Source organism: Photinus pyralis, unplaced genomic scaffold, assembly GCF_008802855.1.
Source record: "Photinus pyralis isolate 1611_PpyrPB1 unplaced genomic scaffold, Ppyr1.3 Ppyr1.4_LG3a, whole genome shotgun sequence".
In the NCBI taxonomy this organism is placed as follows: domain Eukaryota; kingdom Metazoa; phylum Arthropoda; class Insecta; order Coleoptera; family Lampyridae; genus Photinus; species Photinus pyralis.
In genome coordinates, this window is record NW_022170509.1 from 4,237,449 (window position 1) to 4,309,537 (window position 72,089).

The window sequence follows — 72,089 nt, forward strand, 5'->3', positions numbered from 1 at the left end:
TGTAGCACTCACCGGTCATCTTCAATGCACCATCCATTCTCTGTATATGAAATGCAGTGATAGGTACACTGTGAGCACATTCATTAGGTAAGGATGCAAAAACAATTAGCAGCACTGGTGAGAGTGGGGGTTACCGATTTATCATGGGGTAAATTTATAGAACAGAATGCCCTTTCCACTAAAATAATTTGCGATTGTGTTTGCACCATCCTTCGGCAAAATCAGTTTTGTACTTTGGTCCAATTTGAAAAATCTTATTTTTTGATAGCCAACAGGTTGAGCAATTCCTAGCGGCCTATTATGACAATATGTAATGAGAACAACGACTAGCATACAAAGGTTTATTAAAACTGATAAGGTCCCAAAGTATTAAGTTGTCCTAAAAAATTTCGCACGGATATTCATTTAGAAATCAAAGGTGTTATTCATAAGCAGATGGTCGATAAAAACTAATCACTGTTGATATACAAATATGCACCTCCGGTTGTGTTTTATCTTTTGGTTCAATTGAATAGAGTGGTACAACTTATCGCTTTATTTATTCGAAGAGGTTAAATATGACTTGCGGGAGTATTTATGGAATGCGAATCATTCGTATCTATTGTCGAAAGTTTTACCTAATTCGCTCATGATATTTGGAACCCAGTTCAAAAAAGTCCATGAAATGTACTTTTTGCAACTAGCAACATTTCTAAAAAGGTCCTAATGAATAATATATCCATTACAAGAATTTCAGTAATTTCCATCCCCAATGACGCATCCCCTCCCCCTGAATTTTGCCATTCATTTTTACGGAAGTGTGCGACCCAAAAATATATTTATTTTAAAGTTTTGACTTCATGAGGATTAGGCGCTGGTATACTATATTATGAATATTGAACATCTGTTTCCACCCTAAGAAAAAGAAGCAAAGTCGCACTTTCGCTACTTCTTTGCGCGGAAGATTCGTAGCCATTGTATTCGTATAATACCGGGCGTATTTCTGGTAGTGTTTGTCCCTTTTCTAGTCCATAACTTTTGATTGAGACGTCCGATCGAAAAAGTACGAATTGTTTTGGATTCTACGCACCAAAATTAATAAAAAGAAGTGTTTTCCCGAGAAATTTTGGTGCAGTCGATTTTTGGTAAAAAAGGAAGGTTATACACTGCCTTTTTTTGAGCCCGAAAAAAAAATTGTCTCAGATCGACCCGGAAAAAAATTTTCTTATAGAATGTGGCCTGTAGAATCCATAATTTCAAACAGTTCCAAGATTGGGCTACTAGTTCAAAACTTACAGCCCTTTGAATTTTCTTTCGAAATTGGTTTCTAGTCAGGGGCGGGCCAGGTGGAATTGCATAGGTTACGGGCCATTAAAGTATTAGTGTAGTAATGAAGGTGGCGGGGGTAGCTCTGCGGTGCACCACAAAAACATTTTTTTGCTTCATTGTAGTACTTTTTTCGGAAATCAATTACAATACAGTTTTTTTTAAATTGCAGCTCATAATCATAATTAAAAGTAACAAAATATACAATCCAAACGAGGCGCGTCGCCTATCATTGTATTTCAGCACTTTCATGCTACGACAAAAAATGATAAATTCATTGTAAAACACTTCAATTAAAACAGAATTTTTTAATTTTTTATAAAAAATACAAGAAGATTGCTAAGGGAACCTTTCCGATTTCAAGCTCCGGTGACCCTATAGGTGTACCTATAGTTGACCCGAAAAATTAGTTTCAAACGTGGTAATAATGATCTTAAATGCTACGTTATTCGTAAGAATGAATTGACTATTGAATACGATTACGTCTTGCGGAAAGACAGGCTAGTATTCTTATAAATCCATTACATTTAACCCATATGGCCATGGGAGTAGCATGGCGAAATCGTACTTCCGGTGGTCAAATCTTGACAAAGACAATACTGCCAAATTTTCTCAATCCTGCTTGTTACATAAAAAATGACCTTCAGGCTTTAAGACCAACATACTGTTTAAATTCTCCTTGAGAGAGATTAATTACTTTTTGATTTTATGGACCAATCGACAAAATTTTTTTCATAAACCTAGATGCTCATAGTAAAATGGATCCAATGACTACAATAACAAGTAGTTCAACAATTTAAGAACCGCGTCTCAAGTTTGCAAGGTATAGCCTTTCTAAATTGTTAGCTTGAAACTATTTTTAAATAAAAATGGAATAAAATTTATTACATTAATACATTTACTAACCAACGCACACGAGGGGTATTTCTCACATTCCTATTTAAGTAGGTAGGTAATGTGTTGCGAAATTGGTTTAGTTTAGTTAGCCAAACGAGGCTGTAACGGTCCCTCTAGGCAGTGCACCCATACTATAAGGGTAGAAATGTAAAGCGATTATCGTGTAGCAAACAAACCAGTGTGTATTCAGTGATTAGTTTTCAAGTTCGTAATAATTGTGCGTAAAGTTCCGCAAATTGATCAAATTTGGAAATGTCATTGTAATCAGGCACTGAAAAATAAGCCAATTTATCGAGACCCCATCCACAACTATACCAATTTAACGAATTATGTAATTAGTGACAGTGATATAGCGTACAGCGAGAAGGTGAGAAAAGGTAATTAAAATCAGGGGACAGTACAGATTATGTTATAAATTTAAGCACAGCGCTACAGTATCCTTTGGTCTCAATTATCACATTTGTCGATGCTATATGCAGGCTACCAATATTCAGCAGCCATGCAGAAAGTGTCACACGCAGGTACTCGCTTACGGACATTGCTGCACCAACACGAGTCTATGAAAAATAGTTAAAAACGTGACAGAAGCGGTCGTAAAATAAGAAAGAAAGGCGCATGTAAAACGTATAGTTACGCGATGGTCAGAGAGATAAAGGAACAATGCGAAGGTAAGGCAAAAATGGGAAAAAAGCCGTATATAAGAGGCACGACTCAAAATGAGCATTTGAAAAAGATAATTGCAAAAGTGGCCAAATGCTGCAGCAGTACCCAGACACAAAGACACCTACAAGAATGCGAAGTACAGCTAACGTAACAAAGATTGTAATGGATAAACTAAAAATGCCCATGCTCCTACTGTTACTACAATGAAGATTTACAGTTTATATGGACCTCAGGTTAGCGGAAATATGGGTATCAGTATCAGAAGGTAGATCATAGTCAATTTAGTACTCTTTGCAGAAAAATAATCATTCGATTTTCCTAGTTATTGCGCGGCATAACCATAAAGTTTTCTTTTGTATACAATGGGTAGGTAGATAATTTGTACGCACCGTAGGTATATTGTTCCTTGTCCGTATAGTTTTCCTCAGATGTACGTAGCTTTGAATAATGCTAGCATTATGCATAAATCTACGAGGCGAATATTGGATCAGTACTCTTCCCTCTCAGCGTCCTCAGTTCTTTCCTTCCATTCCCATCCCTAACTTTACCTCTTTATATTTCCGTTTTCCGGAGGAAGAGGCTCTGCCAACTAGCCTGAACAGCCAGCTTACAGCGCATCGTCCCTGTAGTCAAGAGTATCAGAGGAATGAAACATATTGACATTTTTCCCTTTTTTTCAATGGGTGAGACAGTATAATGTGTATTATCCGTTTGAACGAATATCAACAACAGAGTTCCTTTTCTGGAAAATTACTGTGAAAAGCAGACTATTCCATGAAATCAGAGGCCGGCAGAGCCAGCTATTCACCAGAAAAAGAATGATTAGTAGGTAAACGCCACTCCATGGTTGTGTAAGAGGTGCCAGATTCCTTACATGCTTGTGATAATTCTCTTTTTCATAATTGATGTGGGTACTGGTAATAACATGGATCTTGCAGCTCACAGATTTGTTGTACCTAATTAATCGAATGATCATGATCATATGAACAAAAAATGTTGTTGAAAGGGGATTAAACAAAAGTAAATAATTAGATAAGCTATTTAAAGAAACCCATAATTCATCCAGGCCTTACAACGTTTCTAGCTCTCTCTTCATTGACATTATAAATCTATTCCATGGCCAATAAGGTCCACATTGTTCAGCGATATGACTCCATTGCTTACTGAATGTATGAATCAATAAATAGTCTCAATGGCCTTTGATTTCAACAAGTAGGCACCACTCACCACACGACAAAAACATGACTTTATTGCTCAGAACTGCTGTTCTAAGATATAAAAGTTACCCAATATAATTGAATTGAAAAAAGTACTTCAAATCATCTGTTACAGTTGTGAAGTGTTTCAACTATGAGATTAGATTCATAATATCACTCGATGACCTTGCACAAATGCGTTATATATTGTGAGTGAGTGAGGTCCATGACCTTCGTTTCCACACAGTAGATTTAAACCCATTTCCCATAGCCTGCTCTGAAGTTGCAAGGGTCTCTTGAAACTGATACTAACATTAAAGTTATGCAACAAACAACTAATCTTGTAGGTAGTAGTTCGCAATAAGGCATATGTGTGAGTAAATTTAGAAATGTAGATAATTATACACACTGGATGCCTTTCAATAAAAAACAAGGTTACCAAAGTTCACAGACATCAACCACTTGATTCCATGCTATGTTTAGGGACTGTGTAGACAATAGGCGACTCATCACATTATTTAAAAAGAACTCCGCTATAACACCTGGTTAATGTGAAAAAGAAAAGTAGGTATTCCTGTTGTACAAATGCCCAGATTCTAAAACTTGCTGTTTATTCAACAACAAAACAGTTTGTTAAAAAAAACGTGGTTAAAAATGTACAACTATTTACAAAACATAAACGAATGTTAATTTACCTACAATTATGGAATGTGTATATGTTTATATTAAATTTATATTTTATATTAAACTAATTATTACATATATACCAACTCGAAACATTTTAGTTTTTACACGCTGGATTTATCAAAATTAGTATTGGTCCCAACTGAAAAAAATGTGGAACCAAGTTAGCACATTCAGATCATGGAAGTATCCTTCAACATCCTCTACTTTACAACTATAAAAGTTAGAAATTTTGTTAGTCAAAGACACATACAACAATTATAAACATCTGCATCATTAGAAATTTTGTATAATATATTACTTATAAGAACAGCCAGTTTCGCTGTAAATATTTTTCAGATAAAGTAGGTACTTGTAAAATCGTTTACCATGTTAATGTGATCACTAGTGGCCCACTAATTGACTACCAATAAATTAAACAATTATTTTTGTGTGTAGATATTAAAGTCGGTGTACACCTCTCTGGAAATAATAGATCTTTATTTCGATTTAATAAAATGACTAACAACATTTGGACAAATATCAAACGCAATTCGCAACCAACCAGATGTGTGTACACCGCCTTAAATAAAGGAATTTGGTAGCATTTGTTGCCGCTACACTTTAACATAGACACCCTGTGTGTATTGTACCTATAACAACTATAAAATTGTCAATCAACTATGTCTACTTTGTTGATTTAATGTCGGTTAAGGCACGATGAGAGCTTCGTAGAGGAAGAGGAGAAGACGGTACTTTTGGACTAAGTGAAGTTGATTTATTACGCTTTAATTTGGAACCATGAGGTGCACTATGCAAGTTCCTTTCATGCGCATATAATAGCACCCCAATATGCCTATATCCTGCTTCCATTGCTATCTTTAATGCGGTACTTCCATCCTAAATTAGGTATGTTTAGATAATCCTTGAACATAGTCACATAAATTACGTACCACATCTATTATGGTTGAATCACAGTCGGGTTGGCTTAAAAAGTGTTTGACAATGTCAATGTGGCCATGTTCAGAGGCACACATAAGCGCAGTGCTGCCATCTTCGTCTTGAATATTAATATCTGCACCTGCTTCTAAAAGCATTTGGACCATATCCAAACGACCATGACTTACAGCCAACATTAGAGCAGTTTGTCCATGCTATGCATGCGATTAAATACTTTCCAAAATTCTATTATGAAAACTTACTTGTTTTGCCCTGATGTTTACATCTGCCAATTGAAATAGTCTTCGAACTACATTGGCATGTGTTGGTGAACACATTTCCGCCAGTGAAACCAACATAACACTGGTGTACCCTGCCGTGTTTAGTTGATTGATGTCACAAACCTTTGAATCTAATAAAATGGACACAACATCAAAATTTCCATGAGAAACAGCATAGTGCATTGCAGTATTGCCCTGCAAATCAAGTTTAAACACAGAAGAATACCAAAAACGTTATACTTACACTAACATCTACCATATTAACAACGTAATGTAACAAATCTGAAGAAATATCTTCAAAACAGTCTAAGTAATCTTCAACATCTAATGGATCTGCATTAATTAAACTTGAAATTTTGAACCATTCCTGTTGAATGATGTTGATGGCGTTTTTAAGTTGATTTTTCAAATTTTTTGTTTGACCTTTTTGTAAAGAATCATTTAGTACTTTTAATGCAGCTTGCATTTCTTTACTTGGTTTCACTCTGAAAATTATGAATTAATTAACAATGTCCCCTCAGGGAAGGTACACTTACTTTTTTCTATGTCCTTGAGCATTAGATTGACACAAATCACTTTCTGGCAGTGAGGTTGACTCTTGTTCAGTTTTAAAGGTTGCATCTACACCATTCTGGGACGTTGATGAGGATATTTTGCTTAACTTATAGCTTTGTTTTACTTTTTCTAAGGGACTAGGCGGATCGTTGTCATGTTTTGGACTTAAGTCCAGACCAGAGAGCCTGTAAGATAATTACACGCCAATTAGACGCCTTTCACAATACCTACATATAAAGCACCACAGCTAATTTAAGAAGTATAGGTACCTTGTTAAAAGAATGTGCTGATGCATATAAGTTTGACCATTTTGAGTGAATATGTCTTTAAATCTCAACATTCGGGAGAATGCAACAATTACTTCATTGTTTTAAAACTACGCTCCATTATTCTCTCCTTAAACCATTAGATTTGATTTTCATTTTGTTACGTCAATATCTTGCGCGCTCGATGTGCGCATGCACCAGTAATATCCTACCAGCCAATGTCGTAGAGTAGCAATTAAAATGATTTGTTCAATTTTGTTTTTGAAAGGGGAAGCGCGGGTGGCATAAATACATTATTTCGATTAAGAAGAACATTACATATACTTATGATATGCGTATAGAATTCAAAATTAGTAAATTCTACATTTCTCAAAAGCACTATACACGCGATGGTTGAAGAATATGTATTCCTTAAGGTGTGCCGAAAATAATAAATAACAAAACATTTCAAAAGCAGATGTATTTAACTATTAAAATAAAAAATGTATCATACCCAGACGCTTCATTAGCAGACGCTGGAATTTTGGTGTATGTATCCTGTCTTCTGAACTTTCTACTTTCAACGGGTGTAGTAGGTATTTGAGGTCGTGGAATTTTAGACGGCATGGCATTCTCTTCTTTCTTGGGCGAATCATCTTTTTCTTTCCGTTGACATTTTGAACAGAATGAGTCGTCTAGTGAAACATATTTGGTATTGCAACCTATTTCGCTTGTATCCTTTGTTATTTGTTTTGTGTTACAACCCACATGCCTAATTTCGTTTCTTAAATCTTTGGTGTCTGTAAATTTAGTCAGTGAAAAGCTCTCATATTGCATCGCCTTATGATAAACTTTAATAATTTCATTTTGGCATGCTTTTGATTGGGTTTTCGATTCGTGCTGACAAGCCTTATGGAGATTGGACGGTTCATATTGACAGGCAACTGTTCGATTGCGTGGTGTCAAATTTAATCTGTCTTCGCCTAAATTAAATGACTTGCTGCGAGGTACTGCGAGCGATGCTAAGGAAATGGATGAACCGTCGGTGTTCAAACCTTCTTGAGCATGTGATAATTTATTTTTCTCCTGCACACACTTGCTACACGTATCTTCATCCAGAGTGTGATCTGATACACCCACGGTAGCTGTTTTTACATATGCTTCACTACTGGCGTCCGCTGTTACAACCGTTGCTAAGAGACCGATGGTATTAAAGCTTTTTTTATGTTCCGCGGTTTGTGTATAACTGTGTGCGGTTTGCACTTTTGGTTCGATTATGGTTTGACTGCTGGCTTCGTAGCATTGTCTACTGGGCTGTGTTTGTGTAGTTTTAGCGCATAGAATTGGAGATGATTTGAATTCGTTTATATTCGAGTTTGGGAAGAATGGTACTTGATTGTCTGTCGTTAAAAATCTAATTTTCTCTTTATACCATTTGTCTGAGTAACCACTATTAGCATCACCATTAACAGTCGTAGTCGAGACTGATTTTGTTTTTGGATTTTGATGTCCAACACCTACGTTTCTTGTTAGCACTGAACACATTACGCCAAAATCTCTACGTGGGATGGGTGGAGGTTGTCTCTCTTTTTTATGAATGCTCTCGACACTAGCCGAATGTGTTAAGGAATTCGATCGTAACCTTACATGTGGCAATGTGACCGTGTTATTTATGTATTTTCTATTTACCGCATTCATTTCGGTTCTGAGTTGAAGTAGTAGTTGTCGTTTTTCTTCTTTTAATACTGATAATTGTGCCTGCCAAAGAAACAAGACTGCCATTATAGATATAAGTTTATGAAGCATATAGTTTCTCACGATGTAGCATTTGTCTTGAAAATGAACATAATGTAATAAATTTGCCGACGAGGCTTTAACGGAAAGTACCAATCAATGTTATTATACTCAGTTGTGGGGAAATAGGAAACCACCACAACTAAGGTGAACAATGTGAAAGTTAAGAAACAGCGTAATTACGATTGTAATATGTATATGCATACCAAATTTAAATACATCACAAATGACTGGGATTCAATAACCTTTGTCTAAATCTGTAAGGTAAAATATAAGTAACCCCTATAATGGGTTAGATCAGAGCTGGCCAAACCGTCGATCGCGATCTACCGGTCGATCGCGGCGATCTTGCGAGTCGATCATCTCATCAGCTTACGCTTAACTTAAAACGAGTGCGCCCAAGCGACCAAAACCCTACTAGTTTTATAAAGAGTAGGTAGAAGACTTTTTTTACCACCCACACGTTAGTAAGTACCTATTGCATTGGGGTAAAAAGTGACCCCCCACTTTTTTGACGGAAACACACGTTTTGGGGCACCAGGAATCCGAATCAAACAAAATCTCGATAATGTTGGTCTGTCTGTGTCGGTCCGTCTGTACTCTCATTTCCGGCTAAACGGCTGAACCGATTGGGACCAAATTTGGTACACTTATTCTTAGATATAAAAGGGCAGAACCGCGAATACGCAGCTGTGCGGGTGGTATAGCAAATTTTTTACAATGTTTAAGGATACATTGGTGTGCTTCTTCTTCTTCTTCCTTTTCCAGATTTTGTTTGATTCGCATTGCTGGTGCTTCAAAGCGAGTATTTCCATCAAAACAGTGGGGAAGGGGGCATTTTTAACCCCAATGCACTATATCCCTTTACTAATGTGCGGGTGGTAAAAAGGTAGGTAATCTGAAGAGACATTTTTTGGGTGTACATAAAAAATATGCAACTTTCCATCACAATCAGAAATAAGTGCCCACCAACATCAGAAATACGACAGACTAAAGTAAAATGAAAACTCAATTACACATCATCCTAACAAAAACCTTTTTTCATAGTAGAAGTAGCTGGTAGATCGCGAAGGATCTTACTTGTGCAGAGTAGATCAAACGATACAAAGGTTTGGGCACCTCTGGGTTAGATATTCTAACCGATTGTCATATTAAAATACAACATTGTTGTAAGCAAAGAAAAATGTGAACGCAGCTTTCTATTATTGTTTTTGCATTTCTAAAAAAATTGGGAAATGTAAATAATTATAATTCTCAACGCATATGAGATGAGTGAAAAGTTTGAAGTTGGGAAGTGGACGCCAATAGTTCAAAATAAATGCCTTGTGCATCATGGTAATTGAAAATCGAGCTGAAAATCTTCGATTACGATAAAAAATCGATCAACCTAAGGAAAATAAAGACATTATTTATGTGTCCATACCTTCGCCTATTAATTTTTTGCATGCTCTCGAGAATTATTTGTTACGGATTACAGTTTTCCGTGCCATGTTTTGAATCGAGAGCCATCAAAAGTCATTTTGTTTTATTATTTTCTACGAAGAGGAGAGACGAATTGTTTTAATACTGGGACTAACACTATCGTTTCAGTTAACAAGCATTTGTTCCATTGTGCGGATGATCGAAGATAAAACGCCAAAGTTAATAAAAGTGGTATAAAGTGCCGAGACTAAAAGAAGGGGTACGTAACTCGGAAAGAACACTTAAAGCGAAATAAAATACAATAAAATTTCATTAGAGGTTCTTCTTCAAGTACAGTTAGGCATGCGAAACGAATCACTTTAAACGCACCTGCAATGATGGAATAAGTTTAACTCTTTCTTCGAGTTCTTTTGTACGTTCCAGACTTAATGCCATTTGTTCCCTTATATTTTGAAGGGCTGCAGGACTAAGACCGTACGACTCAACACTTATTGTATCATATTCTCGTGGTCCATTAGCTGCGTCTGCAACGGATGGAAGGACTGTCATGCTGGATCCCGACGCCGATGACATGGATGACAGCGAGGGTGCTCTGTGAAGTGTTTCTAAAATATAAAAAAAAATGTCTGTTACTGCATTAATTCATCCACTGGAAACTACTGTAATCAGTTAGCTTGATAAGGATAACGTATTGATAGATAAGGCACTTATTAAGCCTTAAAAACCGCACAAACACTAGATTAAAATAACAACATTCACCTGCTTCTAATTGGTAAAGTTTAAAAGAACAATAATGAAGCTACAAGAGGAGATACGCAGGCGTATTTTATAGAAATAATGGGTAACTGTTTAACGTTAGCTTGGATGCGTAACGATTTCAACGTTACATAAATTTACTGTAGCAATATCGGAAAACCTTTCTCTGCATAAAATAAATTCGCAAATTGACTAACCAAAGAAACAATTAACACTCGAAACTGGCACTAAACGTGTTATCACAATGGGACTGTTCTATACAATAAAAATCGGCTACGGTAAAGGCAGGAAATTGCAAATTATACCGACTCTATAGTTACACAAATTCAAACTTCCAAATATTTTCCTCAAAATTTCGGGATGTTAGTGCTGGAGAACATAATTAAATACTGCATTTATACCATTCTATTTGTACTAAACCATTAGATTAGTCAAGTAACGAGTCCATAAAAAGTCCAATTAAAAGCTAATTAACGGTCATAGGTAAATAAACTAACGACGGTTTTATCCACAAAAATAATCCGCTAATTACAACTAGAAATGTAAATCAAATTACCAAAGGTCTACAAGTCCTATCGTTCCATTTACCAACTTAAAATAAATGAATGAGTGAGTTTTTGAGTTGTGCGCCAATGTATATCTGGCGGCAACAAAGTTAATGTCCCAGCCGTTTTACAGCAAAATGTATTATAGGCCACAGAAACGGCTTGGAATTGCATCACGATTATAAAAGGCACTATTCTACAAACGGATTATAATGCACTTACCATGAACAGCTGTAACATCGGGAAGATTGCTGGATAGTTTTTTTCCTTTAGATCGCTGCAATGTTCGTTCGAAATCTGATACAACCTCATACAGATCATCTTGTATCAAAGACGACTTATTGGTATTCGAGTGGGGTAGTTCTTCTTCGATTGCCTAAACTAAAGCATTTAAACTAACGTTTTAATCTTGGCGAGGTACCTTCTGATGAATTTTTTCCAAAGTATGTATAACAGGAGGCTCCAGTCCCAGCAAGACCTCCATCGACTGTCGCTGTCGGCGACGGTCGCGACGTCTTTTGACCGAACCCGTTCGATCAGCTTGCTGCCCAATGGATTCGCAGTAGCGTACAAAATCTAGATCTATGTGATACCCGTAAGGGCAACAGTTGCATTGTTGGTACCATGTATAACCTAAGAAGCAAATTTTCCCTAATTTCATTGTTAATCGGACGAAGTGAACTTACCAACATTATCAGTCTGTCTTGCAATGGTGGGTAATGGGCCATGGTACTCCATAATCTATAAACAAAAGTAAATTAATTTGATAAACCCTAACGATAGATACCGTTTGGCGTTAGAAGAATTGAATCGCGGTTTTTAAATAACTTCCGAAAATATTGTAGGCAAAAAGTTTGCACAAAATGTTATGATTAGGACGCTCACAAGAAAATTTTTGGATTCTTGGGCTGTGATTAACTTATATACGAGTTGGTGTGTATGGGTATAATAACCTCATTACAACTGCTACAACCTCAATGTCCGAAAAAAGGGAGAAGTAATAAGAGCTCCTAACAAGGCCAAGGTGAAAAGTGTTTGACCGCACAATTAGTACCTATGTTATTTTTAGCTATGTACAAAAGTAAGAAATCGTACCTACTACTTATACACGGGAGAAATTTTAAAGCTATTACATAAAGATCATTAGTATTCAGCACTTAGTGAATAAACGTGTTAATGCAAGTTTATGAGTATCTTAACGTTTAATATATTCGTAGGCGTTCGAAAATGCAGCGTAGGTGACCAGGAGAAATTGCTGGTAGTTGCCCTCTTTCGATATTTAGCAATGTACCACAATTACCGAGATTAGTCAACATCAACCCCAAATAATCCTCAAATATTGGTTACTCATTTGTGAAATAGTCTTCAACTGATCAGAAGGAAGTTATGCAATACATAATTGGTGTCCAACACCCATCAGCATAATTATACAGAATTTTCGTATACGTTATGTCATATTTTTACAGCAAGCGCAGCACATGTAAGAGAAAACCTAATTTTAGTCCCTGTGCATTATTAACAATGCTGGATTTTGGAATGTCCGCCTTGAAAACTACACAACTTTTCTTCACAAAAAAACCATTTCCCAATTATTCCACTTGATAATCTGTCACGTTCTGAATAAATATAATTGCTATGAATCTACATGTCACCATATAATACAAAATAACAGTAGGTTTGTAACAAACTTATAAGTACCAGAAATTGCTGCTTTCTGTAGCCACATTTACCTCCACATGCAGATGACCTCGCGGATGACTGTTGACAAAAAGTGTCTCTTTTCGATTTCCTTCCTTCAATTTTACGTTAATGTGTTCCTTTACTAACGGAAATTACGTGAATAGGGGTAGATCTAATACAAGGGGTAAAATCTTCTTCGAAATAGTGGTTCGAAAGTTGCTGGGTCAAATTACTCTGAATATACTTCTGACACCCGAGGGAAGACAGTTACGTGGGTACAAAGTGGATGGCGAACGTTGCCCCGAATTACTTGTAACAAACGTCATCTGAATATGCCTGCAAATTACGGTCCGCATAGCTTTCGTAAAGTCGTTGAGTGAAAAATTAACGTTATTCAATGGTAAAGTGCTTATTTATTGCTGCAGTGTAGTTTATTTCTCCGCTCATTTGGCAGAATTTTTTCAATGATATTGGGCGCATTGGGAGTGAAATTATGCTGGAACTGCCACAAGTGTGTCAAATGTATTTAGAGACTCGAAATAAGCTATAAACGGGGATGCAGAATTTGTTGCTAACTTCTTGATAACAACTTCTATGTTATTTGGTTAATCAAATCTGGAATTAATTGCTGTGATAAATTGTGTACAAGAGTTGCAATTGTCAGCTATTTACAAGAGTACCATAAATAAATTTATTGTCCTTTTAACATTTATACTAATCTCTTACTGAACTGCAAGTGTGGAATTAATTGCACCATATATAGCTAGCCAGCCACTGGTAAGAGTAAAGTGACTTAAACAAATTTATTGGTGGTATGGTTTCAATGCAAAAGCACCCTCTATATTAATTGCTTACTAAGTTACGAGTATGAAATAGAAACTCTTTTAGGGTGCCACCTACTCGCAAAAGTGTATTAATCAATTTATTGTTGCTATAGATTGAATGCAAAACCACTCCCTACATTAATAAAACATTAGTCGTCTAATATTTTTTTGCTGTAAGAATGTTATTCTAAGGACTTTTCTTAGTTGTCAGTGACTCATTATCATTTCTTTAGTGCTCGATTGTTTTTTGCTTCAACCGCCATGACGAGGAATAACAAAAATGTTTAAAACTGTGTTTCCAATAAACTACTTTATACAAAGTTACGCTTATTTTTGTACTACTTAATAAGCCATAGAACGCATTCTGGGCAACATTACAACCGGAAAGCATTAGCAATATGATGGTGGCCATAACGCGTTGTGGCCAAATTTGTCGGCGATTGGCCGAAATCGACTTTGATATAGTGGTCCAATCTCGAACATTCTCGATGTATTGGATTCTACAGTACAAAATCTATAAGAAAACGTTCTGAGAAGTCCTTCTTTGTGAGGGTTTTAAACCTCAGCACTAAGACCAAGTTCTTTACAATTAAATCCGTTTAAAGAAAAATGCTTTAAACAAATCGGGAAATCTCAGAAAAAAATATGACACATGGCTTAGTAAGCTGTGTTTGTAAATTTTACTCACAACAAAATTTACAACACCCTCAATCGTATATTGTTAGGTAGGTAAAAGCGAATTTCCTTCAAATTACGAATTTCTAAAAAGGGATGGAATTTCACTGATAATTGTAATTGAAGGGTTGCTTAAAGCTAATCTATCAGGGAAATACAAATATTGAACCAGCAACAAAATTTTCTTAAATTTACGAATTTTTAGAACAGAATGAGATTTTGCTTATATTTGGCAATTGGAGGGTTGTTTGTAGATCTCCATAATATAATCAATCAAGGAAATAAAAATATTGGACCCGCAACAAAATTTACAACCCCCTCAATGGTATATTCATATATTGCTACGTAGGTAAATGTGAGTTTTCTTTAAAATTACGAATTGCTAAAACGTGAGGGAATTTACTTATAATTGGCAATTGAAGGGTTGCTTATAGATGACTTAAAGATAATCTAATCTATCATGGAAGTAAAAATATTAGATCCACAACAAAATTTACAACCCCCGCAATCGAATGCTGCTAGGTAGGTAACAGCGAATTTACTTAAAAGATACGGATTTCTTAAATGGGATAGCATTCTACTTATAATTGTCAATTTAAGGGATGCTTGTAGATCCTTTTAATATAATCGATAAAGGGAATAAAGATATTTGGCCCACAACAAAATCTACAACCCCCTCAATTATTGTATATTGTTACGTAGGTAAAAGCGAATATTCTTAAAAATTACTCATTTTTAAAACGGGATGGATTTTACTTACAATTGGAAATTTAAGGGTTGCTTGTAGATCCTTTAATCATAATCGATCAAGGATATGAACATATTTGACCCACAACAAAATTTACAACCCCCGCAATCGAATGCTGCTACGTCGATACGAGCGACTTTTCTTAAAATTTTTTAGACCAGAATGAGATTTTACTTATACTTGGCAATTGAAGGGTTGTTTGTAGATCCCCCTGCCCTAGAAGGCAGTTTCTGGGTTGGTTGTAGATTACTTAAAATAATCTATCAAAAAATTCAAAATATTTACTGTACAACAAAAATTACAACCCCCGCAATCAAGGATTGCTATATTCGAGGATGTTAATATTCTACAATATTACGTAAGTTTCAAACAAAAAGGATATTTATTATTAGAGGAAACTTTAAGGGTTGGTTGTAGATTTTTTAAACATAATCTATCAAAAAATTCATAATATTTAGGGTACAACAAAAATTACAACCCCCGCAATCAAAGATTCCTATACACGTAGGTGTGAATTCTCTCAAAAACTACGTCAGTTTAAAACGAGAAGGAAATTTATTGTTAGAGGGCAGTTTCAGGGTTGGTTATAGGTTACTTAAAAATAATCTATCAAAAAATTTAAAATATTTGGTGTACAACAAAAATTACAATCCCCGCAATCGAGGATTGCTATATACGTAGGTGTTAATGTTCTAGAATAATACGTAAGTTTTGAACAAAAAGGAAATTTATTGTTAAAGGGCACTTTAAGGGTTGGTTGTAGATTAGTTAAAAATAATCTATCAAAAAGTTCCAAATATTTAGGGTACAACAAAAATTACAACCCCCGCAATCGAGGATTGCTGTATATTAAGTATGTGGTAATGTTCTACAATATTACATAAGTTTCGAACAAAGAGGAAATTTATTTTTAAAGGGCACTTTAAGGGGTGGTTGCAGATTACTTAAACATAATCTATCAAAAAATTCATAATATTTAGTGTACAACCCCCGCAATCGAATAAGGAAAAAGCGAATTTTTTTAAAAATACGTATTTTTAAAACGGGTTTGACAGCGAATTTACTTAAAAGATACGGATTTCGAAAATGGGATAGCATTTTACTTATAATTGTCAATTTAAGGGATGCTTTGTAGATCCCTTTAATATAATCGGTCAACGAAGTGAAAATATTTTGCCCACAACAAAAAGTACAACCCCCGCAAAGGAATACTGCTACGTAGGTGATACTCGAGGTGGTAGGTAAGAGCGAATTTTCTTAAAAATTATGGATTTTTAACACGGGATGGAAGTTTACTTATAATTAGCAATTTAAGGGTTGCTTGGAGATCTTTTAATCATAATCGATCAACGAAATAAAAATATTTGACGTACCGCAAAATTTAGAACCTCCGCAATCGAATTTTCTTAAACATGACGGATTTTTAGAACAGAATGAGCATTTACTTATACTTGGCAATTGGAGGGTTGCTTGTAAATCCTTTAATCATAATCGAGCAAGAAAATGTACATACTTGACCCACATCAAAATTTACAATTCCCACAATCGAATACTGCTCCGTAAGAGCGTTTCTTAAAAATTACACATTTCTAAAACGAGATAGGAGTTTACCTATAATTGGCAATTGCTTGTATAACCTTTTAATATAATCGATCAAGTGAGTATAAATATTTGATTTATGTACAGTAGATTTCTAAACACACCATCCTAATAACATAAGCTTAAACAGGGGGTCACACATACTTGTGTAAAAAATGGGGTAGTAAATGGTCATAATATCATGTTTTTTATTAAATAAGTTGAGCTAAGGTTTAGGGTATATACACATTCCGATTTTTCAAAAATCTTTTCAGAGAACAGTAATCTCGACAGTAATTAATAGTAAAAAAACTAGCACGAGTTGGTTAACTTATTTGTTACTTGGAGGAGACCGACGAGATGACCAAAGGAAACATTTTTTCAAAATAAACTAAAGCTTCAAAAGATTCTTTTGGGAATAATAATTCTAAATTACACTTCTTTAATTTTCCTCTATGTAACCATAAGGCGTAGAACGATGGGACAAGTCTTGCTTAGGTGTGTTCTTTCCAAAATTCGTCCTAAATTCTTGCACCAAGCTGGTACTCGTCTAATCGTGGACCTTACCAGAAAATTCCGATCTCGAATAAATTTGGTATATACGGAGATCAACGGAAAAATTCGCATAACTTATCTGCAAAGGACACATTTTTAAAGTGGGATTCCAGTAATTTTAGTGCCATAACTTCACGTTGGTCATTTATAATATAATATAAGTAAATACATTATTCAAGACTACATAGGTTGCAGCAACTTACAGCACGTAGCACTTCGGGTTAACCTTGACCATGGTAACTACAGTTACCCCAGCAGTCCAATCGCGGTTTTCCATTATTCATTTTGCAAGTAGTAACTTGTATTATATATCACAAGCACAACCTTTGATTCAAAAACGTGAACTGAACAGGTCAAATGTAACCTGTAACTGTACTAAACTTAAAAATATGTGTAACAACCTTGTAACGCACTGAACAGTTAATTGAAACCACGTTTATTCTGTTTTCGCACTTGACTGCTATAACTATTTAGCACATGCAAATTGCCCTCCATTAATGAGAAATGAAAACTAGACAAAGGAGACTGACCACTTAAAATAATTAGCCTTAATACTATGGAAGACGGGAAATTATCATTTAACTTAGGTTATCAATCAGCTCGACAAAAAAATTGGTTTCAGAGTTCAAAGAACCACCACTGGGTTTCATAATACAGATTGCAATTTTTCAGTGCAGAAATAGTGCTTGCGTATGTATTAGAAAATGAAATTACATGTTATTAGAAACGTTTATTGCATAAATGAAACATTGCTTTTCAAGGTTTTGCTACTGATAAACTAATGATATCGAATAATTCCGTAATTAACAATTACCCAATTATAAATGAAATATGTACGTACTCAAAATAAGAAGTCTTTCCATATACCTCAAACTTGGGCAACAATATTTGTTCTTTGGTGGCAATGAATCGCTCCAACTTGCGTCATAATGTGCAAATTAGGTTCAATTGCAAACAAACTTTACAGATACGGGTATGGCAAATCACTTCTGGGCCGTTGTCCTTGGCAAACAGAAGTACCACGTGAGGTTTAAAAAACCACTCATTTGGGGTAGCCTGCGCGTATATAATAAACAATGGTCATTATTTCTCGACACTACACATTAAACAGATTGTACCCACCAACCCACATTTCAGAAGTTTATCAATAAAAATATTATCTGTTATCTGAATGATAAACTCTATGATAGAGAGTAAAAAAATAAGCAAATATTTATTTTTTCCATACACGAAATCGGAAAGCTTTTTTGTTACCAGTTGTAAGTCATTTATGTAGGGCTGCTATTTTTATCAAAATTAACGAAGAACATATTCCTGTAATGACGAGACCAAAACTAAATTGGTGCATTCAATTATCATGTCAATGGCGAGATAAAAATAGCTAGCGATTAATTGACCGTCATAAAATTCATATACACAGGATCGCCTGACGGTCTTCTAATGAGAATACAAGTAGTACAATCACTTCAAAGGTACCAACAGTAAAAGGGGAGCCGTAAATAGTACTTCACTCACCATTTAATCATAGATGTATATTTAGATGACGGTTTAACTTGCAAGCATTTCTAAAAATATTTAAAATAAGAAAACTACCTCCGCCTTTCTACCTGACTAAGCTTATGTAATTAGAAGAAAACACACAGAACTGTACACCTGCTAACGAAAGCATTCTTTCAACGTGTGGCTTTATAATTGTAATGGTTTGCGTACTGGGTTTCATTTGCATTGCAATTTCAGTAGCCCACAATGCAATTATAGCGGCAGCTTTTGGTGCCGAACTAACAACTACCACTCAACCAGTACGACCTCATGATTTTACGTAGGTACATGAACATGAATGCTATACAAGTTTTCGAGCTGGGCTTTAAAATTAAAAAAAAATCGTTAAGCCGCTTGTGAGCAAGAGGCGAAGAGTGGACATTTGTTTTTTCGATTTTAATAGCCCTTATGGACATTTCATGCCTTAATGTTAGCGAGAATACAAACATGAAATAATTTTTAATTTCTGATCGAATGACACCAATAAAAAGTCTGTAAGTGGTGTAGTTCCGGAGCCTTTGTGACTTACGACAGACAGACATAAGGAGCGCAAAAGTGCACTTTTTATTTTTGGAAAGTGAAAGTGCACTAAATACATCAATATCTTTTATATATTTTTAGCGCTAAATGTGTAACGAAAAAGTCAAATGTAGCATCCTGTATAACGACGAATAAGTAGCTACATGAAACCAGTCATGAGGGACCACAACGCCCAACTTCCAATTACGACCACAACCCCCAACGTAATGCTAGGTTTCACGCCGAACCTGACCACAAACCCAATTTGACTACAACAAGAGATTGTTCGCTTAGCCTTGTTGATGAGACTTTAATACCTTATTTCTGGGTATTGGCATTTTTGTTCCACTTTTGCAAAGATATCATTGACTTTTGTAAGTACAACAGACACCGTAGTCCAGTATCTTTACTTGAACCAGATCTAAGCCTAAACATCACATAAAAGGATTTCATATAACTAATAAAACAACCAGCGGAAAGATCAACTTTTATAAAATTTATTGAATCGCAATGCAATTTTATTTTTTTTTCAAGTCACGCGTACCGATTTAATAAGATGCGAAAATGACGCTTTAACCATTAGAAGTTTTATAAGAATTTCCAAAGAGTAAAGAAATTATGGAAAAAATTACCAGATTTTAAAAATTCGGAAGTAAGTAAGCATTTGTTACAATATACTTAAGTACACAATGCTGTCCCTAGATCTCATTTTATTTTTTATCCTAAAATTCTATCCCTTGGTTTGAGGTATTCCTATCTCGTATCGGGAACGTCCCTTAGTTCTGAGAAATAATGAAGAAAATATGTACAAAGATCGCATCCAGTGTTCTTAATACTATGTTTTGGTTTACTTTCGTACGAAATGGGAAAAACCCAAAATTTGTTTTTTTAGTATAAAGCAGGATGAAAGTCGTAACCTCGGTCGTAACAGTTCCAAGTTAGACCTGTCCGCTCATATTTTTGCCGTCTTTCGATTAATTTTCGTTAGCACGTTGCTATTTTATTGAAGCTTAAAAGTTATTCAGCGACAGAGCAAAAAAAGCATTACAGGAGAGTCGATGGTGTCGTCTTTCCGCCCGTGAACACGACAACTGCCAAACGCTTTGGCAGATTTGGTTCAAACTTTGTACAGTTGACACCACATGGAACAAGCCTATTGAAAATGGATCAAATTCAATAACCTCGTACTCGTAGGGGTTTATTTTATAATGTAACAAGCCTATTGAAAATGGGTCAAATTCAATAACCTCGTAGGGGTTTATTTTATCATGGTCCGTGAGAAATAAAAAGGTTGAAGTCTTTAAATAATAGCAACGTACTAATAAAAACTTTAACCGGTGTTAACGTAGTCACGGAATACAAAAAAGCACTTCAAAACTCTGTAGTAGAAAAAATGTCGAGTTGCTATTATATCAAAAACTAGATGTAAATTGAATGGAGTAAAACAATTTTTCAATTTAAAACGTGTTTTTCTCCGCAACTTTTTATATCACATCTATGTACAATTTATAATTTAACGGTAACTATTTAGTATTTCCTATACACTTTTTAATGTAAAACTTCCAGCTCTGCCTGAGGATGACTTATAGTCGAAATCGATCGCCGTCAGAAATAATAAAAAAACTGTTTGAGTCGCATTTTACTTCATTTTTCTATTAAACATTCACTCAAACAATATGGAGTCCTTCTTCATCAAAACCTTCTACTTAATTTGACGACTCTATTTAAGTTGAGTAAACACTTCCAAACTATCCAAATCAACGGACTCCTTTATTACTGTCTATTACTGTCGACGCATGGAACACAAATTGTGTGATTTAATCTAAAAATTGGAGTTATGGTCCAGTTGGGCGTTGTTGTACTCGAGGTCGTACTTACTTAAAAGTTGAGAGTTCTGGTCAGATTCGGCGTGAAGCCTATCATAAAGTTGGGGGTTGCGTTCAGAGGTGGAAGTTGGACGTTTTGGTCATTAGGTGTTAGGTGGTCAAACCCCCATGAGCAGTACTAAACAAATTTTTGGATGCTATCCTTTATAACTACGTATTTAATTTTCATTAATTTGGGATCGATCGAAAATGTAATAGGCACTTATACTTATTGTTAACTGTGTAAAAAAATTGTAACAATTCTGCAACAAAAGAAAAGGAGCGCAATTTTACCCTCTGATTTAAATGTTGTGCTTAATTAAATGATCAAATTTCGTGCTTTACATCCTACGCGATAGTTTCTACTTCTACGGTACGAATTCGAAAAATCGTAGGGAACTATTGGCACGTACACCAACACAACACGACGCAGTTCTCTTACCATGTAAGCATTTTAACAGGTAAGGATGGAACCACAGGATTCCTGGGAAAACTGAGTTTATGGTCACTTTAAAAAAAATATATACGAATCTTTTCCTTGTGAAGATTGCCGAACAAACTGCAATGGACCAATCGTTGGTAGAAAGCTCTCACATTCCTTGCATGATTCAGAGCTCGCACAATTTGCAAGATAAACTAGCAAGTTATTTTCCAGAACAATTAATTGACGTCTTCTAAATGAAAAAAAAAACCAGGAATCTCCAGAGTGGGCAAAGGAACCTTTAAAATTATTAGTTCCATTCGCCACTTCCTACCTATGCGAACTAACGTTCTCTTTAATGTTGAACATAAAAACTAAGGAAAGAAATAGATAGTCTCCACTTAGAAAGTGATTTGATCGGTTACGTATCAAAAGTAGAACCACGTTTCAACAAATTATTGAAAAATAAAGAATAAATTGTAGTTTTTCATTGTAGTAGTATAGTATTTAGGTACTAACAATTGCATTTGTATTTTACTTGCAACTCCCCGAGTAGAGTTTAGCGACCCCCAGGTTGAAAAACACTGCTTTAACACAACTTCGATGACCAGGTCATAACATGTGATGAATTCTTCTTGATCGTGTCCCTAAATGTTCCTCACTTCTTCCTAACCTATTCTATTAATTAATAATAAAAGAGTTATATTTTATCAGTTATAGTTCATGTACGTGGATATAATACTCGTATAAGATGCTTGAAATAAAATTAAATCATTTTTGCCTATCTATGCCGCGTTTAAATTTGACTTGAAAATTGTAACATATTCATCTTGATAGATCTCAAGTTAGCTTATTTACTACGCTGCCCACGCCCTGCGTAATGCAAGAAAAAGTACAAACACATGGACGAATAAATGATGTACATTCAATTTTGGCTAGTGATGAGTAGGTAATATTATCTACAGTAAAAATAAAAAGGATTAACGGACTCATTCAAAACATTAACACTAAGAAGTGCTTGAAACACATGTTTTTGCCTACTGTTGTCTTCCCAGCTTCAAAGAATAGCCAGTGACGAAACAATAATGTGAAAAACCTCAATGTAATAATGGCATTTCAAAATGTCGGAAAGAATATAATAGAAAAGTTGATGATTTTCAAAATTTACCGTATACATTTGGCTCCAAACATTCAGTAGGGTGTGTTAGTTTGTAATTCAATCACGTTGGTGCAAGGTTAAAAGTGGTATTTAAAATTGACAAATCGGTTTAACCTTTTTCAATTATCATTCAATGGTCAGGCTTGGCTTTCGCATAATATAAAGTGTAAACATCAATGCACGCATCTCTCCCATTGTCAAAATGTTGTGAAATCGCTATTCGACGATAATTCACCTCGTAATTTACTCAATCACCAAGGAAAGGCGTTGGCCACGAGTAAAATATGTTTTAAAAGAAACGAATGGCACTTATTTTCTCAGCAGGCTTGAATGAGGGCTTAAAGTACAAAAGACGAGGCGCAGATATTGACAAAAGTACACAAGTTATTTAGTCTTTCTTTTTAAATTAAAAAAATTGCTATATTTTTCAGTTTTGTCCGCCGCACTCGCTTCTGCGGTTTTGAACTACCTACTTTTAGGAGAATTGCCCTAAAGTCCAGAAATTTTTTTGCAATAAGTAGACTATGACTTGAAGGTGTACCAAACGGCCTTCATATTTGGCACGTATACCTCTAGTAGTGCGAAGTTTTGAAATGGGAGAGCTCTTCTCCCTTGCCCATAATCGAGATTGGGGGTAGGTGTGTGGTGGGTGGGTATTCAAAAGGGCGATTGCGTGCCCGGTCTTCCTATACAAACAGCCCCTCTTGTGTGTAATTTATACCTGTTTATCTAGTATAGTGTAAAAAACAACAAATACTTTTGTGCAATTCAAGTTTACGAACTATAGTTTAAACTTTAAAAGATAAAGTGTAGATGAGCTTGCTCTGTAACTGCACTGACAAAAATCAGAGTTTCCTTAATTAACTACTTTTTTATGTACTATGCACATCTAATCATTTCTTTACAGTCTCGGGAACTATTTTTAACCACCTTTGAAGTATCAACTTGACTAATTATGCATAGAAATATAAAAACGAAGCTTTACTGAATCTCGTGAAACCGGATACGAGTTTAAATTTAACAAAATTTTAATTAGGCAGTCAGTTACATGTAGGTAGGTACCTGTTTGGCACTCATGTTTAAACGATTTAAATTACAAAGCTGTTTGGGAATGTTTCCCTCGTCGAAGAAGAGAGCCAGCCAGGTAGTTAGTTATGAGAAAGAGTGTCTTTGAGGTAAATAATAATTGAATAGGTAGTCGAAGGCATGCGACTGAAAATAGTGAGACGATTCCGAAGATACCAAGCGTTATTGTGCCAAAGCCCTTTATCGTACACCGTTGCGGACACCTGCCTCCTGACAAAAAACTCAAAAGTGTAGATCTAGTAAACTCGAAAGAAATTTCTGAAGGTAATTTCTAGTTTGATATGTAGAACCGGGTCCGCCGGAAGAAGGAAGATACAGGTAGTGTTATTGTTGAAAACCTGTTTTTGGATAGAAGGAATTTAGGGGTGATATTCATTTGTGTTTTATTCCGAGGTCGTATTAAACGAGACTACCAATTTAGGTTCTGCATTAACATAGTTTTGCATTTTAATGGGGATTTGATATGTCCCGGGTAGTATCCCGGGTTGTACTAACCGTAAGGAGACTAAAATAATTAATTAAAATACCTTTACTTCAAAACTGAAAGTAGTGCGGTGAATGATCAGACATGATAGAAATGGGGGATATTGAGAATTTTGTGTGTCACTATAAACTAATCAGGCGTATAAAACAGAAATAATTAGCCACCTCATCAAGAGTTTAAATCTTAATTAAGTACAATAAACTAAAGGATTCGATTTTTGAAAAATTGGCAATGTAATGAAGAAATTAAAAGCTTCATACAATCTGCCGAGATCCCTGATTGGGATATAAAAGAGTTCTCATGTCACACGCCGGCCGTAGAGCGTTGAACGTTACCGAAGCTTCACTTATGGTATGCGGGCCACAATCAAGAGACCGGATGGCGGATACATTAGATTAGAGCATCCCTCAAATCGGAAAAACCGAGGAAAAAACCAATTAAAGAATTCAATACTACGATAAATTAAGTGGTCTGCAGAACTCGGCACACCTCGCGGCACACACTCTTAATGGTTGGATGAGAAGAACCTCGGGGAGAAGTGTGTGGGTGGAAATGTGGCAAACCGTACAGAGAGGATGAGAATGATAGGGCACGTACTCAGACAGGGAGGATTAGTACAGCTAGCTATATACAGGGTGGTGACTTGCGTAACGCATCATAGGGATTTCAATGTAAAATTCATAACATGCGATTATTGGCTCCCCAAATTATTTTAGAGCAAAAATGTATTAAGGTTTTTTGTAGAAAATTTTTTACGTCAATCAACCGCATTACTTTTCAATTTTTTGCATAATAAAGACGGAAAATTGGAAAAATAAAACCCGCATCTTTTTCAATCATCTGTGATGCCATGGAATTTTCTAAAACAAAAAGATATCCAGTTATCAATTAGCAGCAGTTCGAAATGGAATGGATTTTATGTTCGACTTGGTTACTGTCTTGCAGTGAATGGTGACTTATTCGAACATTTATTGTAAATTGTTATAATAGGAAACCGTTTTTAGTAATTTGGTATTTCTTTATGTTGAATTCGCTGTTCTAAATATAATACTTTTTGATAGAATTTGATTTGTTTTATAGCTGACGTTCCATGGCATGACGGATATTGGCGTAGTTTTTGTATTATAAAATTCCATGGCATCACAGATTATTGCAAAGGTGCGGGTGTTATTTTTCCAATTTTCCGTCTTTATTATGCAAAAAATTGAAATGCAATGCGGTTGATTGACGTAAAAAATGTGTTTCTACAAAAAACCTTAATACATTTTTGCTCTAAAATAATTTGGGGAGCCAATAATCGCATGTTATGAATTTTACATTGAAATCCCTATGATGCGTTATGCAAGTCACCACCCTGTATAGAAGGTAGGTCAGAGGGGAAGAAGCTTGGATACATAAATCAAATAGTTAGGGACGTAGGCAAGGGCAGTTATGTAGAAATTAAAAGATTAGAGCAGGATAGGAAAAGGTGGAAGACTGCGTACAACTAATCTTAGGATTGTGGACCCCGAGAAGAAGACGAAAAATACAAACCCTAATAAATTAAGAAAAAAAACGAAGTAACTGATAAATTTTTCATTTTTTAAAAACTTTCGACATTTTGCGCGATCGGATATTTTCCGATTTCGATAATTTTTTTTTGATATGTTAGTATACACCTAAGGCAACTTTTTCCCGGTACTTATAGCGAATCTAAAACATACCTTTGACATTTTTCGATCCGCCCTATGCCCTAATCCAGGGTTTCTCAAACTTAATTGTTCCACGTACCCCTATTAGACTGTCAAGCCCACGGCGAACCCCTTTAAAAAATACAGACTACAGATAGGCATTTTATTTAAAAAATCATGTTTTAAATTTGGTAAAACAAATAAGGTATTTTCTAAAAAAAACAAAAGAACTATTTTTAATAAAAAATAAAATAATTTAAAAAATAAGTTAAGTAGCTACTAAAAGGTTTATTTTTCTTTCGGCCTTAGGTGGTGTTGAAGTGAATGTTTGTAGGGTGAGTAGGTTAAAAAAAATTTGAGCCTACTCACCCTACAAACCTTCACTTCAATAAGTAGCTACCTTATACCTACTGAAATTAATGTGGTGGGTGGGCTTGTTTTTTTTTTCGCAAATGGAGTCGATTCTCGGAGGAATTTTGCTCATTTTTTTAGTCTCGATTGATATTCGGCGTTCAGTCGATTCCTATACTTCGTCTTCAATATGACCAGGTGTGAAAACCCACTCTCACATAAATAAGTGCGACTTTGCCCGTGCGCCGTTGCGCTTGTTGTAAGCTGCCACCATTACGTAAATTTTTTCGCGTACCCCGGCGTACCCCCAGTGGTACGCGTACCCCACTTTGAGAAACGCTGCCTGATCTATAACTCACTTTCGTCGAACGTTTAACACCTAACACCATCTAAATTTAAACAAACAATTTTCCGGAAGATTTTAGCCCGGATTTTAGTTACTAAGTAGACTACTTTCAAGTTACTCGAATTAATCCTCCACCTCTTCATTTATTGACTTCATTTAAAAATGGTTGTGTATTTTTAGATTCCTGGCTTGAGCTATTGATCATCATTTTTGGTCATGTTAAAATTTCATCAAACTTTTAAAGAATAAAATTTAAATGTTTTTTCTGTCTGTATGTATGGCAATTTTCTGAGATAACGGCTCGACGGATTTTGTTCAAATTTTGGATTTGTATATCAGACATACGGAAACAAGAATAACGAGCCGGATCTTTGAAAAAAATTTTGGAGCGCCGCAACGGCATCGAACTTTTTTGTTTCAAATAACAACGCAAAATTTTTAATAAATTATGCCAAACTTTCTTTTTATATGTACAACGTTCAAAAATTATGCTAGGTTTTATCACAAAAAAACCGAGAAAGAAAATGTTATAGTTAAAAAACCAACACTTTTTTCGGCAACTGTTATTTTGATTTCGTGCAATTAGGCATAACGGATGTAAGGCTGGTTTTAATATTTGGTTTGAGCTAAGAAGCTGTTCCTGTGTAGAATTGGACACATGGTTTAAGCACAAAGGACTTTCAAGTCTTTTGAACGCCATGTTCTATGCATAATTTTAGTTTTGTTTATATCCCGGTTTATACAGAGTAAGATCCCAGAGCCATTAGACATGACTTATTTTTAAATAAATAAAATCTTAGGTTCCGAGTCGAATTTTATGTCCTAAGAACGCCTGAACACTTTATAGCGTTGGGTCTGTGACCAACATACCTACAGGTACCAGGTGAGAAAGGTGAGTAGAAATAAATCGCTTAACTTTACTGAAATTTGTATGGCTAATTTTTGTATATATTTTGTAAAATATTCTAAAGTTACCAGACACTATCCGCTGACAACAACTTTTTACAGACGCTTTAAAGCTCGCAAAAAATTACTTATGAGAGCTTTATGTATACGTTCTACACCAAAATTTTTACCGCGTTCGATTCAATCAAGGAATGTTATCTTATAATAAAAAATTGAAATATTGCAAAACCAACATTTGAAAAGGTTCGACAAGAGTTTGAGAATAGATTATACTACTGTCTTACCAATAACGGAAACCATTTTGAACATTTATTGAAATAAAAGCCAACTTTAGAAAATGTATCATATTAGTTTATTTTTTGATTTGCACGATAATTACTAACCTAAATGTAATGCTATTTGGTATGGTTGGAAAGCATTTTTCAGAGCTTTCCAACGACGTATCACACATGGGGGGTCACTATTTAAGATTTAAAAGTTGGGGTGGCTGGGGCGCAGGGGGTTGGAGGGGGTGTGTCGCCAACTATGTCATTGTGATTCCCCCTCCGAATTACCGAAACGGATTTTGATTTTTTTAAATATCTCGTTTATTTACTAAGATATGGGGGGTGATAAGTTTTCAAATTGTTATCCTGTATACTGACGGCTGGCTATTTTTTTGTGTCGGGAGGCGGGTGGTGTTTATTTACTCCCTTCAAATTGTCTGACTGATGAAATATAATTTTGTAATAGTTGTCTAAATAACATAATCAAGTATATAAGTATAAATAAAGTTCATTAATTTTTTCGGAACATTAAAGCGCCTATAAGAAGTTGTGGTCAGCGGGAAGTGTGGCGACACTCGATACTACTTTAGAGTGATATACACAAAAATGGGCCATACAAATTTAAGTAAAGTTACTCTTATTTTTACTCACCTGGTACCTGGATATTGGTCACAGACTCTACTCTGTAAAGTGGTCAGGTGTTCTAAGCACATGAGATACTACTCAGAAGCAGAGCCTAAGGTTTTATCCTCGGTTTCACTATTTAAAAATCGGTCATATCTAAGGGCTCTGGGATCTTAGACTAATATATTTATTGTAGATGTCGAAATAAAGTCATTATTATTACCTACCCGTTGAATGGGGAGAAACATTCAGGGCCCTTCAGTTCATATAGGCACAGAAACATCGTCGGAGCATCCTTAGAGATATACCGCCCTGCGTGACTAATTGCATCACGAAAAGGTGATGGGCGGTGGGGTCGTCACATCCCGACGCCTAGCTATTATTTATTAACGGATACGCATGAAAATAGAACGAAAGTCAGTACTGTAGGACGCATAGGTAGTTTATGACTCCACATTTCCTACTTTTAGCAGACCTGAAATGCATGATTTACCTGGGATCGAACATTATATAGTCTGATCGAAAAAGTACGAATTGTTTTGGATTCTACGCACCAAAATTAATAAGAAAAAGTGTTTTCCCGAGAAATGTTGGTGCAGTCGATTTTTGGAAAAAAAGGAAGGTTATACACTGCTTTTTTTTGGGCCCCGAAGAAAAAATTGTCGCAGATCGACCCGGAAAAAAAATTTTCTTATAGAATGTGGCCTGTAGAATCCATAATTTCAAACAGTTCCAAGATTGGGCTACTAGTTCAAAAGTTACAGCCCTTTAAATTTTCTTTCGAAATTGGTTTCTAGTCTATAACTTTTTATTGAGAAGTCTGATCGAAAAAGTACGAATTGTTTTGGATTCTACGCACCTGGGATCGAACATTATCATGCAGAAGAATACTAATTATGGGCTCTCTTGTCCGTTTATTGCTGGACATCTATGACACTGAAGCGTTTTAAAATGAAATCATCTTTAAAATATGAAATTTAAAAGGTACACTACCTGCATGTACGTTCCGAGGCACGCCCTTGCATAATTACTAATTAGAATTGGTTACTTGAAGTAACAACAGTGGACGTTGTGAGGGAAGTTGAGTAACTGGAGGCTTCTTTGTGATACCTACAATACGCTGTACTTAGTCATAAGACCGAAAGGGAATTTTTGTGTTCATCGGACAGTAGTTGTGGAATCTATAAAGCAGAAACTTTTACATAAGACCAGACAAAGCAATGCAGGATGGACTAAATCTTGTTTCTAGTCAACATTTTCCGAGACATTTTCCGCACCATTTATGCACTAATATGACAGCTCGGGTTTTTGTATACATAAGAGCATAATGTCGAATAGACAACGGCCCTCAGGAGTCAGGTAACAAAATTGAATAGACACGCAGATTATTTTTCAATGGATTTTTCGACCATTTTGCAACTCGGCAAGGGAAAAGGCGAATGCGCATATTTTTGACAATCCGCTGAAGAATCCTGGTACTTACTTCGAGAATCTTTGTACTGTATATACGTACTTTTGTCGGTACTTACCTGCCGATTTACAAATTATTAACAAAAAAAACTAAAATTAGTCAATTATGTGCTCGCGTTTAGGGGAAGGATGAGGGACATAAATCAAGGTGGTTTGAGCCGTAGTAAAAATATAGTTTTCCTCATACTAACACGTTTTATCTTATTGCAAGGAGTGCATATAATTGTCGCACGCTCTAGAGCACCCTTTCCTTCGTTGCAGTAGATTGTTCCTAAGTCACATTTTCGTTATTGCAAAAAAGTGTAAACATTCGACCGTAGCTCGAGCAATTACAATTTCCCAAAATAGAGTGCAACATATCGCGAATTACACCAGGTTCAATTTTTCGCATTCACAGTACCTGAACAATTTCTCGCCGTGTGCGATCCGACCGAACGTCTCTGGAACTTGGCAATGGAATATAAAAATCCATCACTAGGGACGTTCGGGTAAAGCTTACACATTGTTAGGAATTAATTATTATGTTCGCGTTCATTTAAATATTTGGTACGTAACCGCCGCATTCTTTTCTCAACACTTTCCCATGTCGTTTATTATTTTTTCATTTGGCTTGCGAAAGGAAAGGAACATCCCAAGCGTTTCTAGAAGTTCATTGCGCTAAAAATTTTTAGATTCAGTAACTGATATATTTTTAGATGCCCTTTGAATAAATCTATAGGCATGTTTTGAGTCACGTTTCCGGAATCTAAATAGTTTCAAAAAAATATGGAAATTTATGATCAAATGCTGCTAAAATGTGTCTGTAGTAATAAGTGCAATCAATAACACTCAGACTTCATTTAAATATGCATTGGATTAGACTGCGGTTTTGCGACCGGTTGTACATATATTCATCATTGTGACCTTCCAACTAAATTAAAAATTGCCTTGGAAGAGACAGATGGGTTACAAAGTATATTAGATTGCAGAGAAAGTAGATCAACGACGCCCCCAAAGTTTTGGCGCCTGTTGCAAATGCACTCTGTGGCACTGCATGAACTGTACTACTGGACAGTGAACACGAAAGTCATTTGTTCATCAAACGATTTACGGAAAACCTTTTCACTTCAACTTCCATAATTGAAAAAGCACACATTTAGCTTCCAGTAACTACGTTAAATAACTTTTGTGAAAATCCTACAGGTGCGACTGAGTTACCACACTAGTCAAAACAACAAAATTTAAAATTCAGTTAAAACAGGAATAAATTATGCAGAACGCGAGGTTTCGGAAGCAAAAATTACAAAGTTCTGCCCTGGGGTATCATTTTTACATCATGGTTAAAAATAGTTGAGTTATTAAACTGCACGTTTGAGGAACGTAAGAATTAGAAACAATTGCAGAGAAGAAACACATGTTTTATTTAAACTTAAACCGCCTACCAAACTTCCAAGCTCCAATTCACCATTCAGAAAAAAAATCCTTTTATTGTTTGGAAACACAAGTTCACATACCTAACATATAAAAAACTTCATCGAAAAATCACGGAAACACGAAGCAACAAGCGGAGCAACTACCATCACTTAAAACAACTTTGCTGCACGAGCGTACAAACTGCGAGCAACTACTTTAAAGTTGAACCACAAACAACAAACAACGTAACGAACTTGCCAATCGGTTTACAGTTATAAGCAAATGCGCATATGCCAAGGCAGGGGACATTTGTGGATTTGAACCTTTGTTCAATCTCTTTACTATCACTTTTTTTGCCGGTTGAACTCAAAATCTCTCATTTGCGTGAGTATGAGGGTGCAATTTTATGGCGAGTACGTCACGCACCGTTTACCTCACATTTTTCTTTTCATCAAGTTGTGTTACTCGTTTTTTTGTAAGTGGTGGATTACGAGGTTATACGAATAATCTCGTAATCTACAGGCAAAGATAGCGAGATGAGATCCGCCGGATGCATGCAACCCATTTTACTTTCAACATGAGAGCTAAGTTGCTGCATTTTGTTCCACTGTAAGAAATTTCAGTGGTTCGAAGAGTATTTTGAGAACTTTTTGTTGTACAAATATACCATTTCATTATGCAAAATGTTACCAAAGTTTTTCAAAGATTTTTAAGATAAGGTTTCTTACAAGAATGGGAGTGGATTTTGTAAGTGATTGATCGTTACTGAGATACTATGAGCGTTGTTATGAATAAACCATGCTATGATGTCAGCTATGTAGGAGCCCAGTAATGCTTGGAAATAACATGGTTCAGTGGGACACTTGTACATTTAGATTCACTGAGTACGGATGGTATATTCTAGTTTTCCGTTTGGGAAAAACAAACAATCTTTAAATGAGATCAAACGAGAGGCAAGTCGTTAATTGTTTGAAGCCACTCTATGTTCTTTACAGCCCAACATTGTCAAATACCATAGTTTACAATAATAACCTGGTGCTATCCGTGCTGAAAACCACTACATTATACATTATTCTGTTTGGTGTGCTCTAAAACACGTAACTCTTGACTATGGACAAATACCTATATGTAGGTATACTTTTGTTAGAAATGAGATGATAAACTAAACGTTGGAGCCATGAGAAAATTTCATTTACTGTGTAATTTTTGTTGGAACTATCGTTTTCGAAAGAAATTGAACTGGGTTTCGTACTAAAGGGATTTCACAAGAATGCTTTCGAAATTTTTCTCATTCATCACAAAGAATAATTGAAATAATTGAATTTAGAATGAACATCACCAAAAATTATCTTGTGACGCTTTATCGAAATCAATGTTGACTCCGACCACAACGCATACCTTGGCTATAACCTTTAATTATTAAAGATAACTACAACGTCCAAGTTAACTACAACCCCCCAAAGAAATCATAAAACTAATCGGCTGTGAGGTCATTGCAATTTGTGACTGATATGGGAACATTATGGTTGTATGAAAATAATAAGGGGTGATAATTTCATTCATTTAAGGAATTTAAATTTTTTCTAATAGAACCATAAAAAGTAAGAAAACTGTAATGGTTTAAGTAGTTGGTAACTCGCAATTTACAGAGCTAGTTGGATTTTCGAAGATAAGGCGATTCAATTCAGTACCTACCCACTTTACGGTGCTAAATTTTAACTTACTAGAAATCGCACCAGATGAACAGGAATGATGCGATTCAATTCTACACCCTCTGTGCTGCATTCAGAACAAATATGATCGGATAACACTATAACCAATTGTTGCTCTTTTTAGTATTAGAAGTATACTGCAGGGTACAGAGCTGGGTAGTGCTTTGAAAAAAGGTGCTTGCTAAAGGATTTCAATTACTTTTAGTGCTTAGAGCTCTGTGCTTCAATTACTTTTCTAATTCAGGAAAAAGTGCTTCAATTACCAAGCACTTTTTAAAAGTGCTTGGAGCTTCAAGCCCTATTGAACTGCTTGAAGCACTTTCATACAATTTCGAGCACTTCTAAAGAGCTTCAAGCACTTATCAAGGGCTTCAAGCACTTATAAAGAGCTTCAAGCACTTATAAAGAGCTTCAAGCATTTTCAAAGAGCTTAAAGCACTTTCAAAGAACTTCAAGCACTTTTTAAGGGCTTCAAGCACTTACAAAGAGCTTCAAGCACTTTCATAACGAAGTTCTTGTCGTGAATTAGGTGACGAATTTAGAAAACCCTTAGTCTTACTCATTCCTTCACTCCTACTCTGACGTTACCTACGTGTTCTGTGCTTCATCAGTGATTAGTCTGCAGTCTGCACATCCCACTTTTGACTTCTTGTTTTTCGTATTGTGTGGTTTCCTGTGAAAGGGGTCGTACGATTTCGCGAACAAAACAAGGAAGAGGTAAGTTCTGCCATTTATTAACGCTGCCCTATTATATTCAGGGCATACCGGCATACGTTAAGTTTTGTTATAGTTATTACGATAGGTATAATCAGATAATTTACTGCCGCGTATATAATACATAAAATACATTACCTGAACGGCAAAAAAGTACCTAATCAATTACCACGCACTTGCCACTAAATTAAACATTTTTATAAAATGCCAGAAAATAACATCAAACAGCCAAAATAGTAAATACCAAGAATAGTTAGAAGTTATTTTTTTAATTAAGTCTTAACCCTTATATCTGTATTACTTTGATTATAAGGAATTGCTATCTTTTATTATCCTTTTATATTTGTAACTAAGAATTATTACCTACATACTAAAAGTTCACAAATTTTCTCTGTGCATTTCTTCACGTAACATACTATCACTAATTTCAATTGTTTCAGAAGATACGTCTCGGTAGGTACGTACTTACAAGTAACAAGTGTCAAGGAATTTCCGAGCAACATTCTGGATTTTTTTCTTGTAAGTTGTAGTACCTACTTTTATAGCACATGCAGTTATTACTTCTACATTAGTCATTACCCATGGGTACGGGGAGAGTACTGTACCGATAACAACATTTTTTTGTTTACCTAATCGTTTTAAACGAAAATTTGGACAAGCAAAACTTTACCGATAAAACCACTAATTCCTCCAGTATAATTACGATGCGGAAGTACTGTTTCTAGCGTGTTTTTTAAAGTGTTTCCAGCAGGCTAGAAACCAATTTTGAAAAAAATTCAAAGGGCAGTAACTTTTGAACTAGTAGCCCAATCTTGGAACTGTTTGAAGTTATCGATTCTACAGGCCACATTCTATAAGAAAATATTTTTTCCGGGTCGATCTGAGAAAATTTTTTTTTCGGGGCTCAAAAAAAGGCAGTGTATAGCCTTCCTTTTTTACCAAAAATCGACTACATCAAAATTTCTCGGAAAAACACTTTTTCTTATTAATTTGGGTGCATAGAATCCAAATCAATTTGTACTTTTTCGATCAGCTTCTCAATCAAAAGTTATAGACTAGAAACCCTGGTTTCCAGTAATATGAAAGGTGCTTTATATTGTTTATATTTATATTAATTTATATTGTCAATTACTGTGATTCAAGCACTTTTAATGGCTTCAAGCACTTTAAATGGCTTCAAGCACTTTCCAAGGGCTTGGTGCTTTGTATTTTCAATTACTTTAGAAAGTGCTTGGTAATTCCAAGCTCTTTTATCACATAAAAGTGCTTAGGGCTTGCAAGCACTTTTATCAAAACAAAGTGCTCGGTGCTTAGTGCTTCAAGCCCTTTTCAAGAGGGCTTTACCCAGCTCTAGCAGGGTAACGTGTTAGCGTACAGGCGTACAGTATTGGCACCTTGAAATTCTATAGGGCTAAATGCTTATCTAGAAATCCTAGAGTTAGGACTAACTAAGAAAAGTGTCAATTGAATTACGCTATTAGGCCGTAGCCTATTAAATGTTACCAAAAGCATGGACCAGTTTCTAGAATGTAACAACATTTTAATTTGTTTAATGGATACATCAAGCATTCATACGCTATTGATTTCTATGTGAAAATTCAAAAACGTTGTTATCATTTTCATTAATAATGCATGTAAAAACATTGTAGCAGATCTTAATGCACAGTACAGCAAGTAAGCGGCACTGTACATAGTATGCACTTGAATAATTATTGTATTGTTGTACTGAGGTATCAAAACAAGTACATTTCACTTTTTAAATTTTCATTAGATTTGAAACGCAGTAATCCTACTATGAAGTAGTCTTCTAGTATACAGAACGTATTTCAACTTCATACGTCAACCCGGAATGGAAAACATGTTAAATGCTTGCATTTTTAGCAGATTGCCGCAAATAAATTGCGAGTGCTTTGTCCATCCGCTATTTTGTTCAACAGCATCTTGAGGCTTCGACCAAGGAGGAATTTTTCTAGGTCACTTTTTCAAAGGTTGCGACAACTTTCGTGCAACAAATTTCAGGACTCACGATGAAAAAAAACGCTACAATTAATTTCATCTAAAATGCTAAATTTCATCCTAACCTAGTATGGTGTTCAGTGAATGCTGCAGAAAGTTTATCTCTTTTTAATAAATAATGGCAAAAGGTAATTGTGCCATACTGCTGTAGTAAATGGTCACACATTTTTATCTAACCATGTTGGGGCAGCCCTGTTTCTTTAACGTTTCGGTTGGAGGGGCACAAACACCCTCAAGCCCCGTTAAGTGAGCGCTCCTGGTAACATGAAAACTTTGTTTAGGTTATTGATTTCCAGAAAATGCACAAAATCTTTTCCTTTTGCCATTTTTTATTTCTTACGATTAGTGTTTGAAGGGAAAATTCCGTGTTTCTGGTAATATAACTCAAGGTGCCAATGCTGTACGCAACAACCAAGCTACCATGTAACTCTTAATACCAAAAAGACCAACAATTGATTATTGTTATCTTTCGTTCATATTCATTCAATACGATTTCTACGAAGTTAAAATTTAGAAAACTAAATTACGTAGGTACTGAATTTGACCGTTTTATCCATGTAAATTAATCAAACATTAAATAATCTTACATTTATCGTTACGGTTGCTTACTTTTTGTAAAAATATATCAACGTTTATGATTTTCAGGACAACTGTAGGATTCCCATATTAGTGACAACTTTCAAAGCATTCTCGTGACATCCTTTTACAACGAAACCTAGTTCAATTTGTTTTGAAAATGTTACTTACAAAAAAATTACGCATGCTTCTTTAATGAGGGTTGAGATACTATCCATATCCATATTAAATGTTTTAGAGCACGCCACGTAGAATAATGTATAATGCTATAAAAATGTACAGTGGCTTCAGACAATTGGGGATTTGATCTGATTTTACGATTTTTGTTTTTATTTTTTCCAGACGGAAAACTATTAGACCATACTATCCATGCTCGAAATTTGGGCTATTAAAAATTTCAGGTGTACATATTTTTTGATACCTTATTTCCAACCTTTTTTAGCCCCTATAATGAAGTGAACATCGCCCTTAAACTGCTTAATTAATAATTAATCTTAAATTTTAAAAATAAAATTGATTGGGAGCTCGCTTATCGAGAGTTCCTGGTGACTGGAAAACATTTAGAAACAATTTAGACGTAAGAAGTATCAACCAACATAATTAAAGACCGAGGATAACAAAAGGATTTTTGGAGTTGACATATCGACACTAGACAGACGTTCAAACCTTCAATATCCTTGAGTTACAAATATCCGCAACGTGAACGATAAAGACTTTATGCTCATCATAAAAGCCATATTTAATTTTCGTTTTAGCACTAATATATGCTAAAGTTCCAAAGTAGGTAATGGGTACCTTAATTATTGGTATTATAAACAAAGAGGTTGGATTTCAAAATTATCGCGATTTAGAGCAAAAACTACATAATTAAACACTACCTTTCTCTGTGCTGTGGCATCCCCCATTCACCACCATAAACCATCACAATATTACTCATAAGTTCAAAATGTTACGATGCACACACAACCCCGGCCGCGAGATAACTGTTATAATAAAACAAGTCGAATTGAATATTATTTGGCGTTATCACTTACCTACAATTAAATCGGGTTTCGTTTCTATTTAGAGGTTATCTGCCGTGACCCGTGTGATTCATAACGATATCTTATACTTAAACTTTCCTTTCAAATGTCTTTCTATCCTTTGTAGCAATTTCTGCGCTGCAAACTACAAGGAAATTCTGCTGGGCATTTAATATAAACTTATGAAGTGATTGAAGGGCGATATAAGCAAAAATCCAAAAATAAATTATTACTTGTGTGATAATCCTTTCGTTCGTTACCCTAAAAATGCAAAACGTAGTCTCATGGATGCGTTAGGTCCATACAAGGACTTGCATTTTCGACAGCTTTATGTTTATGGAAGGCTATAAGTTACGAAATGATAAAGAAATAGCTAAAGCCCCAGCAATCTTGGGATAGAAAAGCATCGTTATTAAGAATTTTGAAAGGAATTATAGTACGACTGTGTTGTTGCACTAGTTTCCAACTATTTCCTCCAAGTACCACACCATAAGAAAGTAGAGAGTGAACGTGAGCATTTTTCATCGAGTCCGACTAAAATGCACTGTCCATTGGTCCATTTCGGCTCCAATAATCTACCATGTTTAACGCGCATTTGTTTGCACCTTCACTTGACGCTCGTACCACTAATTAACGCAAATGAAGTCAAAAGTTCAGTGTTATTAATGAAAGAGTCTATAAAAGTATTAGAAAATGACAAAAAGTAAGGGTCCTAAAGGCTTTTCCGTGACGAATTGTACTTACTACCGTCCGCCGTTATAGAGACAATTTGTGATCGTCCGGTTAACAAAGAAACTATTCATTGATTAGCAATACATCGGACTACGTAGTGTTGTAGTTTTAGGTAAAATGAGTTTATGATCTAATACATCAAATGGTTTAGAATAATCAAAAAAGGTTCAGTGATTTATTTCCGTAATTCGAGATTTCTGACAATACAACTTAGCGTAATCTTCCTAGATATATTCTTTTTAAAATATGTTTAAGTGTTAGTAGCTCCGGTTGAAGTTTCAAGACTGTTAGGATTGTAGGTTTGATGCGATATAATAGATTATATAGCTAATTAAACTTGTAATATAAGCGGAATATGTTTCTAATGAAACAAAATGACAGTTATATTAACGATTTCCACCCCCCACTAAGATTCGAGCATAAAATATCATATGGCCCTCATATTTCGAAAATTTGTTTAAATTTTTTGATTTCGGTATTTATTCAGTAATATCGCTTTTTCTTTTTCACAATTTGACAATCAACAAATAAATTGGGAACGCGAAAGTGTAGTCATGAACTTACAAATCTCATTTTCTGAAATACTACTTCCTCTGTGAAAGTCGATTCAATTACCATTCCTTCGTTTTAAGTAGCAAATTAATATCCGCTAGCACAAAATGAGCACTCTGTTTGTCATCCCAGTTTCATTTAACAATTCTGGATATGCGAAAAACGTTCGATAATTATGTATTGGTTTGGTTTACTATGGTAGAAATAACTAGGCTAAGGTAAGTTAGTCATTTTGGAAGAACTCACCCTTATTATGTCTGTTAACCGAAACGCCACTAATTAATGAAACGAACTAGTCGAATATCACTGTTAAACTACCTCTATATAAGGAGATAGGTAATGTGAAGGTAAAAATATCTCAATTTTGCCAGTGACGAAAGTTTCTATTGATAACTGATGGCCTTGGTCTGTGTATTCTCTTTTGTTTTGTTTTAAGAAGGCTTTGTGAGTAAGCCCTAATCGACTTGAATATTTTATTACTCTATAATAATTGAAAGTATTATACATAAAATTCAAAACTTTCACTATTCCGGTATGAAAAATTTCCTTTTTGTCACCAAGGATTAGTAATAGATGGTTTTTGTTATTGGTTAATACGATTGAACAGTTTTTTTTTGTATATTATTCGATTTTAAAATTGTCCCCCGTTTCGATTCATAGACTGCGTAATTTACTATATGCAGTAATCAAGGAGCTAAATTTGTACCAAAGTGGACATCGAATCACAATTTTATTTCCCGAAATGTTGGTTCAGAGGGCTTGAAAATATGAATTAGTAATAACGATGCTCTCAATATCCATGGTCAGATCAAAATATATCCCCAACTTACTAATAATATTACAGTGAAAATGAAATCGTCCTTAATTTTACATTGTGAAATCAGATTCTTTGTTCCAAAAAGCTGTACACTACTTTGTTGGGACTTCTGTTTTCTTGATTTGTCTAAAAGCTTCAAAACGTTTTTATAAGCAGCCTACATTTTGAGGTAGTGTTATTAATGCATCTGTATCATGTCGTCGTATAGATTACTGTACATCTACAAAGTCAAGTTTTCAAAGTAGGTACGGCTGTATATATAAACAACAACTGAAGTGGAACTTTTTCTAGTTTTTATTACACAAAATCTGCAGCAAAAGTTAAAGTAATTTAAAATTCTGTAGAATTGCCTGTCGATTTTGCTTGATTCAAGATTCAAAGAGACAATGTTACCATAACGTTTTACTCTGTCAGTAATTGCCTTTAGCATGTATTTAATGGTACTAAATAATTAACTGAACCTCAAAGAGAGTAGTCGTAGTGGGCGTTTATTGACACAGTGTGCTTGGTCGATATCCAAAACAAATTAAGATGCAAATTAACGTTGTGAACCTTCCTGGCCCGAGAGCTGTTCTATGATAATTTCGATGGTAATTTCTTAACAGTGGCATAACCATAGCTATGATTACACAAAGCAAAATTTATACAACTGGGTAGGTACCTAGAAACATTTCTGGCATGAAGTTCGTTTATCTTTTTTGTGCCTGTCATGAGATAAAGACTCTTTTAACTTACCTTAAATTCAACACCCGTGTTAAAGATAACTTCTACAACCACCCGAGGGAAAAATGAAGTATCGAAATCGAAGAAACAAGTAAGCAAACAGCTAGATTCACGCATTCCCCGGTTTAACTGTTTGTGTTACTACACTATGAAGGTTGACAAATTGTATCAAATAAATAACAAGATTTTGAGTCCTTTGCATTTTATTAAAAATGAGGTTTTACATTAAATGTAGTGTTTTTCATGCAAGTAGAAAAGCAGAACTCTTTAGGTATGTGATAAGACAACTGGATGAGAACAATATACGCAGTGACGAATGAGAGACCGATGTCTGTACCGCATTTTTTATTGTTTAATCTACAGCATATATATAGTTAAAAGGTTGCTTATCATCAGAGCACTTCGGGTGACTAAAATATAAAGGCAATTAATAAAGTCCGATACCGAATTAATAAAGAAGCATTTGGTGGAAATGCATTGAGACTACATTTGCTTATCAAAAATTTCGATGCCCAATACGTTTTTACGTTGTTCAATATACAAAATATTTCTAAATATTGGTTAACAGCAAGCTGTAGATAAAACTCATTTCTTAGGGGGTTACGGATTGACCCTAATAGGTATGGTGGTAGCTATATATACAGTATGTGTATGTGACTTCTCAAAACATTGCCGGGAACAACAATACGATTATTTTACAGATAGGTATATAAGGAGTGGTTGTCATAAACGCCAATTTAACATAGTTTAAACAAGTGAAATCAACAGCTACGATGAATACTAAGAATATGCTATTTGACCATCAAACCATTATCGAGAACCCTGTTAAATTCTAAAGTGCATGTTCTTAGTCTTCAGCGAATCACTGGAGTGAAGTCCTAACCCTATTAATAAATAGTGACTTAAACGTTTAACAAATTGTTTATGAATAAAAATCCACGAATATATTACGTACAGTAGGTGTCTCCGGGAAATACATTGATATATATTTATGGATTCTTTACAAAGATATACATTTTTGTAAATCTGGATGCTCCACGTCGCCTTCTGATGATGATATCTCTAAGTTTGAAATTTAGGCGAACGTCAGGTTGTTTATTGTAGGTAAGATGCAACAAAATATCAGGATATGTTGTGGTTTAAAATATGCAGTCGATAGTGCTTGTCAGTATACCCAAGTAGATATTTTTTTGTAAGAACGGTGTGTTGTGTAAACCAATTACGTTTGTGGCATGTTTTAAACCGAATTTCAAACCTTTCTAAAGCTAATTTGAAATTTTCAAAATGTTACTAAAATGCGATTTGTAAAATAAGTGAGACCTTAAAGTAATAATTGTGCTTAACATATTTTTTTAACAGATTCAATAAGCTAAATCCCCTAATTCTGCTACAACTATACTTACGTTGTAAATGTTTAACCATTTCCGTAAACGTTATTATTTTATTGGAAGACAGGTTTAGTATTAGGACAATCGCAGTCACTGCATTCTTGTGTTATATGTAATATTATTAATGGGAATTTTATTTAATCCGCGTGTAAAAATTTCAACGATTGACTATTTCGATTTACATGTGTGTGTACGTGTGTAAAAATATTCGTATCATTTGTGGCTACGGTTAGAATACAGTCCAAATTTGTGTAGGTACACATGCAGTAGGTCTAGTTGCTCACCTTGCAAATAAAATTATAATTTAGAACTGACAAAACCTAGTGCTAATACTGTACTTCTATAACGTGCAATCCATAGAATGACAAGCTGCCGTAAATAATAATCTTAAACTGTCCGTATATGAACATCTTGATTAAAGGAACTATGTGTAGGCGTGCACAATAAACTTATTCCATGGGTCTGTAGAAAAATTGACAGATCTGAAAATAAGCAGTATGCATGTATCCACCTATGGATTGCACTATAGGTTACGTATGTAGCTCACTGAAATCAATATGTAGGTGAAAATAAAGGACGGAAGCGACCGATAAATTACAAATTGTTGCAGTTTTCAATTTTTGTTACTTGCAGTAACATTATTCATGCAAAGTTAATATAGGTATAATTTATAAAATTCTAGGTCCCCCTTTTGCATAAGGCTAATTTTTAATAGTTAATTGGATTATATAAAAACTAATCGATAAACTAGCAATGAATATATCAACAATGTTGCTTATAAGGCAAACTATACCAACTTTTTATTGTATACAATTTTATATTGGTAAGAGCTATCTATCTAATTACTACAGAATTCAATATTATATACATTTTAACAATATTAAACAATTTTTAAAATATTCTTACCGTGATATAGCTAATCGATCTAATTATAGGAATTGACAAAAAATTATACAGGGTGTTAAAAACTTCGCACCCACGGACAATGGAGAATTATTTCTGAAACAAAACTGAATACAAAACCTTATTACATTTTTTGCGATCAGACAAAATACTTTTCAAGATACGAAGATTTTGCGATGGCTTGTTACACGTTTGTCAAAATTTGTTAGTCGCCTACTTTGATAAGTAGCATAAGGGTGCAGTTGATCTTTTGACGGTGTTTTCTTTTGTTTTAATGACGAATAATGGCAGCAACATTTATTCGAATAGAGAGAATATGTTGATATGTTAATGTCGCTTGCAATAATCGAGCAGGGCAAGCAGTAGGGTTATACCAGTACAGACCGTTTATTGATTAGTTATTAATTAAAATAGTTCTAAGCATTTTAAGCAGCAAATAGTTTTGAACGGCTATTATTTATTAACTAAACTAAAAAAAAAAATTCTTCATTTTTTTTCTCATTTGTTTTGCAACCCCGTATCTGGAAAAGTATTTGTCTGATAGGGTTTTCTGGTCAGTTTTGTCTCACAATTAAGCCCCCATTGCTCGTGGGCGCGAAGTTCGTTACAGTCTGTATATTTAAAGCTTTTTTTGTTCAGGGGATCAATAAGCGCAATGAATCTAGCCAAGGTCACCTTGATAGGCAATTGGTCTAAACGATTTAGTTTAAGTTTAAATAATCTCTCTCCCTTTCCTCGCTGTACACAATAAAACAAATAAAAAGATCGTTATCACGTTTAAAATATTTATCGCTTCTAGACGAAGCCCTATTTATAAAAACAATATTATATATATTAAAAAGTATTTTATTGATCATCAACATCTATCGCTTTCTTTTTCAGTAGTAGTTCTAGGCCTAAGCAAATGCAAGTCTGTTACTGTTGCATCTTGTGTAGTTAAATGGGCGTCGTCACTAAAATCATGCGTGATCAGAATTTCGGCAGGAGTAAGGTTCGTAAAGGCTTCTTCTTCGGGCACTTCTCCTCTTGAATAAGGAAACTCTGAAATATGGTACGTATTAGTCACCCACTCTATAAAAGAGTGGAACTGCATGCTGAAGTTACAAATTCGAATAATGCATAGCACTTGGTAAAAGTTAAAGTACGGGGAAGAAGTCTCAAGAGGTAATTATCAGAAAGCAATGTTTTGGAAGAACAGTCCAGGATTCACTCTTATCACCGATAAATTCACGAGAACATGCACATTCCACGTCCTTTTACATGACATCATTCACATTAATACATTTAAAATCGATGACACAAGTGCGGGAAACTCACTAAGATTATGCCCGCAATCTCTATAAGGAAGTAGATGACGAGTAACTGTCATAAGAAGCTGCAAAATAATATGCATCTTTTGTATAAGACCGTTGAAAACTGCTGTAGGAATAATGGGATCCAAATTACCTGAACTTTCGGTAGTCATTTTTGGGCTTCCGGTTTCCCCTTCCATTGGATCAACAGTAATGCTTCTACTGTCCATAGGGCCGGCAGAACTGCTACTATATGGAATTGGAGATGGAGATTGATCCAAAGCTGGTACCACAATTACAACCTCACCATCATACGGGGAACTAAAACATAAAAAGCTGCAATGCATATTTATTTCTATATACTAACCTTAAAGTTACTCGCTTCTTTATGCGGTTTCCAAGATCAGAGAATCCGCGATACATTGGCCTTCTGGTAACGGACACCGAAACCGGTTCATTAAATGTTTTCGTTGTAGGCGACGGTGGTTCAGAAGACAATTTTTCTAGAAGAATTGGCTTCGGTTTGAGTATAGGCGGGGTGAGCTTAGAAGGAACAGTTTTTTCAGCCGTTTCGGAAACAACGGGCAAAGCCAAAAATCGTTTACGATCTTCCACGTAAAGCTCCATCAGTTGATCTAATTTCGTTTCTATATCGTCCACCTTCAATTAAGTTATTGTTAAGCAAAACTTTCAGCTTTTAGAAAAACTTACCTGACGTTCAACTTTAACAACCCTCGAAGCTAAACTGATTTTTGAAGCGTACACGTCTTTTGCTTTGGAACCCTGCTTTCCTAATATTTGATCTAACCTACAAATAAATGTTTAATATACATTTTGATTTAATATTTATTTGTATACAAGCGCTAAACTTATAGACTCGCGATCTGACTTTTTTAAGAAGTATAATGTTATAATACAAAAGAAATTTATTTCAGTTTATTATGTATTTTTAAAAATTGAGCTAACATCAGGATGTGAAAGAAATTCGACTTCTGAATCAACTTTTTGACATCATTCCTTCAAATTTGACACAGGATTATAACATATTTCTGGTTGAATTGCAGCAATCTCCTTCGTAATGTTTCAAGAGCATTTTTTGGTGTACAGATTTTGTGTTTTGCGTAAAACACACTAAAAATAAAAATAAATCGTTTTAATAAGTAGGTACCTTAATGGAACTCAATTTTTCCTTTGTGTCCTTGTCCAATTTTAGAGGATAAGAAGGCACAACCTTGTCGATGTCTGACTCTGGGCTCTTTAAAATCTCCCCTTCTTAGTCATACTAATCCCATTCCCATTCATAAAATGTCCCACAAAAAGGTTGTGATATGTGAATGCAAAATATGGTTAAAAATATCTATACGTCAACACAGAAAACCCATTTATTAACAAGAATGCCAAATATCGTTATCTTTACACGATTAGGAATTTCAGATCATCCTTGCGTTTATATGCCTTCCATGCTGGAAACATGGACTTTGTATAAATTGTACCTGCTTATTTACTAAATATTAGTGTACGGTTTAATAAATATTTATGTTTAGTTACATAATTTTCTTATGTTTTTTGCCTTTGGAAACCCACCTATTGATCGTTGGGATACTTCCGCGTTAACATTTAAATAATAATGAATGTTAAATGTGACCAATGACATGAAAAAAATAGCGTTGCACATCATGACATTAATGAAATTTTCAAGCGTGATTATTTATTAATTAGTACAATATTCTATTTCTATATAGGTTGGTGTCGCATAAATTACTGAATTAATTTTCTGGCATTACATATTAATAACGCTAAATGTCATTCTATAGATCGTAAATATATTTGCGCTGTTAAATTTGTATGTTATCAATCTAGCCCACAAGAATGTAAAATGATGCAAATACTCTATGTAAAGCAACCTATATTTGAGGTATGTTTTTATTGTTTGATAATTCTTTTAATTATTAAGATATTACAAGGAAACCTATAATTAGAATTGAAAATTCTGAATTTGAGTATATTTTCACTAGCGAAGTTGCTTGTTTTTTTTATTTTTGGGCACATTGCGTATATTATGCATTGCTTACACCCATTTAACTTTGACAACAATGAACCGTCACCATTTTAACAAGCTCTCTCGATTGCTTACCTAGTTTGTACATTTTTTACTCTGCCTAGAAGATCTACATGACCTGCAGAATATTGTTCGATAACATCTTTAACGTCATATGGTTTTAAAGCTTCTTTAAACTTTCTTCTGGCAACAAAATATTTCATCTGCAACATTCCATAATTAAAATTTCAAAATGATGTCTAGAGATTACCTTTCTAATAGCTCTAACAGCAGCTTTGTGCTGACTAGTTAATTGAACTAAGCGTTGTTGTTGGTGCTGCTGCTCATCGTCTTCATCTGAAATTATAAACCCAAGAAGATACTCAATATTATACAATTGTGGTACAAACCATCTGAATTTTTCTTGGATGGAGTAGCTTCAGTTACAGAGTCTTCACTATGGCTTGCATTTATGTTACGTGCACCATTAGAGGGGCCCGTTCCTAATATGAATTCTCAACACTAGATGAAGTAATACTAAAATTTGCATACCTAAATTTTCGTTTGATGTGTGCACATCAACAAAACTTTTGCATCCGCTTCTTAATGGGGTCTTCTGTAGAGATGGCGAATGCAAGGAGGTGCTTTTGTGCCGCCTAATTGTTGGTAAACGACTCACAAATGAAGCGTTATGTTTGAAGCTGCTAGATACTCTCCTAAAAATTTCAATCGGTATATAAAAATAGATCGCGTGTCAGAATGATGCGGTTTTCCTTATTGCCAACAAAAAATAATGCATTTATCTATAAAAGCCTCAAATAGATTATGTAATGTTTATTATTATCCTAAACGGTATTGCAGTTTGACGATTTTGGCATAAAGTTTATAAAACCATGTCGTACTAAACATTGCAGTTTCCGTAGGTATAAAAAAAATTATTGCAGCTTCTACAGCGTTCCTTAATGATTTTCTTTTAGGTTATTTATCTATTTATGCAGCAGCGCCGAGTGCAGGATCTAATTCAATTTGGGCAAACTAAAAATTCCACTTTCGGATTGAGTTTAATAATAAAATATTAGCGTGAATATCCTGACGTGTGATTTCTATAACGTTGCGAGGAGAAGAAAGTTTTTACAATTTTATTTAAATTTATCTCTGGAGATTCTTACTGCACGTTTCTGTATCTTGAGGTTGCTCGTACGTAGTCTTAAAATTCTCTTCCGATATTTTTCCTTCTCAAGATTGTGTTTTATAGCCTTGCTTAACTGCCACGAGAAATCAAATAATAAAAAAACAAAATACAACAAACAGCATCGAAATGTGTCTTCATTGTTTACGTTTTCTATCTATAATGTACTTGCCACTTTTCAGTTTTTATAGTGCTAATGGCAACAGCTTTTGTTAATGCGTTGACATCCCCTGAGAAACAATTAATAGGATTAAGTGGGTATTTTCTATTGGCACCAGTAGTAAGGTACTTTGACTTTGATTTAAATTGCTCGAGCTTCATATTTGACTACAAATGGCAGTTAGGCATTATTAGATATGAATGAGAATTCGTAATGCTACAAAATTCAATACAAATGGAACATTCTGAAAACGAGCGCGAGTAGTTTGTTGTGCCTTCACAAGAAATCTGCAGCAGAAGACATCCTAAAAACTTTAATAAGACCAGCGTATTGCTGTACATGAAAGTTCCAATAGGTATATTTGTACTTCGATTCATGGAAATTCCGAAGTTAAGCAAAGGATCACATTTTTGTCATTGATGAAAAAGAAAACACGCGAAGTGTTGGGACATTAGTTCATTAAAATGAAATTTGCATCGGAAAAGCTTGCCGCTTTTATCTTATTTAAAGAAGTTATCGGGAATGTGGAAAATAGTTAATTAATTTAATCAATCCGCCCTCTTTACGTCGTGCGCCATTGTTTCCTAAGGTTGTGAACCATAAAGTGTAAGCTGTGTAACCTGGACATGGACAAATCCAATCTTCGATTCTTTTACAGCTTGCACTTTTGGCCAATAGATTTTATACTGAAAAATAAGGGTACCTCGTTGCACATTAGGTAAGACCTTGCTTGCTTTATATAAATATCAATATGGCCACTTGTATCAAATGTAATCAAAATTTGATAAAAACTAATAGATTAAAAAATGAATCAAAAATTGGAGCATCCCATTTAAAAAAAGTGTTAGTGAACTTCCAATACACATGAAAATCGTATTCAACTGAAAATACTTTGTGTGAAACCTGCTCATTTAATATCCTTCATCGGGAAGTCGGAATCGTTGAATAGGTACAATGTACATACCTACAGAGGGAAGGTCATGATACGTAACTATGAACGTAGAAAATTAATTTTATTGAAGTATTTATTAATTTAGTATTATTAAAATAGGTAAGTATGTAGGTATCTACTTTAATTAAAGCGAATCATTTCGAATAAGCACGGCATGTACACGTCTATATAAGTAATAAGTTAAGGACCTAAGCTTAACACTGGGGCGCTGGGGACTCCACCAATGATTTAGTGAAGTTTCCAGAAAACCAACAATGGATGCTAGTAGTTCCAGTGGGATGTTAGTTTTGAAGGATTCTAAGATGTCTATTATCAGCAGTGTACGTTAGTGTACCGAAAAGTCAATCACTAGTAACTATGACTATGATTGAATGCCTAGGTGGCGATAGCTATTTTTTTGCTCTTTAAGGGGGTGATGCTTCAAAAAAGGTTGGGAATCTATGCAGCTATTGTTCAAATATAAACAATGTTTAGCTTTAGGAGTATTACCTATCCTTACGCGAGTGCAGTGCAAAAAAATCGAATTTTCAAAGCAATTTTCGTATTCGTAATTATGAAAATGTCCAGTTCAAAATTGATCTTTGCGAAATTCGAAAAAATCATATCAATTGACGTAAATTGAACCAGCAACAACATTCTAGTTCTAGTTCATTATTATTCATTATTTGTTCTCTTTTTCCTGGGGAGTATTCCATACGCCCCAGATAATTTATTTATATTATTAATAATTAATTTATGTCCCGAAAGTAGTGATTCAAGATGACTGTTTTTGTCATATATGAACTGACAATTTTCGCTACGGGTTTCCAGAAGCGTAAAGAGCGAATTAAGAGTGATATCCAGAATATAATTGCATATATACAGTGTGGGCCTTCGAAAACTTACAGTGACTATATTTTTTGAATAAAATGATAAATGTGGTTGCTGTAAAAGTTAGAGGGAATCCTAATGACGTATTTTTAAATATTAGCTGCACACAATAAGCTATTTTTTAAAATAAACAAAGAACCAGATGAAAGAAAGAAAAATTGAGGTTAGTTTTTGAGTTCATTCTACTTTTTTTACGGCCAGTGAAAAGCATGTTTAATAAACCTTCCAAAGAGCTATCAAGTGAGGTATCGTAACTTAAGATTTTTTCGTCAGTAGTAGTTGAGTAGTAACAAACTGTTTTCGTGCCAACAAACTCCTCCTTAACGAGAACATTGTGTGTGCTCTTCAAATCAATGTACCTATTCAAATTTAAGTGGTACCTACCTGATGTAATTAATATTTGTAGTGTGAAAAGACTCTAAAGACACTACATTTTTAGGAATAACTTTGCAATCAGAATAAGTGATTTTGGGAGCGTTGTTTTACAAGTAACTGGAGTTTTATTTTCGATTTGTAGGCAATACTAGGTGGTCAAAATAGATTCAATGAGGGTGCGAAGAAAGTTATATTCCCTTTACTTCCTACAATCATATAAATGAGGAATATTCTTGCGCAAGATTCCATTAAGTTCCATTCAGTTTAATAGTAGTGTTTCCTACAGTTTTGCGTATTCTCCAATCGTGGTAATAAAATAGTCCGAGGTATTACGAGTTCACGCACTTTACATGGGGGATATGAGAAATTGCGCCTCATTTTGTGTAGTATACAAATGAAAAACGCACGAAGAACAGTTTGTATACTGTCTTGCTACCTGCTATGAAATTCTAGGTGGTGTTGGCATTAATTTCAATCATAGAAGCGACTCTATTGGAAGCATTTAGGTATTCCACTTTCTCCATATTGAGTAGACAAATATAGGGGATAGTATTACGCCGCGAGCCTGTTGCTTTCAAATTTTGTGAATTCTTAAAAAAAACATTGGAGCAATGAATTTTTACAAATTATGTCTTGCGTAATAAACGAAATATGTGGTTGTTACCAAATTTTTCTCTACAAGAAGTTATAAAAGAAATTTTAAAGGTGCTCTACTTTCGTGAATCAGTTCTTTATTACTTTGTTATTAAAAGCCGTTTTGTCCTCTACAAATTAAACTTTGTACAATAATAAAACAAAATTATAAATCTCAGTATACCTACCAACGTAAGAAAACGTGGCAGTGTTCTCAAATATATAACCTTAGCATTTACGTAGCGTTTTAATAAGATACTTCGTCCGACTTTTTAATCAAGCGGTTATATATTGCTTCATCAATAGGAAAGTCTGGATCTGCTCTTACTAAATCATAATTGTTTAATAACGAAAGCTCAGAAGCTCTGTTTTGTAATCGCGCGAAATTCACTACAATTCTAGCTCACTAGCAATTATATGTATATATAATTACAAATCTTTTCATGGCTTTGGTCAAAATACAAAATTCCACTTCTTAGTGGTTTAGTAGGTAATACTCGTACTAATTCTGTCTGTGCTTTGCCATGAATGAATAGCGGTTCACACATCTACGAAATTCATTATTAGATAAACAGAACAAGACCAAAAATGCTGTTATGCTGTTATAACGAATAATGACGTAAGATTTGTAATAAAGACTGATAGTAACAAATAGCAAAATAATGTAATTACTCGCAGGAGTCGCAGGTATTTACCGGAGACGCAAATAATACTTGTATAACGCAGGTTAATATCAAATGAATATAAGTAAGGGGGTTGTCAGCAACTACTTATTTGACACGGAAAAGCCTTTTATTACGGCATATGACACGAGACTGAAACAAGAATGTCTCCGGTCTCACGTCGTTATTACCAGAAAGAGCTTCGAAACTCAACTTTTAATATTTATTTTTACACAAAGCATGTTCATTATGGCATTAGGTAATCTTTATTTTATATATACTTTTGGTCGTTTGATGTACCTTTATTTGAATTTGAGGTTCAATTACGTATTGGACGTTTTATGCTAGGTTACTTAGCTATCGCGGAAACATACCCTCGTGTACTATACTATACGAACTAAACGAATTACCTTTAAATTAATAGCGGGAAACAATAACATACTTCAATTTATGCGTTCGGCTCTTTAATTGCTGTGATAAGTATATACAATAATGCATAAGCATATTCATACTTATTTTACCTAAATAAGTTCGCGGTTTAGACGAGTATAGTTTCAGATTTGAGCCATCGAATGCACCCAATGCAGGTTTTTCTCAATCTCATCAATGCACGTTTCATTGCGAGACCATTGTCGGACCATAGGCCTTCGGTGTAGAAATTTCCGTTTGCTTTTAGTTTTTTTCTTATGGCTTGGGAACGCAGCCCATGTATGCCTAATCGGTCACACACTAAAAGGAAACTAAGGGGAAACGGTTTCATGACCAGGGGTCGTACAGAGCGACTTTTACAAAGGAAAAAGTTTCGAAAACATTTTATAAAAACTCCCTTTGCTCCCTAAAGCAATATAAAAAGACAACAGAAAAAACAACACAGGAAATACCATATACGGCAACTGTCTCACATTATAGCTTTAAAGTACTTAATGGACTAGATGTCCATATCTCCTACACGCGTTTGCGTAGTAGACAAATGATGTTTGTTGGAAGAGGGATTTTTGTTTTATTCAGCTTCGCACTTCATTTATCGTTTTGATCTTCGTTCAGTTCGCATGAGAAAATATGGTGGTTGAAGAAAGCTACTTCGAAAACGCATTGGCATTTTGCAGAATGTTATGCAGGCTATTTACCAGGCCCGAGCTTTAATCTAATAAACAGATACAACGAAATATCGCAGGATCCTCAGTATTACCATCACTTTTTGACGACCATTTATTTTAACCTTGTAAGATACATATAGTCAACAAAAAGCATAAATTCATGTCTTGGGTAGGTATAGAGATAATGTTCTTAGTCTTTTTCTCAAGGATCTTGGTGCGTGAATAACAATTTTGACATGTTTTGAGCAAAATACATGTGGCTCCAGAAAAAGAATATAATATCTTTGAATAAAACACACGCAGTTATCAAATGTACATATGATTGTACTCTTTCGGCATCAAGATAATGCGTTTAATGCGTTTGAAAGCTTTTACACCTCCAAATTTATGTATAAAGAATAATTTTGGGTATATTTTGCTCTCAAAGTTTTGACCTTTGAATCGCAAATTCAACAGAGACTTCATAGTTGAAGAGCTGTCGGTACGAGATGATGCCAACACTACCTCGTTTAAGGTTGGTGGAGGAAAGTTAACGTGTCGCCCACTTTCGTAAGGAGCTTCATCAGAACAAGAATGTATAAAACACACGTACCAATGAGCCGACGCCAACGGGAGCAACTGGCATTACTTCACTATACTGCATACGTTGCAACACTGAAGGGTAGATGGCTAAACCATTTAAACCTATTTCGTTAGGAGAAATTGGCGAAAGTGACACATCATCCAATCGATTTTTCTACCAATTTGTTGTGTTGTGATGAAGGTTCTGAACGCTAAAGAAGGCGATTAAAATATGTTGCTGTTAGATCTATATCACTGTTAGACGATAGATTTTACGAATCAAATATTTTTGATGATGCCTCTTAATTAAAAATGTTAAGGCAAGGCATGTTTCGCTTCTTTTAGTTGTATATTCGATGCGATTTGCCCATCTAAGTTTATTATCTATCATTCCGAGATGCTTGAAGATTTTCACTGGTCTAAAATTGATTAAGTTGAGCTTTATGCGGTTCATGTTGCTAGAAAGGAACATAACCGATGATTTTTCTACTGACGCGACGGTTCAAAACTGTTATCTGAAATCAATTTCGATAATTGTAATACAGCCCACTTCAGCGTTTCGTTCAACTTAAGTCGTGGTGCTGGACACAGAGACATATATCATCTAGGTACTGAATTACCTTAACTCGATGGTCAAACTGCGAATGTATATAAACTCAATACCGAACCTTGCGGAAGGCCCAAACGACACCTTTGGCACGATTATTCTATTACTGTAATTCCTAAGAAATGCATTTCTATCTCCAGGTTTTAACTCTGTATGTGAAGGAGTACTCAAAGTAATAAATAGGTTTTTTTGATAACGACGTTGATGCTTTCGGTTATTATAAACGTCTTTTATGTATGTATGGAAATAGCTCTTCTTTTGAGCACGACTACAGTGCTAGCTAACGGTTTCATGGCGCCAAATCCCTCGCGGAAACCGAACTGGCCATTAGGGAGGTTCTTTTCCTAGTCGTGTCTTTATTAAACGTTCGTAGGTTTTAAATATAAACGATAAAAAAGATATGGATATACGAATATTATACCTCCATGTGGATCGCGAGACTGTTTGGGAATTGGAAGTAAAAAAACAGAGTTAAAATTGTTAATAAAACGGAAAAAGAAAATTTTACGTACGTATTGACATGTTACTTGTTCGGAAATGAGCAAGTCGCTATGTTGTATACAATTAATAAATTTTGAAGTCAACTCAATTCAAAAATATGCTTTGATAGACAGGTATTTTCTAATACGTTAAAGATGCCTTTGTATGAAAAATATGTCAGTGATGTACGACTGATTAAATTCAATGATCTGTAATGATGGACTGTGAAAGAGTCGCAGAGACCGTAAAATGGACATATTTTGGGAAATGTCGTGATCCAAGTTGTGTAGTATAAAGTCGTAGCAATTTTCGGCTGTGGTCAAGTTACTAGTCTTTGAAGAATTTATTTTCTTTTTTCTAATGGTCCACTCTCTTGCCTCCCTTAGATATTTTTGATTGAAGGTAATCAGAAGTGAAAGTAGATACCTAGTTGCAGCATTCAATAGGAATCCTGTATAATGAAATCATTAACAATTTTGCTTTTTGTAAATTATGGTTTCTATATCTTAGTTTTACTCGGTCTTAGATCAATAATTATAATTACGAATTGATTTTAAGTAGAATTTTGACATGCACAAATATTCAGCGTGACAGAGATCACAAAATGTTCACAAAATATTGTGCAATAATCACAGGACCTCTACAGATGCCTAAAGGATCGACAACTAAATTCTAAGCTCACTCTGTCATTCTTCTGACGGTATTACCAGTTCAAGTTGATTGTTGACCCCCGAAATCTGGAGGACTCCGTATCTCACGACAGTTATACCATAATATTTGAATTGTACTTCAAACAGTGGCACCAATGAACGCACAAATTTATTGGTATCGAATTTCTGACTGACCTGTCAATTGCAGAACATTTCTTATTTACATAATAACTTTTAAACGGGTAGTCATTTTAGTAAATATCGGCAAGCAAAAAGTTTACGGAGAAAAGCGCTTGCTAATCATGTTTCGATGTAGATGTTTTTTTCGTCAATCGCACGTTTCAAATAATTAATTAATACTGTAATCGATGCATAGGGTAAGAAACGAACCTAAAAGATTGGACACTTGAAATCTAATTTATTTGGAACGTCGAATACGTGTTATGCCTTGACTTTCGCATTTCCTCATTATAATCGAGAACGTATTTGGTATCGATTTCTTATTTTCTCATGATTCCATCCTTGCGAAACCTCCTCAATTTAATTTTTCGTGTTTTTAACTAAGTCAATTCGCAAAAAATAATTTTCTACACAGGAACATGAAAAGCCAGTAGCTGTAAGAAGGACAATGAAGTGAATGCACGAGAGACGATAATACCTTGATACCTTATGGCCAAATCCTCTATGAGGAAGAAATGATATTCTAAAGGAAATTGGTACTTCCGACGCGAGTTTCCATTTCGTATTAGTCCTGATATAAAATCCGGTCACATTCTGATTTTCAAATATAATACAGTTGTAATTGGTGTAGTTTCCCACCCTAAAATGTCGCCACTACAATTGTTCTTTATCGTTTACATTCATAAAAACTAATTTAGATAAGTGATCTAAACTTTTAATATAATTGCAAAAAAGAGTTCCAACGAAAATTTAAAATGTATTTGCTCTAATTGCATAAAAGACGTATTGTGCAATTATAAGTTTTAAATAATGTCGGCTTTTTTGCAGTTGAATTTACAATTTCTTTTAAAAGCATCCGCATCAGTTAATTAACTTCTTGTTCGCACATAAGGTCCATTCAGCATCGCTGCTTGCATGGGGCTTATATATGTGTTGAGAACTAGAGTATAGATATCAATAAAATAAGTTTGTTAAAACCTTACGCAGCCGGAAAATCTATAAAAGCTTAGTAGAGACAGGAATCTTGTGGAGAGACCCAGAAAAAACCATTGGGGGGGTTAATAGTTTACGATGATAAATATGAAACTCGCCAAATCCTTCATACAAGTTACTAAATCGAAGGTCCTGCGCCGATCACAATTTAAGTGGAGAAAAATAGTCTGAATGGTTAGTCTAGCGGCAAAAATTCTGAAAGAAGAAAACCAAACAAGATGATCCTACCTCCAAACAGCTAATTTATGATATACTTTCAATATGCATATGCACTGCACGTATGTACAACATATGCCTAAAAAGTCACCTTTCTGGATAAGGTTTAGAGTAGAGATAGTTTTGTTTCGCAGAATTTCAAGTCCAACGATTAATTAATTACAGGCACATCCGGCTGCGGCAAAAAATGGACGCCATCTTCTACTGCGCGACTCAAAACAAACCTTCAGACATTATGAGGACATCGGTGACCATTATCCTACTTTTACGCCAACTTTTTCAAATCTAAGTACACATAGTTAACGGAGGAGACCATTTAAATACATAGCTTTTGGTGGTGATATATGATCATAGTACGTCAAAACTTTTATTCACAACGCGCTGGAGCAATTTACTCAGTGTAATTAAAAAAAACATATTCTACCTCCGCTGAGAAACGCACTCCAAATATGCGGAACTGCATCCCAAACGCCCAACGATCAATGCGTGGTGCCAAATTCTCCATTCCTCACTTTCTGCTTAGGTCCCAACCAAATTTGAAAAAGCAAATCTCATATTTCAATTAGGTGGTAAATGAAGAAGGATAATATTTACTGTGTTACCGGTACCAATACAGGTACAATTTATTTATTCTAAATTCTTCCCGAGGCAACAGAAAATAAATTCCGCTTACAATTAAAATATTAAAAATTTGTTTATGTTTTGTGATTTTTCGTCTTTGCGTAATGTAATGTCGTTTTATATGTACATTTATATTTTTATATATCTATAATTCAAATTGGCATGTTTTTATATATTATATATTTGTTTATTAATTGTTGACGAGTGTAAGTGCACAGACACGTTCCACATAATAAAGATAATTCATGGCGTTACAAAGCTGGCAATTCGTTATCGTTGGTCTATTCTCGTACCGATTTTCATTTCTAAAGCAATTGCATTATTTGGGTGACCAGAGTTAACCCTAACTCCAACTATGTAGATAGTGGCAAGCTTTTTTCTGCGGATATCTAGAGGTTCCAAACCGGTCTCACAATCTAGGCTTTGAATTGGACTGGTTGGAAATGCTCCAATACAATACCGCATACCTATATTACGGATTCCATCTATGGTTTGCATTTGCAGCAGGCTTTAGAGTATACTATACGTATACATCCATAGTTAATTGGAGAGAGTATGAGTGACCGATACGCATTAGGCATATGGTATCTGCTCCCCATGTGGTATGTCAAGACTTTTATTAAGCTTAAACACTTTTGGCATTCTTCAATATAATTCCACAAAAATTTAAGTCGACGCATCATAGGTGTCATAATTTTTGAGGTGCAACAATGGGTTGACAGAAATGGACAGAGTGGGTTTTCTGTTCAGAGAACTGTACCCTATCGATCTAGTTAGTATAGTTACATCTAACAATAAGATCAATGATATCACTTGTATTTGAGCAATAAAAGCTAATACTGTAAATATCTACCTACAGCATACATCCTATTTCGAATAATGGCACATTATTAGCATGTATAACACATTTACTCATTACAGGTTCATTAAATGTGATATAATCGGTAATGAAGTGTTGTGCACTGGAGAGAATTTTGATTGTTGCGCAATTTCGACTACAGTTAATCATAAACACGTGCGGAATGGTAAATTATATCATCAATATCAAACACAGAGATGCCTCATCGATTTCAGTAAGAGACAAATAGGTATAGAGAAAATCTCTGTGAACGTCGACAATTTTAGAATTCTCGAATTAAATATTCGCATATGTCCCTTGTACTTGTAGAATTTACACCAGACATCCTTCTCTACAATATAATTACTTCAGACGCAATTAAATTTCTGACCAGCAGAATAATTTAAGCGATTTAAAAACTCATTAAAATCAAAATAGCTAGAGCATATAATATCTACTTCCACGCTTTTCATACTTTTTCTTCGCACACTGGGACTACGTTTTTACTCATTACATAGTAAATTGATAGGTAAACTCGATAAATTGATTCATTTAATTTTAAAGCGGACTCCTAAATATATTATCTCATTATTTTACAATTTTATTTATACATTTCTAGCCACAGGATTTCGATACCTATACACTGTAGCCATGGGAAGTTTCCTTTACAACGGTTTAATACAAGTATACTTAACCTTTTCATAAACAAAATTGACCTAAAAGAATTGACAGGAGCAAAATGTTCATAATGCAATTTCATAGTTAACAAAACTAAATTAAAATTGTATTACAATATAGATTTGAGTAATGCCTCCAGCGTTTCGAAAATCCCAAAAACATCTTGTTACATCATGTATTTACGAGTACGGGACGATTTCTCCCTTCTATTTTAATTTTTAATTTTAGCCATAGACGAGAAACTTAACTCCCATAAGCGATAATGTTAGAAATGGAACCAAACACTTTACAGATTTATTCGGCAGCTGAGAGTGTCCCTGTAGCTGCGTCAAAAGAAACCTGTCACAATACCTTCCCATTGGTAGCTATTGCGATCACCTTTGGACATGTCGACATTTCATCAAATATCAACGCTTTACATTAATTTTAAGCAACTTTTTTTAAGAACAAAATTTTGTCGTCTGTAGGTACGTGCGTACGTTGGCAATTTGCAGGTAGCGGCTCGACGGATTCGGTTCAAATTTTGGATACGTATATTAGGTATGCGGAAACGAAAAATAACGGGCCGTATTTCTGAAAAAAAAAATTTTGCGGCGCCACAACGGCATCGAACTTGTTTTTCAAAAAGGAACCTATTATTAAGGTATTTGAAAGACCTTCTTTTTCTGTGTATAACTTACACAAATTGTGTCAGTTTTTATTAAAAACAAGTTGTAAATCAGGATATGCATGACTAAAACGCCTTTTTGGTAATACAGATCAGTATTTTCTTAGCAAAGTCTAAAATTGTCGATCTCAATCAAGCAGTTAAGCTATACACAAATAATTACCCTTAACGTCCTTTTTTATTATGCAATTTGCTTTAGTTTAAGTTTCATTTAAGCGAGACGGAAAGGTAAAGGAGAAGGTACCGAAATGAATATTAATATCCGAAAAATATATGAACATTATAATTAACGAGTATGTTGACTAATTTATCATTAACGTAAGAGCATCTTGAAATAAATTATTCATGAGTATTATGAAGAGCATTTTAATTAATGCAGGGAAACTTAACGATCGTTTATTAATATTAAAATTATTGCAGGGATAAAACTGTTTGTTGCATAACGTTTATGAAAAATCTCCAAGCTTAAGGGAATGTCAAATTCTCAATGAAAGAAACTGAGGTATGCATAAAATGGCAAGATCTGATATTTATATCTGTGCCGAAGCTTAAACTTAGAACGCATTGTTTTCAGTGTTTGCTTTATAAGCTTCAAAGCATAATTTCAATTACCCGTAAAATAAAACAAGTTTTTTTTCATCTTCCACACCATTTGCATGCAAATGTTGACTCAAAATTAAAATAAATTATATTTTGGTGCAAAGTAAGGCCCTGAATTTCAAACTGAACTGAATATTTTCCCAACGAAATTGGGCGAGAAAAATCAAAACGTAGGTTAAGTAAGCAAAATGAGTAAAAAACTTGCCATACTCCCGAGGCACCAACGAAAGCACTGGATCAACAAGTTCATTATGGTCACTTGAAAGTATTTTCATAAGGTTCTAGAATAGAAAAATGCGTTTCTCTATTTCAGTGTTACGTACATTTTCTTAGCTCTTTGAAAAGAAACCAATTTCGAAGGAAAATTCAAAGGGCTGTAACTATTGAACTAGTAGCCCAATCTTGGAACTGTTTGAAATTATGGCCACATTCTATAAGAAAAATTTTTTTCCGGGTCGATCTGAGACAATTTTTTTTGAGGGCCTCAAAAAAAGGCAGTGTACATANAACCTTCCTTTTTTACCAAAAATCGACTGCACCAAAATTTCTCGGGAAAACACTTTTTCTGATTAATTTTGGTGCGTAGAATCCAAAACAATTCGTACTTTTTCGATCAGACTTCTCAATCAAAAGTTATAGACTAGAAACCAATTTCGAAAGAAAATTCAAAGGGGCTGTAACTTTTGAACTAGTAGCCCAATCTTGGAACTGTTTGAAATTATGGATTCTACAGGTCACATTCTATAAGAAAATTTTTTTCCGGGTCGATCTGAGAAAATTTTTTTTTCGGGGCTCAAAAAAAGGCAGTGTATAACCTTCCTTTTTTACCAAAAATCGACTGCACCAAAATTTCTCGGGAAAACACTTTTCTTATTAATTTTGGTGCGTAGAATCCAAAACAATTCGTACTTTTTCGATCAGACTTCTCAATCAAAAGTTATACACTAGAAACCAATTTCGAAAAAAAATTCAAAGGGCTGTAACTTTTGAACTAGTAGCCCAATCTTGGAACTGTTTAAAATTATGGATTCTACAGGCCACATTCTATAAGAAAAATTTTTTCCGGGTCAATCTGAGACAATTTTTTTTTTCGGGGTTCAAAAAAAGGCAGTGTATAACCTTCCTTTTTTACCAAAAATCGACTACACCAAAATTTCTCGGGAAAACACTTTTTCTGATTAATTTTGGTGCGTAGAATCCAAAACAATTCGTACTTTTTCGATCAGACTTCTCAATAATAAGTTATTGACTAGAAAAAAAACCAATTTCGAAAGAAAATTCAAAGGGCTGTAACTTTTGAACTAGTAGCCCAATCTTGGAACTGTTTGAAATTATGAATTCTACAGGCCACATTCTATAAGAAAATTTTTTTTCCGGGTCGATCTGAGACAATTTTTTTTTCGGGGCTCAAAAAAATGCAGTGTATAACCTTCCTTTTTTACCAAAAATCGACTACACCAAAATTTCTCGGGAAACACTTTTTCTTATTAATTTGGGTGCGTAGAATCCAAATCAATTCGTACTTTTTCGATCAGACTTCTCAATCAAAAGTTATAGACTAGAAACCAATTTCGAAAAAAAAATCAAAGGGCTGTAACTTTTGAACTAGTAGCCCAATCTTGGAACTGTTTGAAATTATGGATTCTACAGGCCACATTCTATAAGAAAATTTTTTTCCGGGTCGATCTAAGACAATTTTTTTTCGGAGCTCAAAAAAAGGCAGTGTATAACCTTCCTTTTTTACCAAAAATCGACTGCACCAAAATTTCTCGGGAAAACACTTTTCTTATTAATTTTGGTGCGTAGAATCCAAAACAATTCGTACTTTTTCGATCAGACTTCTCAATCAAAAGTTATAGACTAGAAACTAGGGAATGCAATACCGGGATTGCGGGATCCCGAAATACCGGGATCCCGCAGCATTTTTGCGAGATTAATCCCGCACATAAATGGAGCGGGATCCCGCGGGATTTGCGGGACTGAGGAATTTGTCGACCAAGGGGACGACTCTGTTTACTTTGTTAATGAAACTGATAACGGCGAATTATTTTTTAAATAATTGTTAAACTTTTTTCGTTAAAAATGTACTATGATTTTTGAGGCACTTTAGAAGACTTTTTGTGCTTTACAGGTAAGGTTTTTTTGAGTTCTAAGTTAGGCCGAAGGTACTTTTTTGTTAAATATTGTGATAATTAGTGATTTATTTTAATACAGAAGTTAACCGCACAGAATTGCTTATTTGCCAATTTATTTAAAGTTTTGCGAGAGCCCGCAAATACCGGGATCCCGCGGGATTAACATCTAACAATCCCGCAAATACCGGGATTGAGATTTTGCTGCGGGATTGCATTCCCTAGAGCCTAGTGATTTTTTTGTAAATTTTCTTAATTTTGTAACGATATGTACGTTGTCTTGCGTCACATAGAAGCATAAATGTATTTTTTTTAATTTCGCATAGTGCTAATCGAAAACTCACGACGAACGTGAAGTTGCCAATTACCTAGGAAATCGCAAAGCTCAATGACTACTGCCAATGGTATATTTTTGATAATCAATAACTCACCCCGTATAAATTCATTGTTAGGTATTTTGGACGAAATGTTTAGCTATTCATGTTGAGGTGATATTCAAATGAGAAGAATCCCGAAAGATATAGAATACAATACCTACTCGGTTTTATGTACAAAGAATAAAACATGAACCTTTGAAAGTGGATATTGTTCCTGCAGAGATTTCTTACTATTTTGCTTTTGGTTAGACAGCCTCCACGTCTCGTATCGAATTCTTTGTTTCAAGGTGTGATTATTAAAATTACTACCTCATTAGAGTGGTTTTCTTAAATGAGTGAGATACAGGAAATGCAATTTAAACAAAAGCAACGGAGCATTTCAGTCCTGCAACCAAACGCAACGTGCCTATTCTTTTAATTGAAACTGAATTTCATATATTTATTCATCCTGGGTTTCATTATTTTTGCATCTAAATACCTAGTGCTACTGTAACCATCAATATACCATTAAATTACAATGTATTATTCACCCTAATCCCTTCTGTAGATTAATGTAGCTTGTGAATTATGGAAAGTGAAAAAGCTTTTCCACTCATTTGTTTAGTTCAACGTGGCATAGTGTTCCTGTCTTGTCGGTTAACTGTCGTAAAATGAACTACAAATTGTCAGTCACTTTCCTTTGACATAATCTATTAAATTTTAACAAAAGAATTTTTGTAGTAATTCATGCGGTTAATGAAAGGGTGGAAATTATTGTGACTGTAAAAGCTTCAATTTCACAACTAGCCGATCGACCCGGTTTTTCGACTGCATTACGATTAGGTACTCTGGAGCGATGTAAATACATGATACTACGTGTAGTCTTGGCTATTTACAGAACCATCATCCTGTACTGCTCCAATTTTAGTTAATAATTAAAAAATTAATACGCGCACAACTGTTCTTTCCTGGCTCATTGGATCTTAGGTGTATACAATGTAGAACATAAGAATTTAGAGGTCGGTATTACCCGTTCTTCCCCTACTTGTTCGGAACTGTTCATTTAAAGTGTGTAGGACATTATTGCGCATCTTTATTTTATAGAAAAATGTATATGTTAAGAGAGGTGGTAATGGAATGCGACCACCTTGAGAGACTGGTAGTGACTTTTTAATGAGTCAATTAGATGATTTTTAGAGACTTCATTTATGACTACGGAAGCAAATGTGTACAGCGAGCGAATTTTTCATTACGCGTTAAAGAAAAACTGCGTCAGATTCATGGTGAATTAACTAAATCGCGAGAGATTTAATAAACCCCATCCAGTGGGGAAATAAGAACTAAAACTGTCAATATTTTGACATTAACTTCAATCGCTTTCATTGCTAGAGACGTAATGGTAACCACCAATCAGTGAACGTGGATACTGAGGACACTAACAAAGTTCATTAAACAGAGTTTAAATTTTCACTTACACGTGAAATTAACCACCGAAATCGAGTCATTGTAATCAAAGAAAAAATTCCCTTTGAAGTAATACCCCTTACCAGTATTGGCGGCCATTTTGTGTTGTTTTTATTTTGATGGGGAGGTGGAAAAGAGTTTTGTAGTAAGATTCAGAAAAGCAAAAGAAAAACTAAGGTAACAATTTAGTAAAGAAGTGGATAGCAGACGGAAAACAATTTGGTACAGTTTTAGTTCAGAATTTGAAAAGGCTTCGTCGAGGCTCTATAAACGCCAGCGCATTCTCGAAAGTGACATTTTTTGATTTTTTGCCCATTGCTTCGCTATTTGTAGCGCAATAAAAATTTTTGAAAGGGAAAATTAATCAACATTTAAGCGACTTTGCAGCTCTTCCGGTTTACGAGATTGCAATAGTGAAAGTGAAAAAAAAGTCACCCCGTATATTGGAACAAATTAACCTACTAGTAAATTGGGTATTTGGTACATTATTTGGGTTTCTAATATTTACTACTAAATTATAACACTACTAAGTAAGAACAAATATTTAAACAAGAATTAGGACCAACCAGAGCCACATAAAATAAAAAAGTCCCCCAGGTACGATCATGAAATAAATAAAAATGACTAGAAGGCACCTTAATTAAGCGTTTGCAACACACAAACAGAAAACAGAAACTCTTAGTCTTATGAAAATTAGCTGTCACTTCAGATTTTTCAATTTCACCAACTTAAGAATGACGAAATATAAGTAACATAACCCCAAATTTCTGCGAAATGAAGTGAACTTTTAATTAAGATTCTGGAAAATTCAGGGCGTCTCCCGCAAATTTTTCTGTTGAAAACGCTTAATTAAGATACCCTCTATCCATTTTTTTTACAATTTTATCATCGTATCTGGGGAGCTTATCAACGTAACGTAACGTGCATGTGAAGCTCCCTATTTAAAAAATATTTTGCAATTGTAATTAGAATTCTGGAGGCCATGAAGAATCAGAAATTTCCTTAGACCAAAACTACCAATACATCCCCAATGACAATGGTTAAAAAAAGAAAATTGGTTCTTGCAACCTCAAACAACATTAAGAAAATTTCTAGAACCTTAAGAGTAGCATCATCCAACGTCCTATTTAAATAATTTAAAGGGTTATAGGAAATTCTAATCAGGACTCAAATTTTGCATCAAAAAATTACTTTTTAAATGCAAGGTTTACCATAAAATCCGATTACGGAAAGTTTCAGAACTATCGAGAGGCGATTGTGTTTCTAATGAAGTTTTGGCTAGCGACTCATAATAAGTAGTTTTTTGTACCAAATAAGTTCTTAATTATTTACAGTTTTACGGAGGAGTTTTCCGTTAAAAACTGATGGTACCCAAGTTTAATGTTCCAAATATTAAGATTTTTTTGCAACTATCTAAAACTTTCCGGACAAGAGAGCACAGGGGTTGAAAAAGGAAGGAAAATGCCTTATTCTCTTTTGCATGGATGCCTACTTATTAAATTTTAATTTCGAGAATAACACTCAAATTATTTCTACAGATGATTATAAGCATTGTTAAGAACCGAAGAAAATGCTAAAATGCTCTTGTGAGACAATTCATATTTTCCTAATGGGGAGTGGGGAGCAAATACGATTATCTAAATAGTTACCCCAATGTGATTTTCCAAGAGTTTAATTGCAATTGGCATGTTACGTAAATTAAAAGCCCTTGCGTGTATTCAACGTGACTACTTGTTACGAATACAGCTTCTCTCATGGCGCAACGTATGAACCACTTTATGAATTACTATTTTGGTTAATGAACTTTTTATTGACCACTTCTTGTTCTTTGCAACCTAGAAACTTTATTCAATTTATATAAGCCATCAAGTAAGAAGTGTGTAATTATAGAGCGACAAGGAGATATCAAAAAATTCTATTTCTAACTGAAGGTGATTCAAGTTTGATGGTAAATTCGGGCTTCGTTAGTAATTCAGTACATGTGATGAAGGTACAGCTAACAGACTGAACCTTTGCCAGTCATTATTCTATTTTCTCTTGTATACCAATGGATTTATAAACTTCACCTTATATACTACCTAGTACTTATGACCTTTGAGGTTTAGATAATGCATTGCACGTATTACAAAATAAGCACAGAAAAAGCATACTCACACTACAGAAGAAATGGATTGTATCTTCGTTTCAGTACTCTTTTCAGACTCTTGTATTTTATTTCTGGAGTCGTGCGGGTTGAAGGAAGCCACAAGGCAGTGAAATAAAGATAGAATAGAAGAAAATGTAGAAGACAAACACAAAACATTTAATAGGACGTACAGAAGAGTTGAGAATGTTCACCGAAAGCCAATTAATTCGTAAAAAAATTGAATTTATAATCTACTCTCGGTAAACCAATGAGAGTTCCCTGTGCAAAATTAAATTACACGTTTTAATCGCCTTTATTTATGAAAACGGTGCATTATAAATTTTTGGGAAACGTGCCGCGAATGTCGTGTTTTATGCTTTTAGTATATCGTGAAAAATTCGCTTCTCTATTTTTGCACAGGAGAAATAGTAATTCGAAATTTACAGGTGAAACAATTAAGCCGGGGATTGCATTAGAAATTGTAACTTACGGTGGAGGACTAGGCAAAGGTATTTGATGTATTTTCCAAGTTGCTATCGAAATTGAATGCTCATCAGCCGCATAGCATCGCCATAACGATTGAATTAGCATCGCCGCCGGTTGTCTCCGTCTGATCATGTGTTTTTGGCGTTGTTGTTGTTGAACTTTTAAAGCGAATCCTGATCCTAGAATACCCTAAAACTATCATCTTCAAATATTCGAGTAACCTGTATTGGAAGTTACCAACCGCTGGTAATGCAAAAAACGAAATTCCCAATAGTGCGCAAAATGATGCGATTATTTTACCCTGCCACGTTTCTGGAACCATATCTCCATACCCTACCGTGCAAAGTGTTATCTAAAAATGATTTTGAACCTCATTGTAACTAAACCCGTTTTACTTACAACACCCCACCATAGCGCTTGAGCAAAATTAGAAAACTTTCTATTAACGTCTTTTTCGGCTAAATATACTAAAAATGACGCAAAAATTAACCCTAAAAACCCGATGTATAAAGTTGTAATTAACTCCTAAAAAATATACGTTTCTTACAAGCACCATTACTGATTCGAGCTCGCTTGCCTGTCTGTGAGCGTATACTACTGAACCCAGAAGCTTCCAAGTTCCTCCTCGTCTGTCCATTCTCACCATGCGCAATATTTGAAAGAAACGGAGACCTCGAAGAGCACTTGCAGCAAAAACTTGCCCGCTAGAACCCATAGCAAGTACCACATACGAGGCAGCTATTGTTACTACGTCTACAATTGTTGCCGTTGAAAGCTGCTATAGCGTTTTTAGTTACTTACCTATTATACAAAACGGTCTTCTGAGGAATTTAAGGCGACCCATTGGACCTTGATAACGAGATCGGCATCCCGAAGACCACAGTCTGAAAGAAATCGAAATGAAGTAGGTTAGCATATTGTATTACATCGCCAAGAAGTTTTTTTAATCCCTATACTACATATATTCATTTTTTTTTAATTTTTTTTTTTCTTAAAGGCCCTAACGGGATCAAGCCCATGATAGCCCTACCTGTTTAACAATAAGGATTTAACACTAGCCACATAGACTTCACGCAAAGGGGCCTGTCAATGCGACTTACACAGACAACACAATGCACTAGACCACGGTTCGGTAATTAGGTACTATAACAAAGGGCAAGACAAGAGGAGCAAAACAATTAGGAGTTGTAATTAAATGTTGATCTGAGTTTGTCTCAAGAAGTGTATTATAACATCAAAGACATTTTTGTCATCGGCAGCCAAAAGACTAACGATGTCGGTGGGTACAGACCCATTCTCACCAGTTTTGCAAGTCTGCATTTGGTTAAGTTGACATCCAAAAAATATATGATTGAGATCCGCCATCTCACTCCCGCACCTACATACAGGTGACTCTATAATGCCTATTTTATATAAATGGGCAGGGTAAAGATCGTGACCGAACTTGAGCCTAGCGATGGTAGAAAAATACTGGCGACCTACAGAAAAATCCCGAACCCAGTGCCTTTTTATTAATGCGGGTTGAATTTTGGCATATTGAGTAGTATGTGTGCGATAAGAATTAATCCATTGCAGTTCCCATTTTTGTTTTATCAGAGAGTTTTTAATTACCAGGTACAGATCTCGTTTGGTTAGTTTATTATTGAGAATATCCTTCCTTTCAAGTCCTAATTTGGCCAACCTGTCTGCTTCTTCATTTCCTGCAATGTTGCTGTGGCTCTTCACCCACTGCAGCTCAACATTTATAGATTTGGCTCTAAGGTTTCGTAACACGATCATAATATCTATAATAACGGGGTTGGATTTAGCCTTACATATCTTTGCATTTATTGCTTGAAGTGCGCTATGAGAGTCCGTGAAGATGACCACCTTATTGCAGAGTTGGAGGGAGGCATATTTTAAGGCTTCGAGTATAGCCACACATTCGGCATGATAGACAGAAGACAGTTTATTTAATCTAAAGGAAACTCTAAAATTCTGTGTCGCCTCAAAAAAGGCACCAGCGCATCCATCTGAAGATTTGGATAAAATAATAAGCTGCCAGCTTTTCCTGCAATAATGGAGTTATGTAGACGAGTGTTATAGTCTCCGTGGTCAAGATAAATAGGATACTGTATGGAAGGTTTTAAAATAGTATCACTGTATTTTAAGTTAACGAGATCTGGGAAATAAAGTTCCTGATTTAATGTAATAGGCTATGTTTGCAAAAGCGGAAGCTAGCGGTGGCGATTTCTTTTTGGACCAGTATTTGTTGACAAGATCTAAATTACACAGTTCAGAAACTTTGTCCAATAATTGATTGTTGGAGAACTTTAACTTAACGATATATTTTAGGGCTAAGTATTCTATTCGAAGTTCTAGCGGCGGTTCTTGTGCCTCTACCTGCAGCGCTAATATAGGTGTAGATCGCATCCCCCCGACGCATATACGAAGTGCTTTGTTTACTACTGTTGTTAACTGTTTCAATAGTGTATTTCGCGCCGAACCGTAGAGGTGACAGCCGTAGTCAATAAGCGGTCGCAGATAGGCTCTAAACATATTTATCGTAGTGAAGTAATCGGCTCCCCAACTAACTTTCGTTGACAATCTTAATAGGTTTAAGGCTTTTTCGCACTTTTTAACTGTGGCCATGATGTGATATCTCCAGTTAAGCTTAATTTTTATTATTATTATTTATTATTATTATTATGTCTATTAGTAGACCGAGGTATTTAAAATGTGTGACAATGGGGAAGGTAGTGTTGCTTAGTTGAATTGAACCCGTAGGGGTATCTCTCTGCCTTGCTATAAACATGACTGCCGACTTAACAAAACTGATTTTGAACCCGTTCTCATTACACCATTCTTGAAAAAGTTTTGAACCCTCATCCATGGCTTGAGTTAGATCAGCCATATTATTTTTTGAAAAATACAAACAAAAGTCATCAGCATATTGGATTATTTTGCCCACTTTGTTAACAATGTTGTGCAAATCTGCAGTATATAGATTAAAAAGTAATGGTGACAGGATGGATCCTTGTGGTAAGCCTTGCCAAATCGTTCTAGGGCCGAATTTGTGGTTTTGGTATGATCTTACGTATACTTGCCTTCCGTCAAACAGGTTCATTAAATTACGAGCGAAATGTGATGGAAAAGCCAAGTTGATCAGTTTACGTTCTAATATATCCAGATCCACGCAGTTATAAGCATCTGTGAGGTCGTAGAATATTGTAAATATTGTCTTGTCACCAATATGAATAAATTGTTATTTTTAAGAACCACACACAATCCGCTTTTGTTGTATCTTCAACGACGCAAAGAAGATCATATTTGCTTTATATTCATTTAATAAAGCAAATATGATCTTCTTTGCGTCGTTGAAGATACAACAAAAGCGGATTTTACGTTATTTCCATAACAGTTTTGGATTATAAAAAATATTTTCTCAGGAAAGTGGCAAACTGTGCGGAGTACTGAAGCCTATTTTCCTTTGTAACGAGACCATTCTTTATTTGAATTTTTTTCTTTTCTTCTCGCAAACAGTTTATCTTTCCGATTTGAAAGTAAATAAAACTGCCAATGTAGGCATATATAGGGAAAGGTAAAATAATACACAGGGTGTTAGTGAATAAGTGCAACAAACTCCAGGGGCTTTTTCATAGGAGGCCCCGTTTTTATGAAAAAATATGAACACAAAGTTCTTAATTACACGTCAACAAATGCGCAATAACCACCTCTTAAAACCAACCCAATTTCATTTGCATTTCTCGACCGGTTTCAGAGCAATAAATAAATAGCCTGTACACCATGTATATCGAAAAGCGAAGCATTTGCGGACAAAAGTTATATAGCAAACTGTCATTATTCTTTCATGCAAAATAACCCCCTTAAGTTTTTTGCACTTAATCACTAACACCCTGTATATAGGTAATAAGGAACTAGTTCATCTTACGATGACATAAAGTAGAAAAATTCATAATTTCGGCCAACTTCACTGAGACGGGACTTTCCCAATTATATGTAACAATTTTCCAAAATTCTTACACCTAGAGCGCGCACCTTGAAATTCTGATACTGATTTTGACAAAAAATTTAAAATTCTAAAGGGTATACCAAAAAACCTACGTAAAGACATTAACTCCATCCTCCTATAAGTTTTATATAAAATAACAAAAAAAAGTAAATTTTGTGGGCGGTGGTGGTGCTTTGGTTCCTTCCCCCGCAACATTTTTTTTACATACTCATTCTGTACTCTAAGCCACCACTTCAGATCTTCATTCTTAATATGAAGACATGAAATATGAAGAGATGACGCACGAATCAGCACAAAATGAAGACAAATGAATGCGTACTTAAAAGAAAACTGATATTGATGTATGAAAACTAATTGTATTTTTTAATGCCTGATACTGAAACAGTAAATAATTTGGGACTAACACTTGATGATCAACTTCGGTTTAGAGCTCATGTGAGCAAAATGGTTCAAAATGCGTTCTTGTCTTTAAAATGTATATATATAATATTAGACACACTCTTAATAATAATTTTAAAAAGTTACTATGTGAGACTTTAGTTTTGTCAAAATTTAATTACTGTGACTATATACGGCCCGTGTCTAGATTGTGTAACTAGCAGACGTATTCAAAGGTTGCAGAATTCCTGTATCCGTTTGGTGTATGGAGTGAGAAAGTTTGATTCACATAAATTTCAGGAATCTGGGTGGTTAAACATGGCAAATAGAAGGCACTTGCATAGGGATACATTTGTACACAAATTCTTAAGCAACAATACTACATTTAAGTTGAAGTCCAAATTCAATTTAAGACACAGTACTCACTCGCACAATACTACTATAGGCATAATGCACAATTTACAATTCCGCACAGCACCGGACCGCTTTGTATAAAAGATCATTTATTTATAATGCCGTAAAATTAGTTAAGTTATTGACGAATTTAAGATATTTAATATCAATAAGTTCAAATTTGAACTTAAACAATACTTTTTGAATTTGCAGCGTGTGAATCACTAGCCACACTTGAGATCTAACTTTCATTCCTTACTTATCTTTCAGCTAGTTGTTTGGTCGTTGAAATATTGATATATTTTTGTTTCTCATTTTTGCTTAGTTATGCCATTAATTTAATTTCAGTTTAATTTATGTTTAGAGGACGAGTATCGTAGGTTAAGTAGAGTAGCCTGACTTGTCTAGACTTCGCCTATTATATCTCCCTTAATCCTCCTTAAAATGAATTATGTTTCTTTTCCTTCTAATTGTATAAACAAATAAAGACCTTATTATAAGGAGTAATTTTACCTGTGCCTGAGTTACGATCTATATCTTACTGTCTTTAATGAAATATGGGATCCTACAGACAACAGCAGGCCTTGATTTTTAGAAATTCCGTATCATTAAAATGAAAGAGACGCACAAATCAGCATACAAAATTGATTCTTTCAAAACTTCTATCGACGTGAGGTGGAACACCTAGTAAAGTTTATTGTAAATCTCACAAACAAATATGTTTTCACACATGAAATTACAAATAACCGACGTTTTTCGTACACAAAAACTAACAGGATCGATGAAAGGAGCTATTGAAATGTATTTCAGCTTTAATGTAAACAGAGTACTATATGCAGTAGGTAACAAACTCTGTACTTTAATCAAGAACCAAGAGGTAGAGTGGAATTAATTGATGGTGTTCATAATCGACTAATTAATATCAAGAGATAATTAATTGAATCCCTTAAGACGCTTAAAATTCAATTTACTCCGAAAAATTAATGCATTTAAAGTCCTGCAATAAAGGTAAGTTATATGATCAAAATTACTTTATTCGATTCATTCGACCTATTATTCAATATTTAGAAGAGCCCCAATTTGTTGACACAGAAATTGTTGAGAATTGTGATAAGATGATACGAATCTGCCATTATGACGAAAAGAATTCAAAGGACAATTTAAAATTACAAGACAACTTTATATTTTCGTATAATACCGATTCAGAAGGCTATGAATGAATGCTGAAACTCTTCTTTAGTTACAAAGGACTGGGTTTGCGGATGTAATCACCTACACCTGCTCTTTTTCCGTATCTTGCTACCTCAGGCGTGACGTGGTTGAATTTTGGTTTTTTTTACCCTCACCTTAACATATACCAACAAACAAAAAAGTTTAACATTTAATACTTTGTCCACAAAATAGAAACATTGTTGGCATCAAGCAAATAAAAATTGTGAAAGTATTCACGGATTCGAAACAATTAATTCCGCGACTCGATTGTGCTTTTATTTCATAATTCACAGTATATTAATACGAATATTTAAGTTTCGGAGTTTTCGCGGTTTCCCGACTTCTACCATTACCTAGCGCATTTATCATCATATCCCACATTTCCAGACTTGCAGTACATTTTGCCCTATGAGCCAAAACAAGCTCTTATAGAATTATTATTCCTATTTTTGGTACATATCGATCTAGATCTGCTAACTCTTTCCCACGGCATTAGAGTTTACATCTTCAGAGACACGTAATTAGATCAGTACGAATAAGGATCTTCTGTGCTAATCGCCTCTATCTTGATTAGCTTCTTCCAACATTTTCAGTGTGT

At 34.8% G+C, this 72,089-nt stretch overlaps 3 protein-coding genes across 16 annotated transcripts in view; all 3 read right to left on the minus strand.

Annotated features, from left to right (window-relative positions):
* LOC116166000 overlaps nucleotides 1-62 on the minus strand; it is a 5,053-nt gene extending 4,991 nt beyond the window's left edge. For both annotated transcript variants that reach the window (XM_031480809.1, XM_031480807.1), the window contains exon 1: nucleotides 13-62. The gene's annotated coding sequence lies outside the window, so the exon portion shown is untranslated. The remainder of the gene's footprint in view (nucleotides 1-12) is intronic.
* A 4,593-nt stretch (nucleotides 63-4,655) lies between these two features.
* On the minus strand, nucleotides 4,656-31,670 carry LOC116165366 (KN motif and ankyrin repeat domain-containing protein 2-like). Of its 6 annotated transcripts, none has more exons than XM_031479744.1 (11): nucleotides 31,449-31,670; nucleotides 11,948-12,002; nucleotides 11,683-11,894; nucleotides 11,484-11,637; nucleotides 10,330-10,565; nucleotides 7,259-8,502; nucleotides 6,481-6,684; nucleotides 6,189-6,429; nucleotides 5,927-6,139; nucleotides 5,678-5,878; nucleotides 4,656-5,624 (listed from the first exon to the last, which is right to left on the minus strand). In XM_031479744.1, the coding sequence occupies exons 2-11, from the start codon at nucleotides 11,997-11,999 to the stop codon at nucleotides 5,412-5,414; spliced, it is 2,970 nt and encodes a 989-aa protein (XP_031335604.1). In that variant the 5' UTR covers nucleotides 12,000-12,002; nucleotides 31,449-31,670; the 3' UTR covers nucleotides 4,656-5,411. The 6 variants fall into 6 exon arrangements, with proteins under 6 accessions (XP_031335604.1, XP_031335603.1, XP_031335602.1 ...); XM_031479743.1 differs by having other exon boundaries at nucleotides 31,521-31,669; XM_031479742.1 differs by lacking the exon at nucleotides 31,449-31,670 and adding an exon at nucleotides 28,785-28,820.
* A 10,842-nt stretch (nucleotides 31,671-42,512) lies between these two features.
* LOC116165328 (potassium voltage-gated channel subfamily KQT member 5-like) overlaps nucleotides 42,513-72,089 on the minus strand; it is a 345,213-nt gene continuing 315,636 nt past the window's right edge. For 3 of the 8 annotated variants that reach the window (XM_031479669.1, XM_031479668.1, XM_031479670.1), the window contains exons 5-18: nucleotides 66,298-66,380; nucleotides 66,074-66,249; nucleotides 65,896-66,021; nucleotides 65,738-65,848; nucleotides 65,501-65,685; nucleotides 65,040-65,102; nucleotides 46,457-46,620; nucleotides 46,315-46,407; nucleotides 46,176-46,261; nucleotides 46,001-46,128; nucleotides 44,578-44,674; nucleotides 44,234-44,526; nucleotides 44,021-44,187; nucleotides 42,513-43,615 (exon numbers count right to left, since the gene is read on the minus strand). In XM_031479669.1, coding sequence (XP_031335529.1) covers nucleotides 43,431-43,615; nucleotides 44,021-44,187; nucleotides 44,234-44,526; nucleotides 44,578-44,674; nucleotides 46,001-46,128; nucleotides 46,176-46,261; nucleotides 46,315-46,407; nucleotides 46,457-46,620; nucleotides 65,040-65,102; nucleotides 65,501-65,685; nucleotides 65,738-65,848; nucleotides 65,896-66,021; nucleotides 66,074-66,249; nucleotides 66,298-66,380 — 1,957 coding nt within the window. In that variant the 3' untranslated portion in view covers nucleotides 42,513-43,430. Of the gene's footprint in view, nucleotides 43,616-43,891; nucleotides 43,950-44,020; nucleotides 44,188-44,233; nucleotides 44,527-44,577; nucleotides 44,675-46,000; nucleotides 46,129-46,175; nucleotides 46,262-46,314; nucleotides 46,408-46,456; nucleotides 46,621-65,039; nucleotides 65,103-65,500; nucleotides 65,686-65,737; nucleotides 65,849-65,895; nucleotides 66,022-66,073; nucleotides 66,250-66,297; nucleotides 66,381-72,089 lie in introns of all 8 variants that reach the window. The other 5 variants (XM_031479671.1, XM_031479673.1, XM_031479674.1 and 2 more) reach the window with 4 other exon arrangements.

What these genes read in the sequence shown, in the direction of transcription:
- LOC116165366 (XM_031479742.1), bottom strand. Translation starts at nt 28,805, where the DNA reads ATGTTTCTCCCCATTCAACGG. An exon ending in AAGACAGACTGATAATGTTG is followed by an intron (nt 11,895 to 11,947) that starts GTAAGTTCACTT and finishes TTTGCTTCTTAG; the next exon opens with GTTATACATGGTACCAACAA. An exon ending in TGGAAAAAATTCATCAGAAG is followed by an intron (nt 11,638 to 11,682) that starts GTACCTCGCCAA and finishes GCTTTAGTTTAG; the next exon opens with GCAATCGAAGAAGAACTACC.